The sequence below is a fragment of the Apis mellifera genome, linkage group LG2 (assembly GCF_003254395.2).
Source record: "Apis mellifera strain DH4 linkage group LG2, Amel_HAv3.1, whole genome shotgun sequence".
Taxonomy (NCBI): Eukaryota; Metazoa; Arthropoda; class Insecta; order Hymenoptera; family Apidae; genus Apis; species Apis mellifera.
Genome location: NC_037639.1, coordinates 1865073 through 1930000, shown reverse-complemented (window position 1 = coordinate 1930000; position 64928 = coordinate 1865073). Strand labels below are relative to the sequence as shown.

At 16.2% G+C, this 64928-nt stretch overlaps 5 protein-coding genes across 7 annotated transcripts in view; 2 read left to right on the top strand and 3 right to left on the bottom strand.

Moving 5' to 3' along the window:
• The window catches only part of LOC100576649 (mismatch repair endonuclease PMS2), a 10039-nt gene extending 157 nt beyond the window's left edge, over positions 1 to 9882 (top strand). Inside the window, exons 1-5 of the mRNA XM_026446403.1 lie at positions 1 to 188; positions 1207 to 1366; positions 7784 to 9033; positions 9130 to 9379; positions 9462 to 9882. The exon at positions 1 to 188 is cut by the window's left edge and continues 157 nt beyond it. Coding sequence (XP_026302188.1) covers positions 102 to 188; positions 1207 to 1366; positions 7784 to 9033; positions 9130 to 9379; positions 9462 to 9784 — 2070 coding nt within the window. The 5' untranslated portion in view covers positions 1 to 101 and the 3' untranslated portion in view covers positions 9785 to 9882. The remainder of the gene's footprint in view (positions 189 to 1206; positions 1367 to 7783; positions 9034 to 9129; positions 9380 to 9461) is intronic.
• Positions 9883 to 10821: 939 nt separating this feature from the next.
• Positions 10822 to 14582, bottom strand: LOC726110 (glutamate-rich WD repeat-containing protein 1). 2 transcript variants are annotated; one of them, XM_026439037.1, is made up of 4 exons: positions 14463 to 14582; positions 13720 to 14194; positions 11527 to 11934; positions 10822 to 11350 (listed from the first exon to the last, which is right to left on the bottom strand). In XM_026439037.1, exons 2-4 carry the CDS (start codon positions 14175 to 14177, stop codon positions 10861 to 10863), a joined length of 1356 nt encoding a protein of 451 aa, XP_026294822.1. In that variant the 5' UTR covers positions 14178 to 14194; positions 14463 to 14582; the 3' UTR covers positions 10822 to 10860. The 2 variants fall into 2 exon arrangements, with proteins under 2 accessions (XP_026294822.1, XP_026294823.1); XM_026439038.1 differs by having other exon boundaries at positions 13720 to 14221; positions 14463 to 14563.
• Positions 14583 to 16449: 1867 nt separating this feature from the next.
• On the bottom strand, positions 16450 to 17707 carry LOC409489 (diphosphoinositol polyphosphate phosphohydrolase 1). Its single transcript, XM_392996.7, has 3 exons — positions 17298 to 17707; positions 16996 to 17151; positions 16450 to 16863 (listed from the first exon to the last, which is right to left on the bottom strand). Exons 1-3 carry the CDS (start codon positions 17394 to 17396, stop codon positions 16567 to 16569), a joined length of 552 nt encoding a protein of 183 aa, XP_392996.1. The 5' UTR covers positions 17397 to 17707; the 3' UTR covers positions 16450 to 16566.
• Positions 17708 to 25078: 7371 nt separating this feature from the next.
• Positions 25079 to 27423, bottom strand: LOC409793 (NADH dehydrogenase [ubiquinone] flavoprotein 2, mitochondrial). Its single transcript, XM_393287.7, has 4 exons — positions 27257 to 27423; positions 26259 to 26321; positions 25691 to 26149; positions 25079 to 25482 (listed from the first exon to the last, which is right to left on the bottom strand). The coding sequence occupies exons 1-4, from the start codon at positions 27290 to 27292 to the stop codon at positions 25309 to 25311; spliced, it is 732 nt and encodes a 243-aa protein (XP_393287.2). The 5' UTR covers positions 27293 to 27423; the 3' UTR covers positions 25079 to 25308.
• A 6702-nt stretch (positions 27424 to 34125) lies between these two features.
• Positions 34126 to 64100, top strand: LOC107965774. Of its 2 annotated transcripts, none has more exons than XM_026439034.1 (6): positions 34126 to 34313; positions 49820 to 49972; positions 51680 to 51877; positions 57570 to 57959; positions 63507 to 63788; positions 63925 to 64100. In XM_026439034.1, exons 2-6 carry the CDS (start codon positions 49880 to 49882, stop codon positions 64036 to 64038), a joined length of 1077 nt encoding a protein of 358 aa, XP_026294819.1. In that variant the 5' UTR covers positions 34126 to 34313; positions 49820 to 49879; the 3' UTR covers positions 64039 to 64100. The 2 variants fall into 2 exon arrangements, with proteins under 2 accessions (XP_026294819.1, XP_026294820.1); XM_026439035.1 differs by lacking the exon at positions 34126 to 34313 and adding an exon at positions 46343 to 46426.
• Positions 64101 to 64928: the final 828 nt, after the last annotated feature.

The window sequence follows — 64928 nt, the reverse complement described above, 5'->3', positions numbered from 1 at the left end:
TATTTAGTTTTTGCTATAATTCTTATAACGATTATATATGTAATATATGTAAGTGATTAATTAATTGATTTTTCTGTTTTAAAATAATTATTTATTAAATAATGACAGAACCAATTTCAACATCAGAAAAATCAAAAAAAATTAATGTAATAAGTAAACAAACAATTCATCAAATTTGTTCTGGCCAGGTAAGATAACCTATAAATATTTAATTTTTAAATATTAATATTATTTTTTTATTAAAGAAAATATTTATATGTATTAGAATATTAAAAAATTTGTAAATTAAAAAGGAATAGATTAATATAAAAAAATAATTTTTCATATATAGTAATAAATATTTTATAGATAACATATAAATACAAATTTCATATAAATGAAATTTTTTAATTTCATAATCTTTTTAAAAATTAATTTTAAATTATATTATTAATTAATATAATAAGATATAATAGAAATCAATATTATAAGTAATTTTAGAATTATATTAATTTCAAAAAAATTTATTAAATGAAGATTTCATTATAGAGATCCATAAATTAGAGATCCAAAAATAATTTATAAATATTTCATTATTATATAATAACAATTTTTGATACAAAAAAATTATAAGATATAAAGATTATTATTTTTATTTGCATATTTATATTCATATATAAATATATGTATATTTATTTTATATATTTTGATTTAAATTATTATGAATTATTAATTCATTTAATATATAATATGAAGAGTTTAAATATTTTTTTTCAATTTAATTCTTTAAATGATATATATATATAAAATCTGATTTTATTTTTGAATTATAATTAATTTTATGTTGTAATATAAACTATAAAGTTTATATACTTTTTTAAAAAATTGCTTGTGAAATCATTTTTAAACTTGTTCATAATAAATTTGTTAATTATTATTATATTCAATATTATTTCATGCATAATATAATACATACTAATATTTACTAATTTTTTTCTATGGTTTTTAAATCTTGCAAAAAAACTATATATTTATATATTTTGTTTATGCATTATAAAATTTTAGTATATTATCAAAGAATTTATATTTCAAAAATAAAATCAGTATATGTTAAAAGAATTTTTTTTTTATTATTATATTTACATTTGAATTTTTTTTATATTTTATATAAGAAAACATATTATATACATATAAATATATATATATTTATATATAAATTTTTTTTAGGTGGTGCTTGATCTTGCAACTGCTTTAAAAGAACTTGTGGAAAATAGTTTAGATAGTAATGCTACATTAATTGATATTAAATTAACAGATTATGGAAAGACATGTATTACCGTCAGTGATAATGGAAGTGGTATCTTAGAACAAGATTTTGAAGGATTAGGTATATTTATAAATATATATTATATAATTTATATATCTTATATATATTATAAATATAAATATAAATATATATATTTTATTATTATAATTTATTATAATATATATATTTTTCATTAAAAATATTGAAAATTTATAAAAATAAAATAATTTTTAATTTAAAATTGATTAACTTGAGAAATAATTGAAAAACATCCAAAAAGAAAAAAAAAAAATTTAAGAAAAGATATAAATTATAGATAATGATATAAAATATAAAATGCATGCATAACAATGATTTTTAAATCTATTTAAAGAATTATTATTAGAAAAATTAATGAATAAAACTAATTTTTTTTAGCAGAATTATTATATTCAAAATATCTTTTTTTTTTTAAGAAAAAAAGAATATATTTTAATTTTTTAAATGAATTTTTTAATTTTTTAATACATTAATTAATATAACTCATTATTCTGTATAAAAATAATTAATAAAAATTTTGATATTAAAAAAATATTTAAAAAATATTTCATAATTAAATTATTAATTTTTTTAATATTTTATTTTTGGAAATATTTTATTTGTTTATTTTCTTATTCTAAATAATTATTAAATCAAAGAAATAATATTTTTAAGTTTAAAAATTTTTATCATCTAAACTTTTTTTAATTTATTCAAAATGCAGATATTGTAAAATAGGAGCGAAATTATGATTATCATAAAAATAGGAGGAAAAAGTATAAAAAATCAATTTTGATTTAAGATCAAATTTGAAAATACATATTATGAAAAGTATGATATTAAGAAAATAAATATAAAAAGCTTTAGATGTATTAATATTAGATTTATTAGTCTTATAGTATATATTTGAGAAATGATTAAAAAACATAAGTATAACATTAGTATATATTATAAGATAATATACTAATAAATGTTTAATTGTTATTAAACATTTGTAAAAAAAAAGATTATGCAAAATTAATCTTGATTTTAAAATTTAAAATGTATTTAAAATTTTAATATATTTATAGGTTAAATATCTATTATTTCCTTAGAAAATAATGTCAAAGTTTTAATAATTCTTAATAATTCTTCTCTAATTTGATTTTATTTATAATGAGCTAAGAAATTAAATATGCAGTAAATCATATTGTCCATGTATTATTTCTACGATATTCATTGTGTGTTGATGAAATTTAGCAGAAAATTATGGATAAAAAAAATATATCAGAATTTATTATAAATAATGAAATCAATATCTACAAAAATGACAAAAACAAGATTTTCACATAGATCAATTTAGCAATTAATTAATATTATAATTTAATTTTAAGGGCAAAGATGGACATAATGCTCAATTTTATTCACTAGATTTGCATATAATAGCTTATTGAAATTAAAATCAATTATATAATAATAATAATAAGAAATCTTATAAAATTCATTGTATTTGAAAGCTCTAATTAAATAATATATTATAATATATATATATATATATTATTCAATGAAATTTTTACCAATTGGATGCTACAAATTATATTTGCAAACTTTTCTGGAGTGTGTTATTTGTTCATAAATAATTTTCATAAATAAAAATGGTATTTTTAATATTTTTATGTTGAAAAATTCAATTAAAGATATTTTTTTATCATAATATATTATAACCAGGAATTGAGAATTACATTATTGATCTCATTTATTTGTTCGACAAATAATAAATGTAATTTACTTGCAATTTTCATATTCACGATTTTTAAATAAATTATATAAAATTATTTTACAGCTCTATTTATTTTATACATGATATAAATTTTATAAATGATGATTTTTATAAATTTTTTTCTTGAATTCATCATATTGATAATTAATTCTTTTCGACGAACTATTCGATGGAACAATTTGTTCTTCTTTATATCAATGGATATGGGAACAATCTTTTATATGATGAATATATTGCAATATCAATTTTTGATTTGTTGGTTTATTTTGCAAGCTTTTGTGTACCTACTAGTTTTCCATTAAATTCTTTATTGAATTTTAGTGTATTTCATGGCTAATTTATAATTTTCTTTTACATCGTTATATGTAAGATTAATCAAATATTTTTGTACATTGCCATCATGTTTTTTTTTATTCTTAATATTCACTCAGTATTAAAAATAAATTGATTGATTAAAATTTCGAAACGTAGAAAATAATTAAACTATCAATCTCATATTAGCATTTTATTCTTTTAATCTAGAGAGAGAATAATGAATAAGAAATATGCATCTCGTAACTCGTGCATATTGTAACGAAAAATTTCGTTTAACTAATTCTAATTAAAATAATTTATAAATATAAAAATAATACATAAATATAAAAATTTATATATATAAAAATAATAAATAGACAATATGATTTATTACATTTGCTGTTTTTATTTAAATATTAATATATTGCAAATAAAATCAATTTAAAAATTATTAAAATTTTGATTTTTTAAAAAACAATTAAAATTTGATTTATGATTTCTGAGACTTTTTATCTTCATAATGAAAAGAATAATAGATTTATGATAATTGATATCATTATGATAAATATCAATAATTCGATATATATATTATATTCTTAAGATATCGATAACAATTGAATAGATTATGTGATGAAATGATTAAATAGAACTACAAATTTTTCTTATTTAAAATTATAAAATGTTGTTAACAATTATCTATAAATTAATGATTTGAGAATATTTGAGATGTTCAAAATACTCAAAATCGTTAAATATTAATAGCATAAATAGAAGTGATTGAAGTGACCATCATAGTTCTTCAATAAAATTTATTCATTTTTATTTTAAATAATTAGAAATAATGCTTTTAATAATATATGTATAATAATATATTTTAATTTGATAATTTCGAAAAAATAAAAACTAGTCAGTTTTATTCATAAACAATCATCTTAATAATATTATCGATATATTAATAAAAAAAATTCTCAATAAAATATCCTTGATATTAATAATTGATAATTATTACCAATTGATAATTAATAATTATTATTTTAGAATATAATACATAAAAAAAAACTGAATTTGAATTTAAGTGAATTATTTTTTATGAATGTCCACTAATCCAGATATACAATATTGTCAATAAAGGAGTAAATATTACAATTTTCTTTACATTGATTTTCTTAATATTCATATTTTATATAATTAATATGAGCTGTCATTTATTCTTTACTTGATTATTTGATAATGTAGATTAGGACATTTAAATTGTTAAAAAATCAGAAAAAAATCTTCTTAAAAAAATATCTTTGATATCAACAAATTTTATGAAATTCTTCTGAAAAACATATATTTACATTACATGATTAGCATGAAATTTAGAAAAATGGAAAGGAAAAGAAGTAGAGTCTAAAATTAAAATTTTAATTTTGAATTTTTATTAATTTTTAAAATATTAATAAAAAATTTTTGATTCAATATATAGCATTCTATTTGTACAAATATAACTAATATTAATTGTCTTTATAATACAACAGTTATCGAGTGTCAACGTCACCAATGACGTAATGCGATGATTCTTCTGTAGATGTTCTACATAAAATATTAGTGATATTATGATTATTTTAGCATAACTGATTATCTGCAAAATGACAAAGAAAATATATTATAGCCTAAATTAAAACTATTTTTCTATTTTTATATAACAATACGATTATTAATCTTGAATACTGCATAATAAGAAACAAAAAATCTTCCTTAACCAATTCTAAAAATATTATTTAATAATTTATTTTAAATTTAGTTAATATTTTTAATATTCTGTAGCAAATTATATTTAATTATATTGTTTAATACATTAAATATATATATATTTACAAATAATGAATATTCTTATATTAAATTAATACTTTCATTAAAATATTTTTTGACTGAAGTTATCAATATAATCAATATAATCAATTCTATTTGAGACACTTTATTAAGATTATTAATTAATTGTTATTGTTACTAAATTATATCTTCTATTCTATATTCGATGAATAAAATTAATTACAACTATTATATAGGCAAAATTCAATATATTATTTGTTCTTATTTTTGTTTTTTATATTATAAATTTTTTATTAATATCTAGGAAAAAAAATAAATTTTTAGATTTAGAGTATATCTCCGTCAACTTCAAATTTTAGATCAATTCAAAATATATGCTTTTTGAAAATATAATTTTTTATCGACCATTGTCCAACGAAGAAAATTTTTTATTTTATTTTATGATATCCATTAGATGATTCTAGTAATATTTTTTATTTTAAACACGAATCTAAAATCAAAAATGCATCTATTAATTTTTGAAAAAATTTTTATGAAGTTAAAAATACACAATTTTGCTAAAAAATAAAATGTTATATGAAAATTAAAAACATTATAGTTTTCAATTCAATCTTTTGCATAAAAGATCTTATATATATGTTTTCAGCTACAAAGTACTTTTATCGTATGTCTATTTTCAACAGAGATTGAAACATTTTCTGAAATAACTCTTTCGTATTATTATTCGTATTATTATTTCGTATTATATTTATAAATATTATAAAACAAGATTCTAAAACAAAATCAAATAGGATATATGAATTTATTTTATTGTTTATATTTATAGATTTATCTATGTAATTCTTCGATGTGACTAAATTATACATTTTTCATATACAAATTAAATATTAAATTTGGGTATTTCGTATTTCGTAACAGAACATTTTTAAAATTATTGTTTTTTTGAAAAAAAAAGAATTAATAACAAATTATATACATTACATCATATTAAAAACAAAAATTATTTGATATTTATAATAGAAAAATAAAAGGAAGAAAATACCATTATTAACAAAAAATAAATAATATTTTTTTATGCACATGCTATTATAGATATTGATGAAATTTTATAAATAATAATAATCTTTTCTTTCAAATATATCTCACTAATTGATCGCTATCTATATATGTACAAGTATAAAAAGAATTTTATATTTTATATTTAAAAATTATCAAAATCGGAAAGAAGATAACTTTTCTATAACTTTATTCTTTTTTTGGAAAAATGATTGTTTTTTTTTAATTTTTTGAAATTTAAAAAGCAAAAGAGAAGAAATTTTTTTATATGCTATCTAAATTAATGATTTTCAATTTAGTCATAATATTCTCTATGAAGTTTTTACTGTTATTTTTAATTGATAATTTTGATTAATAATATTCATTTTACTGTTTAATATAATTATATCACCATACTCTATATAAATATCAAAAGATCCTTCTCAGTTGAAAAATAATTATACTTTATGATTATTTTGAAATCATATTTTGCAAAATATTTTCCATTTTCATTCTTATTTTTAAAATTAATTTAAAATTATTATTATTTTATTATATTTGAATTATTATATTTGAATTTTTTTATTTTATTATAAAAACCTTTTATTTACTTAAAAAAATTATAAATTATTTAGAAAAAAAATTATTAGTTGCTATTATAAATTTAAAAAGGCTAATATTCTTAATTCGATTACAATTCAATTTTTTCACAAATATATGTATATAAAAATCATAAATATAACATGACAAAAAGAATAGAAATTGTATAAAATTACAATAATAATAAATTGTATAATTGGATGAAACAAAATAAAGAAAGTAGAAAAAAAGCTTTTTATAATTATGTACTCAATTTTATATTTTGCATTAAAAGTAATCTATTTTATCTTTTTAATAATAGATAATAACATATTTTTAAATATAATTCTTACAAAAAGCAAATTATATCAGTTATTTTATAACAAAATTTCAAATATTTTAAAAATATAATGAAATGAAAAAATAATAAATATATGATAAATATATGATTGCGATCATAAAATATTTTTTTCTTTTTTCATTGATTCAGAGCAATCTAAAATGTTATTATTAAACAAAAATTATAATACAATTTAAATTATAATACATTACAAGTTTGAAAATTCTTATTATAGTACATTAAACAAAATCTAAATTATTATTGGATTAATTTATTTAAAATATATAAAATAAATATATAATTTATTTATTTAAAATATTAAAAGAATAAATATTAATTTTATTAATATTATATAAAAATAATATATATATATATATATTATATGTAATATTAATAATAATATTATTTTGCGATTATTTTAATTATTTGAATTTATACTAAGGAAGATTAAAGGATTAATTAACTTTGTATATTATCTTTTTTTGATAGATTTGAAATGATTTAAAAATTATGAATACTATTATATTTTGCAATAGTGTCAGTATATTATATAGTATAATATATCAGTATAATATATTAGTATATTATATACTAATATATTATAATATATATACACACACACTTTATACTTATACTTATGTTTCATTTTATTTTACAGGATTAAAACATCATACTTCTAAACTTCAAGAATTTTCAGATTTAACAGAAGTGAATACTTTTGGGTTTCGAGGAGAAGCTCTTAGTTCACTTTGTTCCTTAGCTGAATTAAGTATAATTACAAGACATTGCACAAGTGAATATGGTTTTAAACTACAATTTGATCATAATGGTTTGCTACAAAAAAAAGAACCATGTGCAAGAGAAATAGGAACAACTGTACATGTGAAAAATATATTTAAGTGTCTTCCTGTAAGAGTAAAAGAATTTCAAAGAAATCTTAAAAAAGAATATATTCGTGCTATTCAAATATTGTACAGTTATTGCTTGATTTCTACTGAAACAAAAATAACGTGTACTAATTCTGTCTCAGGCAAAGCTTCTAATCTTGTAGTTAATACTGTTAATTCTAGTAATATTTTAAATAATATTAATATAATATTTGGCAAAAAATCTTCAAATGGACTTATTAAAATTGAATTATTACCCCCTGATGAATTGACATTACAAGAATACAATTTACCAAATAATATAATTGTAGATTTTGAATGGGATTGCTATATTAGTAGTTGTGAGCATGATGTTGGACGTTTTACTTCTGATAGACAGTTTTTTTATATAAATGGTCGTCCATGTGATTTAATAAAAATTAATAAATTAATAAATCAAATTTATCATAAATATAATAATAAACAATATCCATTCATTTTTCTGAATTTAAAATTAAATAAATATTCAACTGATATTAATGTTACTCCAAATAAAAGAACTATTTTTTGCACACAACAAAATTTAATTTTAGCAACTTTAAAATATAGTTTAATATCTAAGTGGGATAAATTACAAGGAAATTTAACTATAAATCCTTTATCTAAATTAAATTTTGGAATAAAAAGAACAATTTCACCTACAAATGAAGATCGATCAATAAAAAGATTGCATAAATTAAATGAAATATCAGATATAAAATATATAATAAAACAAAATATACAATGTGATAATGAAAATAAAATTACTCAATATGATAATTCACAAAATAATATATCATATGACATGAAAATATTAAATAGCATAGAAATGCCAATAAGCATTTTAACAATAAAACAAAAACTTCAAGAAAAACAAAATATTTTACCGAAATATGTGACTTCAAATACAACAATCAAATTTAAGGCAAAAATGGAAGCAAATGAAAATTCAAAGGCTGAGAATGAATTGAAAACACAATTAACAAAAGATTCTTTTTTCAAGGTTACAGATTTTATATTTTATTAAATTATATAAATTTTAATTTATTTTTTATTATTTTATAAAAATTTTGAAGACTAAAACAAAAATATATTATAGATGGAGATTATAGGTCAATTTAATCTTGGTTTTATAATAACACGTTTAAAAGAAGATCTCTTTATTATTGATCAACATGCTAGTGATGAAAAATATCGTTTTGAAAAACTTAATAATGAAACTCAATTAAAAACTCAAAAATTGATTATTCCTAAATTTTTAAATATTTCTGCAGTTAATGAAACAATATTAATTGAACATCAAAAAACATTTGAAGATAATGGTTTTTTTTTTAAAATAAATTCTAAAGGTAAATAATATAATAAATTAAGACTGTTCACTCATATACAAAATATATAATAAATATAATTTAAAAATATTTTATACTTTAGCTGAATTTGGTCATCGTATTCAACTCACAGGAATACCAGTTAGTGGTTATTGGCAATTTGGACAAGAAGATATTGAAGAATTGATTTTTCTTATTAGAGAAGGCGGTGTAGAAAATAAAGAAAAAAATATATTTCGTCCAAGTCGAGTAAGACAAATGTTAGCATCAAGAGCTTGTCGTGGAGCAGTTATGATTGGTAAAGCTCTCAATAATAGTGATATGCAAAAATTAATTGCTCAAATGGCACAAATGAAAAATCCTTGGAGTTGTCCTCATGGTAGACCAACAATAAGACATTTATTATCATTAAATCTTATATACTAATAAATCATATATTAGTATTTTATATATTATATTAATACCTTCATTCTAATATTATTATATATATTTGACAAAAATAAAAAATTTTATAAAATAAATAAGAAAATTGATTATTTCAATTATATTTTATATTATGATTATCTTGTATATTACTCTAAGAGCTTTTATATTATTATATGAATTCATTTCTTCATACATAGTATTCAAGCAAGATCCTGATTTAACTAGCTCTAAGATCAGAATTAAATAAATAACTAATTAATTTGAAAGTAAAAAAATATATCTATGATTAATAACTAATATAAAATAAAAAAATCGTTTAAATGATCAATAAGATAAAAATTTACTTAATGAAAAATAAATCAGAATATACTGATAATTATAATTTTTCTATTGCTCAATTATTTCCAAATTTTTAAATATTTATATCTTAAAATGTAATCATTTAAAACAAAGATTGATTAAAGCAAGAATAATCAGGAATTTATTTGTATATTTATGTATTATATTAGAAATTTATGAATTATAAATAGTTAATTTTGATATAATTTCAGTTAATTATAAATTAAATTAAAAATTGTTTCTTTTTATTTATTGTATTAAAATTAACACTCAAAATTCAAAAATTTTTTAATGATACAAGATATTAAAATGAAATTGTCAATATACAGCGTTTGAATGAAATAAAATTAAAACTTAATGTATGAAAAATAATATTTTAATAATAGAAAATTATTATTAAATTATTTTTAAAATTATAATTTAATTTTGCATTAGAAATGAAATGGCAATAAAATAAATATTATATTTATGACTATTCTCGCTTTATTTAATGAAAAATTAAATTATTTATAACTTAATAAATAAATATTAATCAATATTTTTAATATTTTAATAATCTAGAATTATTTTTCAAGTTTTCTATTTAGTTCTGAAGAATCAAGTAATAAAGTAAAACATGAAAAAATAGATTCTTAAAAGTATTTTCTTACTTAATATTATGAATGAAGATAATATAAAAAATATCATAATTATAGAAATTATTTTATATATATTATATTCTTAAAAAAATAGATTTATTATACACTAATTGTACGAAATACATTAAATCCTGAATGAGCTGTTGATATTATAGTACCAGAACATTGAGGATGCCAATGTAATTCTTTTATATCAGTCTGACCTTGATGTATAAATAATAATTGTGGTGGTAATTTTTTTAATTCACTATGTTCTATCTCTTCTAATTCATCAGCTTCTACTGATAAATCCCATTGAGCAATTTGATCATCAGCTCCACCAGAAGCAAATATAGTAGCTTCTTGAGGATGCCATTCTACTGTTGTAACAGGTGCAATATGTTGTTTAAATATAGCTAATGGACTTGAACCATTAGAACCAAATTGACGTAAATCCCATACACAAATCAAACCATCATCACCACCAGATATAAGAAACTGAGTTTCTTTACGATTCCATGAAATAACATTAACATCAGCAGTATGTGTACCAAATGCTGTTAACATACAGGCAGATTGTGGACTTGCTCTTGTATCCCAAATTTTAATACTGTTAAATATAAAATTTATATAAAAATTATATAAAAATATACTAAGAACATGTAGTATTAAAGTGATAAAATATACATTAATTTAGTATAAATTCGATAGAAATTTATAAAATTATTTTATATTTATATTTTTTAAATTTATAAACTTTTTTTATAAATTTAATTAGAATCATACCTTTTATCAACAGAACATGAAGCAAGTACATGTTTTTCATTTGGTGACCATTGAATATCTTCAACACTATATGGTGCATGTGAATTATAAGGTCTTTGATCAACATGCCATGTTGTTGAATTATCATTATCATTAATGTTCCATATATGGATATTACCCTTACAATCACCAGAAGCTAACATGCCTATTTCTGTTGAACACCAATCAAGTCCATATCCTTCTGAAAGATGTCCTTTAAAACTAAATAATGGTTTGATGTTCTCATCATTTTTCTCATATTTTTTACAATATGTTCGAAGTAATTCATCATTATCAAGTGCATTTAATTGTTTATCTAAATTCCAAATATGTACACGACCTAATTCACTCCAACTTGCTGCTAAAGTTGTTTTGCCAATTCTTGTACATCTATTCAAACAAAATATATTTTAAATATAAATATATTTTAATTAATAATTTATTTATCATTCATACAATAAAGTTTTTGAATAATATAATATAATATATAATAATATATATATATATATATTATATAATATATAATGATATATAATATATATTATTATATATACTATATATAATAATAACAATTTAAAATTATAAACTTAAAAAAATAAAAATTAAAAATATTTTTTTAGTCTTTTAATCTATGTTTTTCTTTTTTGCTTTCAAATTTTATATGATATAAGTTTTTTTTTAATTTTTTTGATTGCATAATAACTTATTCAATTTTTTTTAGTTGTATAATTTATTTATTTTTTTTATTATATTATAATTAACTTTTTCATTTATTCTTTGAGCATATGACCACTTATTTTTCTCCATTTTCATTATATTAGTCAAAAAAAAATACTTTTGTCCTTATTTAAATGTTTATTTTTATTCTATTCAATTTCTAAATATAATCTTTGTGGTTTTAATCTTACAATTATTTTTATAATGATGTTAATATATTCTTGAGATATATAGGTTTGATTTTAGACTAAAATAAACACAAAAGTTGATATATAAAAATCATATAGGTTTATTTGTTAAATTATAACCAATTTATTAATGAAGCAAAATAGAAACAGTAAGAAGACAATTATGAGAGAATAATCTTATTCTATCTTTGTTTCACTTCATATTAAATTTAAATTTTTAATAGATAATTTATAATCATATTCTTGTTTTTTTTTTGTCATGTTCTTTTGGATTCAGTTATAATTCAATATTCACATATTTAATTTAATAATATCTTATTAAAAATAATTTCATAGCATTTATTTTTTTTTTTAGATTTAATCCAATGCTTTGCCATTATTTATATCTTTTTATTATTTTGTCTATTGAATTTTTTTTTCAACTCAATCAATGTCAACTTTTTCTTATCTATTATTTCTTTTTTTAATTTCATCATCCAGCCATTTATTATTTTCATATAATGCAAATAAATTACTTATTTAATAATTATTAAATACATATTTAATTAACTTAATTAAATTAAAATACTTATAACTTAATAAATAAATTTAATTAACATTTATTAGAACATTATATATTATATTATATATTACAAATTATTAATTTAATAACGTAAATTTTAACCTTATTATATAAAAGATATTTACATTAAATATCCTAATAATTTTTTATAAAAAATAATTAGGATATTTAATGTAATATCTGTATATAATGTAATATCATTTATATTAATATATTAAAAATAAAATAAATTTCAAATAAAAATTCCAAAAAAAAAGTGAAATTAATCTTTATATGTTCTATTTTATATATTTTCTTGCAAAAAAATTAATAATACTAAATTGTTTTCTTCTATATTATATAATTTTTATAAAACATTTTTCCATACAAAAATTTATAAATTATTTCATTACTATATATGATTTATCTTCTTTTTATTTTTTTTATTTCTTTATTTTATTTTATTTATTATATCTTATTAATTTATCTTTTAATATATTTTCTTTCTTTCAATCAATTTATTTTTTATATATTATATATTTATATATCATAATATTTCATTTAATCATTAAATTTTCTATTTTTCTTAATTATTGTTTTTCTAATTTTTTCTAATAACACATATATCACTTAATAATATTTTATTTTATTTAATAATAAATTTTATTTCCTAAAAAAATTACTGTTATGATTGAAAAGTATAAAAAAATAATAAAAATATATATTTACCTAATTCTATTGACACAACCTTGATGCTTTATTGGTGCAATAAACATTTTTGGTTTATTTTGATCTTCATCATTTAATTCATCATCATCTGATTCATCATCAGAATCGTTCTTTATATCATACAGATTTTCCATCTTCATAACAAGAAGATTATTAATATGTGTTTTAGCAGCTTGAGTTCCAGCCACAAGATACATGCATAATGGATAATTTTCTCTGTTATTATCTAAATTATCCAAAATTATATCAAAACTAAGACAAGGAGCACCAGATTGTGCATGATGTAACATTCGATATGCTGTTTTATCTACCACAAGTTCTTCTTCTTTTTTCAAAGGCTTTCCAGGAAGATATATTTTTTTTTTTTGTACTTCATCATTTTCTGTAGAATCTTTGTCACTATCATTGCTACTTTCTTCTATATTCTCATCAATCTCTTGCATTGATTCACATTCCATTTTTTTTTTATGAATTTCTTTATACAAAAAAAAAAAAATAATATCTTAAAAAGAATAATAAAAAAAATATTTTAATAATTATTTAATAATTATTTTAATAATTAAACATTTATAAAAAAAAATTAATTAAAATTAACTTAACCTTATATAGGAAATAATATAATAATATATAAAAATATAATAAACATTTTCTCATATTATCATTTATGATCTTTTAATTTAATATATTATCTAAAAAGAATGGGATGTTGTAGAAATTTATTAATAGGTTTTTTAGAAATTTACCTCTTCGTATATGTGTGCACGTGATGACAATATCCGAAAACGCAAAGTCTATACATATAAATTATGAAACTGACTACTTTGTTCAAATTTTTGGAATATTTTTTCATTGCATTTTATTGGCAACTTTTTGTGCGAATCAATATGGAACAATAAAATTAATGATATTAATAACAGTGAAATTATAATAACATTTAAGTAATGAGATTTGAAAAGTTATAAAAAATTTAAATATAATTACAAAAAATGAAATTTAAAAAATTCATGATACAATCACATATTTATATTTCATTTTACATTAAATAGTTTTCGTACTAATGTTTTTTAATGACATATACAAAGTAATATAAAATAAAATGCTACAAGCTGTTTTCTCAGAAGACAGAATACAAAATTAATCTTTGCATGTAACAAATTTTTTTAAGATAAATATTAAGGAAAAAAAAAAATATTCCATAAATTTTTTTAAATAATAAGTATTAATTTTTTGGTCTTTAAATAATTCTATTTGATAAATTTTTTTATCAAATTGAATAATATATATAAGAATATGATAAAATAATTCTTAATATTTTTTATTTCTTTTTTTGCTTTTTTTTCACTTAATAAAGATTTCCTTAAAGAAAAAAGATGTTTTTTCATAATTCTATAATTATGTATAAAATAAAAACATAGTACAATTAAATGTTATTTAGTTGATAAAGTTATCTAAGAAACAAAAATATATAATCTTTTATTTAAAAAGTATAAAGAGATTTTCTTTTTTTTCTTTAAAAATTACCTAACAAATTTGTTGCACTAAAGAATTAGCCATTTAATTTAAGAAAAAAATGAAATTAATATCTTTATTAATTTTTTAGAAAACAGCTTGAAATAGTTTATTTGGACTACTATATAAAGAAAAATTTTACTTTTTTTATAATTCTAAACAATCCTTAGTATAATTTTGGAAAAGATTCAGTCTATAAACTATTAATAATATGTAAAATGTTGTAATTGTTACACAAACAAATTCAAAGCATAATCATAACAACAAAATTTTTTTTTTAAAAGAAATTCTTGAAGATATGTGTTTCATTGTGAGATTTTATAACATTCTTTGAATATATTTAAACAACATGAGAGAAATATTCTAATTATGGAACTTGTTTTTTTTACATAAAACACCATCCACTTTACGTATGAAAATTATGTACTTATTTATGAAATATTTCCCTGAAATTAATAAAAGTAAGAACTAAGTTAAACAAACTGCTCCCTATGGACCAGTTTTTAATTATTTTATATGAATAAATATAATATTAATGATAAGAAAGAAATTAATGATTGCAATTAATGATGATGATAATGATCACAATAATAATAATGACGAGAATGACGATGGCGATGATGATGATGATGATGATGATGATGATGACAATGATAATGATGATGATAATGACAATGATAGTAATAATAATAATGAGAATAATAATAACAACAACAACAACAACAACAATAAAATAACAATGATATAATAAGAATAAAAATTAATAATAATAATAATAATAAAATAATAACAATATAACAATAAAAATTAATAATAATAATAATAATAATAATAATAATAATAATATAACAACAACAATAATAATAACAATAATAATAACAATAACAATGGTGATGGTGATGATGATGATAATGATGATGATGATGATGATGATGATAATGATAATGATAATAATAATAAGAATAAGAATAAGAATAAGAATAACAACAACAACAATAATATTAATATTAATATTAATAAAAATAATAATAATAGTATCTGTAATATAATAATAATATTAATAGTAGAATAGCAATATTGATGATAATAGTAGTAGTAATAGTAATAATAGCAATAATTATATAATAATAGTACTAGTAGTTATACTAATAAGGTCCACCGAGATTTTACTATAAATAAAAAAGATTAAAGAATGGAAAGAAAAATAAGAAAAAGAGAATGTACATTTTAAATATAAAATATAACTTTTTTAATTGTTATAACTATATGAAAGAAAAGGAGCAGTAACAAATATCTAACACAATAGCAATTGTTCACGCAAATGGATGGTATTTAATATTAGCTATGTTTGTTTAAATGAGGATTGTTACTAGAATTATTCATTAATTGAATAGATGTTACAGTGGTATGTGAATGGTGAGATGGTGAAATATTAGGATTATGTCGAGGATTAGTATTGTGGAGGCTGTGTATATAAGAACGTTGGACGGGCTTGTGCTGAGCAAGCTGAAGCAAGGCTTCTGGAATAGAGAACCATTTTCGTTTTCGACCAATAGTGCGTGAATCTTCCCATTCTGGCAATTCTTCGGTTACTCTCATAACCCATACTTGTGTTCTATGTTTGTGTTCCACATTCTAAAAAAAAATTATTTTAACAACTTTTTCCTTTGTTAAATATATTAGTATTTCTCTTATATATTATGTTTATATATATACTTTATATATATTAAACAAATAATTATATTTTATATGAAAACCTATTAATACCTCAAATATACCAAGACATCTGCCTAATTGTCCTAAAACACCAGCCTCTTCTCGAACTTCTCGCAATGCTGTTACTGCAGGTTCTTCCTCCGGTTCAACACCTCCACCAGGTACTATCCAACTATCAGGTCTACGACTGGATGTAACCAAAAGTACCTATATCATAAATTAAATAAAAATTTATACCTATTATTTATACCTATTTCACATTAGAAAAAAATATAATAATAAAATAATTGATATTAAAATAGAAATACAGCATTAATGAAGGAAAAAATATCAAGTGCCATCTGCTGGCTTACCTCATCTTCAAGATCATTTTTAACGCAGATACATGCAGCTCTACGTCTATAACCTTCTGAATCGTAAATACGGATTGAATTTGGTTTTTCCTTGACCATGATCGATTATTAAAGTTATAAAATTATTCCATAAATTCATATTTGTCAGACGGCCAGATAGGCCAATCTGTATGCTTGCATTATTTTAATATTGTTTGAAGCCGACATATCATCGACATAGAATTAGTCAGTGAGCTTTAATTGCTCACATAATTAATTTAATAGTCTATCTTTCGTCCAAATGAAAGGACGATTTTCTGGTTAAACAACGCTATATCACGATAATGTTGTCCTTGTAGAAAATTGCTATAACCTCAAAACTTTTAAAGAATTCACTAGACAAGTAACTCCATCTGGTCTATGTTTTCAACATACGAATAAAGAGTGATTTATACTATATTTTATTAACTATATTTTACTTCAATTATACTTGAATTTATAATATAATTATATATTTTATAATGAAGTAAGACTTTGAAATAAATAAATAAAATAATACAATTGAAATTTTTTCTAAAAATATATTATTATTAAATCATTTCTATATAGACTTATATATATATATATTAAAATAATTTATATTAAATTTTAATATGTATTATTATTATTAAATATTATTATTATATATTATTTTTATTGTTTCTATAGTATCTAATTACATTTATTAAGGAATGAAAATATTTAGGAATAAATTTATTTCTTTCTTAATAGATATACTCAGTTACGTACATAATAGTTTATACAATACAAATAAATACAAATAAATAATAAACATAATATTGGCAACATCGTTTTCACTAGATAAAAAATACTATTTTAGATAAATAAGAAATTAAAATTCAAATTATATTTTTAATAGTCACGTAAATAATATATAAATATTATAAGTAATAAGTATTATAATTTAAATAAATAAAAATAATATATAAAATATAATAAAAATAAATGTATAAAGTAATAAAAGAATTATATAAATTTTTGGAAGATTTAAAATTATAGTTTAAATAAATAATTTTTATTTATTAAAATATTTATATTCATTTAAGTATATAAAAAATAAATCATTTTCCAAACAAAATATTACTATTTAAATAAATAGCTTTTAAATAAGTTGAGCGAATAATTAAAAAAATAAAGATTTCTATTTTTAAGTGAAAGAAATTAAATAAATACATGTATATATATATATATATATATATAAATGAAAATCAATAATAACAAAAAAAATTAGATTATAGAAAATTTTCAAAATTTTATTTCAAAATTTTAAATTGTATTATGTAAATATAGTGTTATGCTTTTAATGTATAAAAATAAAAATATAATAAAAAATTTAAAAAATATGTTTTTATATTCTTTTGTCAATTCTTATGATTTATTTTACTTTTACTATTTTTGAATATAATTTATTAGTAACTGAATTATTCCATTTTATAAAATAAAATTCTAGAAAAAAAACATAATAAAATATGATATATTTTAAATAAATAAAACTATTATATTATTTTATATAATATAACAAAAATAAATTATAATAAATAAAATATATCATTAATTCTTAAATAATAATATTAAAAGAAAAAAAATTTTGATAAATTTGATAAATTTAAATTTAATAATTTAAATTTTATTAAAAGTTTTTAATTAAAACTAGAATAATAATGTCTTTGGAAATAATGTTTTCATCTATTTATAATTAATTGTTGTTTATTGATTATTGTTTTTTATGTAATTGTTTAATAAAATATTTAATATCTAAATAATAAACAATAATAAATAATAAACAATAAACAATAATAAACAAGCAAAAAATAATTTGATTAAAATGAAAAATTATATATTATATTACAAGAAAATGAATTATTATTATATATTTATATATTATTATTATTATATATTATTAATCTAGTAATTCTAATTTTAATGAAAGTTTAAATTAGAACAAAGATTATAGGTGTATATATATATATATATATATATATATATATAAAGTCATAAGATTATATAAAATACATATAAAAGGATTATAAAATATCTTTAATATGTTGGAGATAATGTTGTCTAGAAATATTTTTTATAATAGAAAAATATAGTATTAAAAACAAAATACTTTTTGTATGAAAAATTTTATTCTATCTTGTAAAAAGATCTTCTCTTATTAAAAAATATTTAAAGTTAAACTTAAAAAATAAAAATATAAACTAAAAAAAATAATACTAAAATAAAAACTTTGCATTGATTTTTTTAAAGATGTTTTGTTAAAAAAATTGTTTTATGTATAATTCATTATTTTTTATATATTTATGAAGTTTCATTAAAAATATTATTAGAAATATTGATTTAGATAAATTTCTTTGTAATATAATATAATCAATTAATATAATTAATTTTGCATCACTATACATAATGTAATAATTATCACTACATATGTAGAATATTAATATATTTGTTATAATATTTTTGAAAGATTAATTTTAAAAAAAGATATATGATTTAAAAATAATTTAAATTCTTATTTAAGTTTTTAAGTTTTAAAAAATAGAAAATAAAAGAAATTATAAAGAAATGATTTATTATAATTTTATAATATATATTATGTAATATATATAAAGTGATCTATACTGTTTCAAACTATAATTTTATTACCCAAAGTTTTCATTTAAAATATTAGTATTTGCAAAATACAAATATACTATTGCATTTGCAAAAAAAATTATGATTATCGATATATTATACATTTTAAGCCATTTATCTTTTTTCTTTCATATTTTTCTATAACTGTGATAATAATGATAATTTAAAATATTTATCATGTAGAATAAAGTGCAATAAAATAATTCATAAATTCATATTATTGTATATTTGTTTATTATATTTTATATTTAATTTTAATTTATAATTTTATTTTATATTTAATTTTAATAACAATATTAATTATTATGTAATATAATTATATTAATTATAAAATTATAAGTCATCTTAATTTATTCGTATTAACTAATAAAGATTTATTTTGAGAATTATTCTGAAAAAAAAATATTGACATATCTATTGCTTATTCATATTTTATATACAATTATTTGGACAATAAATTTTATTATTTATGTTTTCTTCTCAATTAACATTTTTAACAATATAAAAATAATTGATAAAATCATAATGATTTATCATAAAATTTTAATGTAAAATAAAATTTGTTCTATATATATTCTATATAATATTTCATTCGAATATTAAATCATGCAATTAAATATAATTTTGAATTTTTTTAAATGCTTTAATATTTTTGTATCCGGCACTCGATCCTCCATAATGTTTATTTATAAACTTCTTTACAATAATCATTTAGTTCATTAATAATTATTTACATAATATTTATTTTCTAAGCAATATAATATTTGTAGGGGGGGGGAGTACAATTCTATTCTATTTTGTTTTTCTATAATATTTTGGATATCAATAACAAATGATATTTTTTGTACTATAGTTCATATTGATATAATTTTCTATATTATATATATATGGCTATCAATTTTTGTAACATTATCAAAATTTAAAATTAAAATCATAAATCAAGTTCTTTTTTTGAAAAGATCATTATTTTTCATTTTTGTATCAATTTTGTATCATTTTTGTAATTATGCAATTCAAGTCAAATATTTCTTATTTTGTATATATTATTTTTAATTTTATGTAATATAAAATGATATTATATAAAATAAATAAAAAATTCAACTATATTATTTTCATAATATATATAAATATATTATTATATTATATATATATTATATTATATATATATATATTATTATATAAATATATTATTTATAAATTATATATTTATAAATTAATGTTTATTTATAAATATATAAAATATATATAAATAATATAATATAAATAAATATATAATATGGATAATATATCTATAATTTATTGTATGAAATTTATACAAATAAGGTTAGACTTTGTTTTCAAGTAAATTAAGTTTAAAAATTTCTCAAATACAAGTAAAATTAGCTAATTCCTTATAGCATATGAATGAATTGTTGATAAAAGATGATTTTAAATGTGAAAATAAGAATAAATATACAATATATTTTTTTCATGTAAAAATTAATTTTTGAAAAATCGAAAAAAATGATTAAAAATTCATTGAATATATAACTCTTTGACTAAATATATTCAATTTTGATTTTTTCAAAAAACAAAGGACTTAAGCGAAAAAATTTTATCTTTCTTATTATTCTATATTTTTTGTTTATTTTCACATATAAAAATATAATATTTAAAATTTTAAAATTTTAAAAATAACAAATATTTAATAAAATTCAATATCGCGTATCGAAAGATTTCTATTATAGCATTTCAAAAATTAATAAATAATTTAAAGTTAAAATAATAGAAAACATTTTAAGGATGAATTTAAGGAATTCAAAAAAATATTAAATTCAAACTATAAATTCTCTATAAATAAAAAATTTATTTTTCACTTATTAATTACGATTTTTTTAATGTATGAGTTGTTTGAATTTTTAAACATTTAAAATTATTCAATATAATATAATATTTTTATTTTTAAAGATTTTTATTTTTAAAAATTTTTATTTTGAAAAATTATATTGGTAAGTATTGGTAAAAAAAAAAATATGAAGACAATTTATCTTCTTTACTTAAATTTATTAGCATTATTGAATGATTCAGTAATTATTAATATTTTATTTACATTTAAATATTTATAATTAAATTAAATTATATATATATATATATTATATAAGCTATAATTATATATATTTTTTATAATCATTTTCAATGTAAATTACATGTAACAATAAAACAATTTGTAAAAGATTTATTTTTTTAAAAAATAACAGTTAATTATTTTTTCATAATTTTTTACTTTATATTAATGTAAAAATAAAAATATAATTTTTGATTTTGAAATACTATTACAATTTTTATATAATAAAGTTTCTTGTTGAAACAAAGTAACATTATAGTATTATTTATAAATCTTAATTTAAACTAAATATAACTAAATATATATACACATAGTAATACACATATAAATATACACATAGTAATTAATATACATAGTAATATTACTATTAAATTATTATATTAAAATCAAATTTTTATAACTTATATTTTTTGTATCAAGTTTCTACTTTTTTTGACAGAACAATGTAAATTTAATATTTGTTATTTGATTCCATACATTTCTACTTTGAATTAAAATTTTATTTTTTATTATTAATATTTATTTATTCTCTTTCAATATTCAAATTTGTTTTTTTATAAAGTGTCTATGAATTGTCTACATCTTTATTTCTTTCTTCTATAATTCTTTTTGTTTCTTTTTTTCTCTTATCTATTTTCTTTTCTTATTGATTTTATGTTTATTTTTCTATTTTTTCTAATGATTGACATAATTATCTTATTTACAATAATTTTTATTTATAATATATATAAAATAATATATAATATTTATAACATATATATATATATATATATATATATATATATATATATATATATATATAATAATTATTAATATTATTTTCAAGATTGATTATATTATAAAAATTTAAATAAAAAATACAAAATGAGATTATGATTATGATTTATTTCTTATAATTGACTCAAAGAATATAATATATATGTATATATTATTATGTATGTTTATGAATAAAAAATTATGTAATGGAAATTTGGATAGTTGATCTAAAAATATAAATTTGATATTTTTGCTCCTATTTAATTATTGAATACAATGGATTATAGAGTAAATTGAATAATTAAAGGAAATAGGATAAAGGATAAAGATATATGTTTTGTTTTGAGATTATCAGTCAAATTCATCAACAGAACTTCAATTAATAATCTCTAGACGTTGGGAGGTTATGATGGAATTTGTGGTTTAAGAAATATTGATAAGACAAAGAACTTGCAAATGAGAAATAATATGTTGACAAGATTGAAACATCATTTGACTACCATACATCTCGTATGACAATTATATATGCTATATTTATTTTTTTTTTATATAAACAATAATCATAATAATATAAGAAAGTAAAATATTTAAAAATTATGTATTTGAAAAATTAAAGTATCTGAATAACCATACATATAATATATTGTCACATCATATTATATAAACATATTAAGCTATATCATTATATAAGAAAAACATTTAAAAACTGTAAAATACATTTATCGTATTATTTAAAAAAATATTCAATGCATTTTTATATGATAAAAAGTCAAGTTAAAAAATACAAAAAATATTCTATTGAAGATTTAGAATTTAATTATGATAGATAATGTCAAATTGATATCTTTTATTATATGTTTATATACTTAAAAAAATTCAATTTCTTTTTTTTTGATTTTGATTAGTTTGTATTTTAATAAAATAATTGATTTAAATTTTTTTGGCAGAAATCATATATCTTTTTTCTTATGATATAGAATATTGATATATTCACGTAGAACATCTTAGGAAGCTCGATTCTAAAAAACAAAAGAAATTAATTACAAAAATTAATAATTTATAAATGTCATTATTATTAATGATACTTATGTGTTATTTATTAAGTTATAAGCATTTAAATTTGCAAAACAGAAATGAAGACAGAATGAAATGATGATGTGACAAAAATAGAATCCTGATTGAATGTAGATCAATAGATATAAAATTTGAAATAAGAATTGGAAAAATAAGAAAAAAAATAATAAAATAGTTCTTGAATCAATATTCGTTTGTATTTAAAATCATAAATTATTTTTGTAAAAATAAAATAATTTTTTATATTTTAAAATCAGCTTTAATTTCTCATACATTTTATCAAGTATATTTAATATTTCTCTATTAAATAGAATAAATCTAAATTGTTCTCTGAATTTGCAATAATATAATAAGAAGATATTATAAATTATTCAAAATGATGTATTTATATTTTTAATAAGATTTAATTTTAACTTTTTTTTGTTTTTTTTTTCTATATCATATTTTAACTGAAATTAAAATATCATTAAATTAATGATTTTTATTATGTAAGATTTAGTAATATTTTATAACATATGATCAATTGCATTAATTAATGATTTTATTTAAAACAATGTTTATTTTGAAATTTCAAAAAAAAACTTTCATAAAAAAAGTTGTTATTTTTAAATATTTTCTCAAATAATGTATTTTGAGAATTTTTTTAAATCATAGATAACAAATATTTAATATAATATTAGAAATATTATATTATATGATATGATATTTTTATTTAAATGCTATACTTTATATACATTATAATTAATGTTATAGTTTATATATAAATTTTAATTAATATTGATAAATAAAAATGTTATGCATTTATATTTATTATTTAATTGTTACATTAATAATAATTATATATCTCTTTATTAGAGTATATACATTTAAACATACATTAGAAATATGTACATCTATAATTAATATATCTATGTTTTAATCTATGTAGTTTTTATTTCACAGCTAACATATTTTATAATATACTTTAGTTTATTTTTAATATCTTAATAATTATTATTATAATTTAATAATTTATAATATATATCAATATTTTTTATTTATTTTGTGAGATTATTAATATGTAACAAAATAACCAATAAAAAATGTTAATATATTTGTGAATATTTTTACAAGATAGAAATTAAAATAAGTATAAAAGTTGTAAAAGTTAAATAAAATGAAATAGAGGCAGAAATAGTAATGAGATAGAACCATCTTATTTTAACGTATTTTTAATAAATACAGAAATAGACAATAAGTAAATTAAAAATGATTATTTTTTGAATGTTATAAAATAAAAAGATTTGATTGAATTGAAACAAATTTTAAAATATAATTGAGTTTTTCTTTTTAATATTAAATCTATTATCTATTTAAACATTTAATCAATACTAAATTTCTTAACTATTTAAGCAAATTATACAATTATAAATCTGATCTAACTCCAAATCCCGGTCCTGGTGGTGGAGATGTTAATGATGTTAAACCTCCTGCTGGATCTGCTGCAAATCTAGGAGAATTTTGTGGTCCTGGTGGTGGTCTTTCTCCTTTTTTAAATGCATTTATTATAGAAATAGCACTTTCAGGAGTTAAATCTTCCTGTAAAATATAATTATTATATATATATATGTATATTATAAATATATTTATAAATGTTCAAGAGTGACTTGTAAGTTAAAATTTTTTCATAATTAAAAAAAAAAATATATTCATTTCAAAAATTTATATATAATATACAAAATATAATATTAAAATGATATAATATTTTGTATATTAGATAAAATATTTAAAATAAAACTAAACATACATAATAATCATCATTAACTTGAAACATTGGTGCATTAGCACAAGCACCAAGACATTCTACTTCAGAAACTGTGAAAAGTTTATCTGCAGACATTTCTCCGACTTTACAATTTGTAACCTTAGTTACAGCTTCTACAATAGAATCGGAATCTCGTAACCAACATGGAGTACAAGTACAAATTTGTACATGATATTTTCCCATTGGTCTTCTGTTAAACATTGTATAAAATGTTGCAACTTCATAAACTCTCATACGAGGTATATTTAATATTTCTGCTACTTTGTGCATAGCAGAAATGGGTAACCACCCATATTGTCGTTGAGCCAAATCTAATAGAGGTATCATTGCACCACGTTTATGACCTTCAGGATAAATTTTCAAAAGAGCTTCAATACGTTTTTTATTTGCTTCATTGAATTCAAATGGTATACTTGGATTATCAACTTCACTATCTCTATGCTATTAAAATAAAACTGAATTAATATTATATAATATGATTATGCAATATAATATTAATATAGTTTTATATGATATTTATTAATTATATATATATAATAATAATACATACAACAAATAATTGATCTGAAGTACGAATGATTGAAGTTTGTAATCTTCTAACATTTTTGTAATTCTGTTTGGAAAAAAAAATTTTTATTAATAGAAATCATATTAATTTATTAATAAAAAATTTATAATATTAAATAGCTAATAGAAAATTATATAAAATTTTAAATATTAAATAGCTAGATGTATTTTATAAGATAGTTAAAAAATTATGTTTATGAATTTTAAAAAATATATATATATAATATACATTGTATATTATTAATTATAATTATAATATATTTATATATATATATTATTTTTATAAATTTTATTTTTATAAATTTATATCTAAATTAGTATCTAATTAAATCTCATTTGAAAGTTAAATATTTATAATCAAAAGCAATTTTTATGTAATAATTTTAATAATGAATTTTATTAATGAATTGTATGAATCTATAATAAAAAGAAGAATGTTCTATTAATATCATAAATTTTCTTAAGAAAATAAAAAATATATATATATTAATATATAAATATATATATATATATATTTATTAAGATTAATATTAATTTGATTATGAATTCATTAAATTATCTATTTATGAATTCAGATCTTATTATAAGAATATAAGAATATAAAGTACTTACTTTTCTTATATAATAAATCTTATTTTCTTAAAAGAAAAATAATTTATAGTCAACAAAAAATATTTCAAGATTGTATGGAAATGAACAATAGAAATAATATTAATAAAATAGATATATTTAAAAATATCTGATATTAACTGATATTGAAATTATTTAATTTATTTATTTTAAATAAATAAAGATAAGAAATAAAAAAAATAAGAAAAATAGCTGAATATATTCTTAAAATATTCTTATTAACTTAAAATTTAAAATTGATTTTGATAAATAAATAATATGCGAAAAATATATATAAACAATATTATATAAGATTATTGAAGAGGTTATGATATGAGAATATAACATAAATTATTATAATAAATAACTTACAAAAAAAGTACGAATTGTATACAAAGATGGAAACATGATTATAGATTCGTATATTTTTTTGTTAATAGATTTTTGTTTCGTTATTTTTTTATATTTTGATGAAATTAATATTTAAATTGCAATTTGACATAAATAGTACTTCTCTGTGCAAGATGCCATCTATGTTCGAAATTAAAAACAAAAATTGTCATTTTTGACCGCTATATTTAAATGATAATTATACTCACTATACATACTGATAACTATAATTACACTATAAAAGACTATAAAATAAAATTTATTTTATATATTAACATTATAAATTTTATTTATAATATTTATGTATAATTAATATTAATATGAGAACTAATAATATTTAAATATGTAATCTGATAATAATTTTATCAAATTATAAAGAAGTAGCATTCATTCAAATTTATTACATGAAAATGTAAGATAGTTCTTTCATTATTGTATCATCTAACAATAATATATTATTCATATATTCATGGAATTCTTGAAAGGAAATTCTAGAAATCAATTTTCAAAATCAAAACAATTATAAAAAATGTATAGAAGATATATATAAAAGTATTAGTTAAGACTTATTTATTAAGTTATAAACAATTTAATAAACAAAAACGTTAAATGAAATAGGAATAGACGATGTGACAGTATAAAAATAATTGTTCTACATTATTCTATTTTCATTTTACTTTGTCTAATATAAATTTTAATTATTTAACTTAATAAATAAACCTTTATCAAAATTCTTATATAATATATATAAGAATATATATAAAATAAGAAAAATATATATATACTTTTATATAATTTTTTTATATTATTTTTATATATTTCGTTTCTCTAGAATTAACTCGTCAAAAATATCTTATAAATATAATAATATCTTGTATAAGATTTTATTATCTATCTATCTATATCACATTCAAGTTTTTTTTTAACATTGAATATTAATATATTTATAACATCTTTGAAGAATCGAAAACTAAAATAAATCTAAAAGTTTATATATGTATATGAAAAATGTAAGTATCATTCATATATAAAAAATGGAGAATCAAAAGAAATATAAAAATATTATTAAAAAATAATTATATATATATATAATATATTTTTTTGCCAATTTATGATTTAATCATTAATACGTATGAAATATGTAAAAATATACACAATATGCAGCTTTTCAATAAAAACATATGAAAAATATATAAAATAAAAGATATATTTTTATATTCTATGTTAAAGATAATGTTTAATAAAACATTTTTTATTCAAATTTTATTAATTTATCTGTATTTTTTGTAAAAATATGCATTTGTATAATCCGCAGACTAGTTATGAACAATTTAATTTTATACTGCATTAAATTTTCAAAAAATTATCAATATTTGAAGTACAACTTCGTAAAGAAAAATCATATAACATTCTATTTGAAATTATTAAGGCTCGAAGTTTTTATTTTTAATCTCGAACTTTATTTTTGGAAGATTGCTGTTTATTATAGAAAATCAAAATTTTTTTTAATTTTATAAATTCAAATGATTTTATAGATTTTAAAAAATTTTTTTCAGGATTTATTTTGAAAGCATTTGCAATCTTTCTTTTATAATAATTCCTAAAAAATTGATATATGATTTTTTTTGCTGATTTTACACTTAAATGAAAAATATGTATTAGAATAATTTAAATTACATTGTCGAACTTATATCTTTTATGATTAGTATATTTATTATGCTTGAATATTATTTTCTTTTTATTATTTCTTGATATCATTTTTCATTCATATTTATAATATATATAATATACATAATATATATAATGCATATTAATATATATATATATATATATATAATGTGCAAAGTATATATTATCATATATGTACAATGTTAAATACATACTAATCGTATGAATACTGGATCCAATATATTTCATATATATATATATATATATATATATATATTGACTTTTTATACTTTTTGTACATTTGAACATATATGTATACATATATATATATATATATATATGCTATGTTATCTAATTCTATTTGGGATGAAATTGATTTTGTATTTCTATTTAATACAATTTAGAATCTATTTATTATAGAATTTTTTAAAGATTACAATTGTTATTAATTATTATAATAATAATTATTATAATTATTTTTATTTTATTATTTTTTATGAAAAGTAATAAATTTAGTAAAATTCCTAACTTACTATTTTTTTTAATAAATATAATAATTTTTAGTTTCATTTTCTTTTATGAGCTGACATTTGGTAATGAATTAATAAAATTAGTTTATTATAAAATTCAAAAATATGAATTCAAAATTCAGATTTTCATGAAAATTAAATAGAAAAGTTCTGAAAACTTGGAAAAGTTTAATCAGTTCTAATAATTCAATTTTAAATTCTAATTCTCTTCAACAAATTCTAATGATTCGATTAATTCTGATAATTCATAGATAAGTTCTCAAGATTTACTGATATATTTTGATTATTTAACAGTTTCAAAGTTCTGGATAATTTATAAATTTTAGAATTTAATATATATTATAATATATTATAATTTAATATTCTATGAGTTTAATTTAAAAGTTTGGACAGTTTAAATAATTTACAAAATTATATTTTCCGATTGTTTGATAATTTGTGATTTTTCTTCAATTTGAAAAATAATTTGTATTGAATCTTCGAAATTTTTTTCATGTCCATTTTAGAGTATCGCGATTTATTCATGAAGTACTTAAACAATCAATAACATTACAGATCAATCTCATAATTACGCGACACTTACAAACTTAAAATTTGTCAATTTAGACTCGAAAAAGTATTCAAAAGAATATCTGAAAGAATCCGTTGTTCTCAGGAAAATTAATCTGTAAATTTATCATAAAATTTTTTTTTGAATAAAATAATTTTGAATAAAGTGATCATTTGAACTCTTAGAGATTATATTTGCAATTTCTAACCAAAATTAAATGTTTTGTAAAAAATATCATGTAAAAATTTTACTCTTTAGTATTACTCTAAAAATATCAATATCATTTTACTTATTACTTATTATTACTTATTACTTATTATATATTATTATATATATTAATAATTTTTTTTAATATATTTTTTTTACATGTAATATATTTTCTTTTAATGTAATTTCTTTACATGTAAATTAATTATAATTTATTTATTGTTTATAATATTCTATTTTTTGTCCTGTTCATAAGTTAATTTAAGAAAATTTAGGTAATTTAATTTTTGATTAACCTTCCGATTAGTTTTTTCTTCGTTAGCTTAATGAATTTGAAATATATTATAAATTGATTATATTTTAAATAAGTTTTTTCACATAATTAGTAATTGATTTTAATTTTCGTTAAATTTGTAATAAACTGTAAATAATAATTTGTAAAAAACTTAAAGTTTCAATATCAATATTAAATTTGAAATTGAATAATAAGAAAGAAGATAAAATGAATATAAAATTTTATCTTCAGATATGTATTAATTTTCATGATTAAATAAAGAATTTTCACTATTATATATTGAATTCTGCTTGTAAACTTATAATATCTGTAGTATTTAGTAGTATTTAATACTTTGCATATGTAACTATTATTGTATAGCATTATATAGAGTTTTTATTAATATTTTAGAAAGTAATTATGATATATATGAAAATATAGTCATATAAATCATTGTTAAATTTATTCAAAACGAAAAATACTTTAATATAAATAAAATAATATAAAAAATATAAAATATACAAAATATAATAAATATACAAAACTAAACTAAACTAAAATATAAATGAAAGTATATTATATATTATATATGTATTGTTTAAATTCCTTTGTTCTATGTACATCATGTTATCATTATATTACCAAACTGAATCTTGATCTATTTTAAATGTCTTCTACATCTTGGTAAAATCTTATAAGTAAAAAAATTAAATAAAATCTTTTAATATTAAAATAAATAAATATAATATATAAAATAAATATTCAAAATTAAACTTTTAAATAAAAATATTATAAATAAGAATATTAAAGAAAAAATTTATAAACAATATGATTTACAAACAAATTTTTAAATGGAATAATTAATTTCGAAAAAGAAGAAATTGAGATTTCTTATATTATTATAATATTATAATATTTAAAAATAAACGTTTTGAATAATAATATAATTATTGTTTTGTTTATAAATTATGTACAAATACTTATTTACGTATAAATATATATTTTTATACTTTTTAGATATTTATTTTTAATATATTTATTTATATATTTTTAATGTTTTTAATGTAAAAAAAAAATTATAAGTAAAGATATATATATAAAATATATATAATATATATATATGTAATATATAATAATATATATATATATATATAAAATATATGATATAATATACAATATAATATATATATATATATATATAATATATATAATATAATATATTAAATTTGCATAGAATATTGCAAAAATAGTTATATCACAATTTCAAAGTTCTTAAATCTTTTCATAAATATTATCGACATTAATCATGAAAATTTGTTCTTCTTTTATGGTAATATATATATATATTATATGTAGTACATACTATCTATTATAAATAATAATAACCGAATTATATTGTATAGATTTACAGTTTAAATTTAGTTTAAAAAAATTGTTTATACTTGCTATAGTATAATTAAATAACATGCTATAGGAAACAATTTAATACTTTCAGTAATATTCAAGTCTTTAGTTACATAATATAATGTATACAAAAAAGGTTATCATATCAAGATTTATCATATTAATGTATATCAATTTATAGATGAAAATTGTAAATAAATTTTTAATTTTTTTTAATTGCAAATTATAGTAATATTATTTTTATATATATAATATACATTATAAAATTATTTAAAAACATAAATATGCTTCTCTTTGTTTAATTTAATTTATTTTAAAAAAGAATTCTTCATTCATGTTTTGTATATTTAAAAAAATAATGCTATAATATTATATTAATATAATATAATATTATATATATTATTATTTTTAGTCTTCATTATTAAATATCTTATTAATTTCTATATTTTTAATAATGCTTCATAAAATATACAAATTCATTTCAGAATTTAATTGTGAAATATGGATTTGTTAAAATAATCCAAAAATAAATTTTCTAATAGATGTGGAACCGAAATGTGCTCTTTAAAGCGATAATAAAATATTTGCATATCTTAATTATAATACTAATATTTATATTTATAATATTATGGATATTCAATATAGTATTCATATAATAACAAAAAATACTATTTTTATAATTTGAAATAAATATTTAAACACAAACATAAAATTTTAATCAATTAATAATTTTTCAATCATTAAATCATATTAAGGATGTTGAAAGAAGAAATTCTGAAATTAAATATATATAAATACGTAATATATGCTATATACGTATATATAGCAGTAATAATTCTTGAAAAAATAAAAATGTTTTATAATATCTTTCCTTTTCTCTTACGTTCTATCTATTTTATGTTTGAAAGATCCTAATTCGTTTAGGATATAATCACGAATTCAAAACATTAATTTTCTAATATATTAATAATGTTATAAATAATTTTATTTGTTATTGGGATTTTATTATAATACTTAAATACATATTTAATAAAACTTTACTTTTTTTTAATATATAAAATTTTTCATATAAAAAATTTTATTATATAATATTGTTTAACAAATTATTTATATATTATAATTTATAATTTATAATATATAATTTTATAATTATAATTCAATTAAGAATATAATAAAAATTCGTTTCTGCTCATATATAAAATATTTAATGGAATATTAATTAAAAAAGAAAACAATTTCTAAATAATTAAATTTCTTAAATTATTTTAAATTAAGTAATTGAACAACGAATAGATTTAATGATAAATAATTAAATGATAATTAAATGTAACATAAATTTCGAATGTGTTATTATGTGTTGATTATCATAAATGATATAGAATTACCAATATATAATTATTAAGTTACTTGAATAATTTGGTTTCTTACTTTACAGTTACGGATTATTATGAAATCAAATTTGCATATCAGTTTCCATAAATCCACCTTTCACGAAAAAATCATCACACCGTGAGAAAAGAAAAGTGAGAGGAGAATAGCTATGTAATGATATACATCTTTCTTTCACATTTTAAATTTATGAAGTTATGAATTATGAATTATATAAGCGTGACATGGAACAAATAATATTTATCTGTATGTATTTATTTTAATATATTAATTGATAATAATTTCATGAAAAGGCTCTATTGTAAATTATAATAATCATTTTTGGAATATTTAAATAATAAATATTTGATTGATAGTTTGATGAAAATAGTATATAATATCTTATTATACTTGTTTTTTTAATATACAAAATATTAATAAATAAATTATAACAAATAAAATGTATTATAAGTATAAATATTAAAAATATATATATTTTTATGAAAAAATTAATCTAATATATATACATATCTATATATTATATAATAAAAGTTAATTAATATTATTTAATGCAATTATTTTTTATTATTTTTTTATTATATCATATAAAAATAATATTACATTATATATTAATAATATATTATTAATATATATTATATTACATTACAATATATATTATATATAACAAGAATGTATATTATATGTAATTTATTTTATTTTATTTCTCTTATTATTTTTTTTTATTTCGTTTTTTTTTTCAAATAAATAAATTTCAAAGAAATTGATTTACTTACGAGGATAACTAGTTAGTCATCATTGACCCAGGATATCAATTACTGCAAAACTAATCATTTCTATTTCAGGTTATTAGACTAATAAGTGCAAAAAAGAAGTGAATTAGAAAAGAGAAAGAAGAAGAACAAGCTGCAGAACTAACATAGTGAAAGTACTTTAAACTCGAATCACGTGCTTCAGTTCTTTTAGATATATCATCAGGTGAACTCTTACAAGCGAATGCAATATCATTTATTGATTCAGGTAGTTGTTTTAATTATCATAAATACAGTGTATATATAAAAGTTATAGTGAATGCATCAAATTAGTTCATAATATTTAAATAAATAATTGCAATATTTTTGTTAACTTTTGAAAACAAAAGTTCTGTGATAATATACATGTTGAACATTTCAGAAATTAAATTTAATATCTAATATCTAATAAATATTTTGAAAAATATATCAATATTTTTTATTATTGGTTTGTATTAACATTTTTTTCTTTAATATTATTAATATTAAATTGAATGTATAAAATGTATATATAAAATATTTAATTGAAATTATAAAAGTATAATATTTAATTTGAAAAAAGTCTGAATTTCTTTAATTATATTTATAAAAGATAATTATTATTAAGCAAAAAACATTACAAAGGAGAGTACATATTTGAATAGAAGTTTCATATCATATTTTATTATATATATATTTATTTTTCTTTCTCTCTCATATATATATATAGAGAGAGAGAGAGAGAGAGAGAGAAAGAAAAAGAGAGAGCGGGAGAGATTGTCGAAGATAATGAGTATTATCAATTCTAAAAATTAAAAAAAAAAGTAAAAACATTTATTAAGATTTATTTAATAAGATGTAAGTAAATTTGTTTTAAATAAAATGAGACAAAATAAAGGAATAATATAACAGAAATGTTTTATGAAAGTAATATGAATTATAAAAGAAATACTTCTTATAAAATTAATATTGAAATTAGCTTTTTAAATCAATTAATTAAGTTTACATAATTATAAATTTAACATGAATTCAATAAAAATATAACAATAATATAACAATAATAAAATTCAATAAAATATAACAAATCATATTTATATTAATTATATAAAAAATATTTTAAAAAATAAAAAAAAATAAAATAAAATAAAAATAAAAAATAAAAATTTATAAAAAAATAGAAAAATGAAAAAATAATTGCTCTTAATAATTATAGAATTTTATCATAAATTAAAGAATTCAATTAAAAAATTCAATATACAATTACATTCATTATACATACAATTCATTAGTCAAAAGAAAATATATAGTGTTTGATGAAATAAACATAAAAAAAAAATAATTTCGATAAAAAAGATTTATTCTTTCTTGTTTTTTCTTTTATTTTTTATTTTATTAAATTGCAAAAAATGATATAGTTATAAAAATTACAAAAAAAAAGAATATGTGTACCAAGTTCTTTAAGAAATGATCATTTGTATATCATATTGGATATAATTATATAATATAATAAAAATTTATATTATAAATTAATATAAATTATATAAAATAATATAATATTATTCTTATATATAAGAAGTTATAATAAAATTCGAATGATTTATATTTTTTAAAAAAATTATCTCAAAAACAAAGGAAAGAAATAGAAACTTATTTATATAAAAATATTTAATTATTACAAAATTTTTAGATACAAAAAAATAAATCATAAAGAATTGGAAAAGAATCTTTATTGAAAAAAATCTTATTTTTAATGAAAAAAAGTAAATTGATATGAGTTCGGTAAAAAATTTTATATTTTATTAAATACTATTTATAAATATATTTTATTAAAAAATATTGAAACGATACATAAAATTTATAAAACAAATAGAAAATTTAGAAGAACTGATAGTGAAATTATTCTATATGTATGTATATTTATATACATTTATATAATTAGAATGAAAAATAAAATTTAAACATTTTGTAAAATAAGTTATCACAAATTATTAATTCCATTGAAATTAATAAAAATTAGAAAGAAGCAGTATTTCAGCAAAAATAAAATATTACTTCAAAACTTTATTTCAAAATAATATTAAAATACAAAATACAAAAATGTAAATTATTTCTTATATTATTAATGTAAATAGAAATAAATTCTTACTAACTTTTATTAATCATATTTATCAGATTCATATTATATTTATAATTATTCAATTTTTATTATTGAATCAAGAAAATTATTGATAGTTTTATCGTTTTCTTTTTCAGTCTTAATTTTTGTTTTTTTAGTTTAAACTATATGTTTATATTTTTATTCATCATTATATATATTATATGAATAAATATATATATATATTAATACATATTATATATATGTACATAATGTGTATGATATATATATAATGTAGTATATATTTAGTATAGTTTTTATTTATTATATATTTATTTCTGAATATATATTTATATTACATAATTATTCCTGAATATCGAATAATATCGAAATCGATAAAAATATTTCATAATTAATTTTTCATTTCATGATTTTGTTAAACAATATTTATGTCCAATTTGAACAAAAATATATTATAAATATTTGAATGTGAATAAAAATGAAGAAAAATTTGATTTTTAATTAATGTTAAAATAATATAATATAATAATATAAAATAATAATGTTAACATATTTAGAATAATATTATATTTAGAGTATTATATTTAGTATTATATTTAGAATAGTATTTATATTTTAATTATATTTTAAAAATAGTTTAACTTATTATGATAAAATAAATTTAATCATAATTTTGAAACTATTACATTATATAATTTAATAGCTTATATATATATATATATATATATATATATATATATATATATATATATATATATATTATAATGTATAACAAACAAAGAATTAGAATTATTGAGAATGATATAAATTGTAATAGTATATCTTCTTTAAGAAAGAAAAGAAATGAGATTGTCAAACAAATGATTATTGTAATATTCTTTTAAAGAATAGAGAGATGATTTTTAGTTATTTCATATTTTCAAATATATCATATACATACTATAATATATATATATTTATATAATATAATATATGTAATAATATATATAATATATATTCAAGTTTTAATATATTTTCATTTTTTTTCAAAATAATATTTTTTTTTCTAATAAAAATTGCAAAAATATATCAGAATTGTTTGTGAAAAAATTTGAAATGTAAAGTTATTAATAAAAAATTATTAATAAAATATTAATAAAAAAATTAATATTTTATAATTTTAAACGTCAATTTTGAATTTATATATTTATAATTTTAGCCGAAATGGATGTTTATAATATAAATAAAATTTATAATACATAATATATGTTAATAGTAAATAAATATTATCTATCTATTATTACATATACTATCTACTATTACATATTATCTATCTACTACTACATACATATATTCAGATAAAAAAAAAAAAAAGCATTCATCATTTATTTGTATCAATTTTTATTTTTAAAATTTATCTTATATAATTATATGTACAATTTATTATATTTTATACGATATTTTATACAATATTTTAAAAAATTTTGAAATTATAATTTTTAAAAAAAAATGTTATTTTTATAAAAACAATTTTTTTATAAAAAAAAATTACATACATTATAAAATGATCAATAATTGCTGATACAACTAGAAAAGGAATATTTCTACATCAAAAAATAAATCGAAAATATACAATTAAATTTTATAAAAATTATGACATATTGTTTTTGGAAAAATCGATTTTAAATATTTACGAAGTAAACGTATATTTGATTCATTGTAGTAATTCTTTCGATTCAATGTTTATTATGTTAAATAATTAAGAATGTATAATAAAAGAAAATATTAACTTAAAATAAATTTTATTATTAAAAATTATATAAAATGTTAGAAATATTGAATATTTTGTTGAATATATAATCTATTCTACAAATTAAATTTCTGTGAATGTTTTTTAATTATTTTGTTGTTTTATTGATTGAACACGAAACTGATTCTTTCTTTTAATTAATCTAAATTTGTAATTTCTTGCGAATAAATATTGACTTTTTTTTTTGAAGATTAGATTGATATAATGAAATTTGTTTTTCTCACTTTACTTTATTTGACTTTTTATATCAAATTCAGATAGATTCACATAAAATCAGTTATTTATTATGCATAAATTATATTGTATTATAAAACACAATGTTGTTCGTAAAATACAATTCGACAACATTTTCAATAATTCCTATAATAATAAAATTTATCATAAATTAATATTCTATTTTATTCTTAACTATCTAATATAATAAACATAAATCTGAAGAGAAAAAAATAGAACGAGATACATTAGTCAAATGTCAGCGAATATTTAAAATTGATGTTTTCAAAAATTAAATTTTATACGAAAAAATTTTATTTTATACGTTTGATTAATTTTTTTGATATAGAATTACTTTTTTTCCTATCGTACTCTACAGTCATATATAGAAATAAATAAAAAAAATATACGTTATAAGGAAAAAATTTTATATTTCATTTATAATATTAAATTTTATATTTTCTTTAATCTATATTTTATATTTCCTTTTCTTTATATTTTTAAGTTTAATATACATATTAAAAAAAATTGCAGAAATAATTCCTATAAGAAATGATTAAGGAGTTATATTATCTATACAAATTTCAAATAAAAATTCCTTTTTTACATAAATATTCTCTTATGATAAATCTTTCTGTACATTAAATTTTTAGAAATAATATAAAAAAATTATTATGAAAAAAGTAAAGTAAAAACTTAATTATATTATTTTTAATTATATATTTAATCTTCATATGACTATTACATTCAAAAATAATAATATCATAATATAATCTTAATATTCAATTTTCATTTGAAATTTTTTGTTATAAATAATAATACTGAGAAAACCAAAACATCAAAATCAGATCACTCTATATTTCAATTTATTAATAAATTTATAAATAATATTAATAATTTATAAATAATATTTATAAATAAATACAAAACTTATGAATAATTAATATAAAATTTAAAAAAAAATTTATAAATTTATTTTTTAAATATAATATTTTATAAATACTTTTATATTATAACTTAATAATAAAAAAAATATTGATCATATTTTTGCTTTAGTATTTAGCATTTTATTTAGATACATATTTTATTGAAATATATGTTTTAAAAAATAATATTGTTAGAAATATTTTAATAATTGAAAAATGTAAAATTAAAAAAATTATTTATTAAAATAATTTTTATTAAAAATTAAAAAAATAATTCTCTCCTAATCAAAATAAAAAATATAGAAAAATATAGAAGGAATAGAAAGATTTTTTTTCTTAACTAATGAATTAACTTTTTTAAATACATATATTTGGAGTAAAATATATAATGTATCATTTACATTGAAAATTTCTGTATTGCATTATTTATATTTATAAAATCTATATTCTGTGTAATTTTAATTATATATGTATATTATATGTATTATATGTAATTTTGACTATATATATGTATATTACTACAAAAAATAATAAAATTAATATATAAATTAGTATAATAAAATATGAAAAATCATACATTTATATTGTAACTTTTGTATTTTTTTTTCTTTACAGTAATTAAAAAGAATTAAATATTTAAGTGTTTTTTAATTGTTTAAAAGAATTTAAAAATTATTTTGTTTGTATTACGTGTAATTGGTTTGTCAAATAAGTTTTGAAATTGTTCTATTAATTATTTCAATTTTAATTATGAGAATCAAAAAATATTTGAAAGTACTAAATCAGAAGAATAAAGAGAATAATTAAGATATATAACAATATATCATAATAATATAACAATAAAATATGAAATTATAAAAATTTCTTTTTTGTTAAAAATCATTATTAGTGATTTGCAATCTTGAGATGATAACTGTTACGCGAAATTTCATTTGAATATATATCAATAACAATTTTTTTATAAAAAATAAAAAAGAAATTTATATTTCCAAAATTTCTTTATTTTTGTGATTTAACATCAATAGATTTGATTGCATAATTAAAATTAAAATTGAAAAATAAATTCAATTTCAATTTGAATTAACTGCAATAAATCTAAATCAAATCTTAAATTAATCCAATTCAATCTATTCCATTGACAGAATTTAAATTATAAATATAAAGTTTAATAGTTTCTATAAGGATTAAACTTTATTTACTATGCAATATAAAATAAAATTTCTATTTTATTATTATTGCTATTAAATTTATATATATATATAATATATATCCTAAAAATATTAGAACATCTGTAAACTGAAGATTCTTGAAAATTTATTATATTATATTAGATTAAGCTATGCGTTTTATAATTGATCAATATTTTCTAATAACCCATAATATCATAATAATTATAAATATTTTTAATATTTCATTAATAAAATTATAACGAAAGTTTTTACAAAAAAAAATGTTTGAAATTATCTCAGGAAATTTCCAATTTGCGAATGTTCTGACATTTTTGAAAACACATTTTTTTTTATATTTATTTAAAAATCATTATTTTTTTTTATAATACAATATTACTTTTTATTTTCTTTATATATAACAATTTATATTTATATTTTACAATAAAAGTTAATTACAAAATCAATATGTTATCCAGGAATATTGATTTTACAATATTTTGATCGCTATATTCAACGTTAAAGTTGCATTCAATGCGGGCTACAAATATTTGGTTAGTTAGGCAATAGAAACGATTTGTTTTCTTTTTTTTTAAGTAAAAAAACAAGAAAAAATATATGATATAAGTATATATTTAGTTTTATTATTATAATCTTATTATTACAAATCCTTACAAATTATAAATTTAAGTTAAATTTAATACAAACCTAATTTAAATTTATCTATACTTATCTTAAATATCAAAAATATTTACAAGATGTTCTTTTTTTCTCTCTCAAAAAGTTTCCATTATATTCTTAAAAACAAAAAAAATTATCATAATTTCATGAATTTTTTATTAAATAATTAAGATGGAACATATAACAACATTTAAAAATTATTCAGAATATTTAGACAAGATATTACATTTTAATGATATTTAATTAATCATTTTATTATATTATTGAAATCGATAAGAAAACGTTTTTTAAATATATTATAAATTAAATATTATATATTATAAATTATATATATATATTATAAATTATATTATATATTATATATTATAAATTAAATATTATATATTATATAATATTTAATAATATTCAAAAAAGAATTAATTATAGTGATTATTTTTAAAATCGATTTATTTTTATTTTTTATTTTTAAAAATATAAAATGTAAAATATATATTGAAAAAATAATATAAAAAAAGAGAAGAATATTTTATTTAAATTATTATTAGATATTTAAAAAAAAGATATATCATAAATAATGAAAAAAAATTTATGAAAGAAAGACACTTCTTTTAAAAAGAAAATAGCATAAATAGTATTATTACTATTTTATTACGATAATTGATAAAAATATAAATTTAATAATAGATAAAATTTCTAAGGTTTGTAAAAATGAATTTAATGCATAAAACTTAGATAGAAATAATGAAAAAATTAATAATAATATAATACAGTAAAATAAATAATAACAGAATAAATAAAATAATAAGATAAATTAGTTTGTTTAAATATTATTAGATAATATTTCGAATAAAAGTTAAATGATTTTAAAGAGCATATAAGTTTTTTCATAGATCGATACATAAAGAATTTGTTTTCTTAATATATAGAATAATTTTGTTTTCTTAAATGAAATTAAATATTTTTTATATATTATTACAAATATATATATATATTATTACAATTATATATTATTTATATATATTATTACAAACTAATAAAATATTTTAAATAATCACATTATCTTGTTTTTAATAATTAATAATTTTGTAATGTTTTTTAATAAATTTTATTATATTAATTTTATAATTATTTAATATTAATTATTTAATGTTATAATTTTATAATTTTATAATATATATTAATCAATTTCTTATTATTCTTTATATTTTATAATTTTCTAATTATATATATTTGTATAATATATTTTCTATATTTCTTTATATTCTTTATATTCTTATATTCTTATATTTCTATAAATAATTTATTTGTTTTCTACAAAATAAAAATTTAATAATTTTAAAATTTAATAATATTAATCATAAAATCATAGATATGAGGGAAAAGAAACTAGAAATTTAATTAAGTCTCTAAAAATAAAAAATTATTTATTATTATATTATATATCATCCGATGTTAAAAATATTTTTCTATTTAATACTTAATAAATATAAAATACATTATGAATAAAGAATGTATTGTTGATACTATAATAGATTTCTTTGTCAAAGAAATCTTTCGCTACATTGGTAATTCAAAGATTAAAAAATTTTTTACTTCTATCTATTCAAAATGCCATCAATAGAAGATAATATAAGTATGAGAAAACTTTCACCTTTTTTATATTTCAGCTTTCACGTAATTGATGCAGTTCCCATGTACAAATATAATTTAGAAATTCTTAAAATCATTACTAAGATATTCGTTATAAAAATACAGATTCAATTTCTTGACAAGTTTTCACACATTATTTACTTCTAATAATTAAATTATTTTTTACTATTCCTTGCAAACAAATGAAATATATATTATAAAATAGACCTATCTAATTGAAAAATATAATGATTTATTAAATAAGATTAAATTATATTATTATAATTCTTTCAGTTTTTTTTATACATATTACTGAATATATATTTATTTTTTTCTATTTGACACGCTTTATTAATAACATTAAAATCAAATTTTTAAATAGTGTAATTTATTTAAAAGAAACTAAATTTAAGATACTTCATTATTACAAATTTCAAATATTATTTTATTTTCTTTATTTATAAATATATTATATTATAAATATATTAAGTTAAATTAATAATTTCATAAATTTGTTTGTAAATTGTAATTTCTTTTTTAATATTCTTTTCCTTATATAATATTTTTGTAATTATTTAATAATATATTATATAATAATATATTTGACCTTATAAAGAAATGACATTTAGTATTAATGAATTTTCTAATTTTTAAAATATTTTAAAATTTTTTAACAACTTTTGTTGCAATTATTCTTAAATTGTTCTTAATTAATAAAGAAATGATAAAATAATTATTAATTTTTTATGTTTTTTACACTACACATTTGGTAATGTTTTTGTAATTCAATATCATTGTATAATATGTGATATTTTATACAAATTTTTTTATGTTATAATATTTATATATTTATATTTTAATAATTTATGAAATATAACTATAGAAATACTTATTACGTATATATTTTTGCTATTTTTAAAATATTTATTAAAATTTTAATGGAATTACAATTTTTTTTCTAAATTATTATTGATTTTGAAGAATATAAAGAAAAAAATATAAATAAAATAAGATATAAAGATTGTATTTCACATATTATAATAATGAAAAGACTTTTCCAGAAATCATTAATAGTTATCTGTCAATTTTATTTATTTAACGAATATTAAGACCATAATAAAAAATTTCTATATGCGTTTATTAAAGTAAAATTTAATTTAATTTAAAGAATATTTAAAAAATCAACAAAATAATATAATTATATAGTTTTAATATATATATATATATATATATATAGTTTTATTAATGAAGATTTAAAGTATTTATGTTAAAATTTTATTTTATTACGATAAAATTAGGAAAAATGAAATGATAAATTGATAGAAATATGAGATATTTGACTAATAATAATATTATTTTAAAATTTTAAATTAAAATTTTAAATATATATATAATTTTAAATATATATATAAATATATATATATATATATATTTAACATTAATATATAATTATATTAATTTATAATTACATTTTTAATATAATTTTAAATTAAATTAAATTTAAAATTTTTTTTTTTTAAATTTTAAGACAAATTATAGAAATATATTGTTTATTGTGCTAATTAAAATTCATCATTTATATAATTATTCAGAAAGTACAATTTAGATATGCTATTATGAAAAATAATAAGAATAAATTGTATTTGACACTGTATATTATATTTATATATTCATTTCTATTAATACATTCTATCAATATTTTTATTAATATTTTAAGACGGTTACAAAATTTACTTTCTTCAAAAATGACAATGTCTCATATTACTCATATATTATCCAAATTTGTACTAATTTAATTTTATATTTATTAAAAAAAATTTTATAAAATTTATAATATTTATTTTTATATTGTATGTTCCATATGAAATTCCTCAAATTTTTTTACTTGATTAAAAATATTTCATATTTTTCATATTTTATACATATTATTTATTTATTAAAATTATATTAATAAATGAAATATTACGATATTTTTTTTTTAAATTTATTATTGTACGAATACTTTTTAGATTTACTCTATTCACAATTTATTTAGTTATGTATAATTAAAGTAGTAGAATTTTTTATCAAAATGATGTTTTTATTTTTTTATTATTTTTTTAAAGTATTAATTATAATATTTTTGGAATATGACTTGATTTTATTTTTTGAGAAGGGATTTCGACAAAATTGATTTGAAGAAATCAAAAAAAAGATTCAAATAATTTTTTATCAAATTCAATGAATATTAATAAAATTCGAAATTTCTTTTTTATTTTTCTTTTTTATTCTATAATGCAATAATCTTTTTTAACAATATATATTATAAAATAATAGATTATTCTATAAGTTCATTTCATTATTTGTATATACAGTTCTGATAGCTATGATTTGAGAAATATAAGTATTATAATTTTTTCTTTTATAAATTGTTTTGTAAACTTTTAAAAATGTTAATTATTATTTATTTATTGAAATCTTATTAATAGGCTTATATATTAATAAAGCTTTATATGTTTTTATTGAAATTAATTACTAGGAATATTTTCACATCAATTTCTATTTTTAAGCATTTTTTATTAATAATTTTTTATAATGAACATATCAAAAATATCTTCTCTTTAAAATTAAAATCAAGATCATTGAATTTATCTTCTATGTAATTTTTTAAGTAATTTTGTATTTGCAATATCGAAAAAAAAGTGATCTTTGTTTAAATAATCTATACTTTTTTATATCATATAAAATCATTATTATATATATTATATATATATAATATGTTTATATGTATTATATATATTATATATATGCTATATAATGAAATAAAAAAACCTTCAAAATAAAAAACTTTTTGTTTTTTTCAAAATAAAAAATAAAAGAAATATTTTAAATATTTCAATATGTTTAATAATTAATGTTTACAATAATTTTTTTTAGTAATTAAATTTTTTTTTCTTTCTATAAAATTAGCAAATATGATTTATCTTTTCTTACCAAGTCAATTAATAATAAACAATAACTTATTTTTTTTATTAATTATTTACTAGTTTTTTTAGCCGATTTCAGAATTTAAATTCGAAATGATGATCGGTTTATACTCGTGCAAATTTTTGCTAATAATAATGATCCAATGAAGTTAAATACATATAACAATCGATTTCACTGAGGAATGATTTCGATTCTTACTAATTCTTATAAAATTATTTAATTCATAATTAAGAAAAAAATTGAAATGAAAATATATAATCATATTTATCTGATTAATGACATATAATGAGTTGGGATACATTTCGTGATCTTATTCAAATTTATTATTCAGAAATTTTTAGTGATAAACATAAAAATATATAAATATATTTCTGTTTTATATTATTTTTTATTCTCTTCTTTCTTGTGCAATCAAAATAAAATTAATATACAATTACATTTTTATTAAACATTACAATTTGAAATATTGAATTATGTCTAAATGTATTATATCTAATAATGTATTATAAGACAATAGAAATTTATGTATAAATTTATTATTTAAATTAAATCAAAATTTATTTCAATTAAATGTATTCAATTAATTATTTTAGTAGAGTTTAGTGTAAAAAAGTTTAGTGTAAAAAATGTTTATGTTGTCTATATACTTTAATAAACTATATCAGATTTTTTTGTCCAAAAGTTGGCAGCGATTGTAAAGAATTATTTATTAATTAATTATTAATATTATTAATTATTAATTAATTATTAATTATTAATTAATAATTTATTAATTAATAAAAATATCTTATAAAGGTTTATCAGGTTTTTGACTAAAATAATTTGGATTATTTTCTAAGAAATTAGTTTTTTAATATTGCATTACATGCTCAAAAAGTAAGTAGAAGTTTTTTAGAAGATTATTAAAATTTTGTCAATATTAAGTTAAAAATTAAATCTTATCGGTTTAAAGTTAAATCTTTTTTAGATTTAATTTATATATTATTTATTTTACTTGTTTAGTAAATAAACATATATTTTACTTGTTTGGGAAATAAGAGTGGAATTAATATTTCTAATTTTTTTTTCATTTATTCATTTCCATCTTACATTGAAAGATTTTTCAAAATATTTGAAAAAAATTACTACTTTTTCTTTGTTCGTTTTAATCCATTTTCCATTTTTTTCTTTTCAATTTAATGGCATTGATTTTATTGGTTGTTTTTTTTATTTTTATAATAGCTTGTCGAAATGAATAATCTATATTTTCAAGTAATATCAAGTTTTTCAGATATTTTTTTATGAGATTGTTTTTCTTTTAAGCATTTGAATAGTGAATATACTATTAATTACTATTATTGTCTTTTAAGTGATCTTTAACGATTTAATTATTTAATAATATTTTTATAATTTTTAAAGAATAATATTAAAAAATAATTATATATAATATTATAAATTTATATATAATACTAATTTTTATTTTTGACGCAGATTTTCATACAATTTGTTTGTATCAAAATATTAAATTGCTCTACTGCATTATTTATATTTTTTTTTATTTTTAATGAAATATTTAACTAAAACAAATTATTAATAATTTTATGAAATTTGCCCTAATCAATTTTAGCGTGAAGTATTAATGGTTTTTTTTTTATTAGCTTGAAAATAAAATATTAATTGGTGCAATTGTATATTGCAGAATTGGGATAAACATATTTTAATAATAATTTTATTTTTTGTCTTTTATTATAAATAAATTTAACAGATCTGGTTTCAATAATTTCTATTATTACATCAGATATATTGATTCGTTCATTGTGTATCAATTATTATAATCAATAAATATAATTCGTTAAATATAATACTATTTTGTTCAATTGAATGTCTCTTGTTCTTCAATGTATATTTAAAATGTATATTTAAAAATTTTTTTGTATAATGAACTTGTGATTTACTTATAATCGAATGAAAAAAGATTATTTATATATTTTTATTTTATATATTTACATTATATATTTTCATTATATATATTTTATTTATATATTTACTAATTAAATTATCTGAGTAGTTTGTAAATCGTTAAAATAATTAGTAAAGCCAAATACTCCATCATTATATTCATAATATTATATTCCTTATTCACTGATTGACATGCTTTATTTTTATGATTATTGTTAATTCTGAGCATTGCCGTTTGAATAATTTATGAAGTATATATTAATCTCGAGTATAAAAAAAATTATTTAATATAAAAATAATATGAATAAAACTATTTCATTAAAATTATTGACTTTTTTTACTTATTGTTACTATAGATAAATTTAACTTTATATAATTATATAATTAATTATATAATTACTAATATTTTACACATATTAAATATTTTACAATTATTATTAAAATTAAAATTAAACATATATTTTATATTTTTATAATTTATGATTTTTTTCAAAAAATAACATAGTATATATTATACAAATAAATATGTTATAAATAATGTACACAAGTATATCATAACATAAGTATATCTAGATAACATATAACAAAATTAAAATAAGATAGCTAAATTATTATTAAAATTTTAATTATGATAATTATATTAATTATTTTGGAAATAAATGCAATTGAAAATTTTTAAACTTCACTTTTTTATTTAATGTTATCATTTAAACAATTATTTAAATTGATACGCAATTTTATTTAATGATTAATATTCATTAGAAAGATTTCATTTTACAATATACAGTATATATATTTAAGTAGAAAATATTAATTTAAAATTTTTCATAATTTATTAATTTTATTATAATATTTGTTGTAATATATAATAATAATTTTATAATTAACATTTATATAAATTATTTATATATTCACTATATCATAATATAATTCGTACAAATTTATATAAATTAATTATATAAAAATATAAAAAATATAAACAGAAAATGTATAATAAACAGATTTTAATAAACATTTATAAATTTTAGAAATTGCATGTACAATAGATCACGAAAGTAATAATTTTTTATTTTTTAATAAAATATTTTTAATTTTTAACGAAACTTTGTAAAACATAATAATCTATATATAATTTTTTTTATTAAAATAATGTTTTAAGAAAGTGAAATCAATTTCCATTTCATTTCTTACTTATCGAATAACTTTGATATGAGATCGAACAAAATTATAAATTGCAAAATTTAATGCTCTATCATACTATTACGAAAAAAATTGTTGGGTAAACTTTTAATCAAAAAATTAAAAAATAAAACTTTAAAGATTAATTTCACTTCCTTGCAAATTTTTCGTCAACAAATAAATTATTTTAAATATAATTTCTTTGTAATTTATTTATTTTTGTTTGTCTTATTATATATTAAATAATAAATATAAAAAATGGTATAATATATATATATATATATATATATATGATATAAGTTATATATAAGTATTATATTTATTATATATAAATATTGTATTTATTTAAACAAATTATTTTTCAATTTTTTATATTAAATATTATAAAACAAAATGAAAATATTAATTATATTTTAAATTATAAAGAAAAGACTTATAATTTATGTTAAAGAAATTGATAAAAATTAAATATTGCATGTAATAATATATAAAATATATGTATATGTATACATGTTTCTGAAATCATGGATGTTTCTATAAAAATAAATCAAAAATAAAAAATAATATATATTTACAATATAATATTACATACATATATTTATATGATAATATTTTTACATTTAAAGTTTCATTTTTAAATAAATTAATAAATCAAATTTATTTAAAAAAAATTTTTAAATACAAATAAAATGAGTTATGAAAATAAAAATGAATTATTGATAGAAGATGATTCTACATATGAAAAAAAGCAAAAAATATATAACATTTTTTTATATCTGAATACATAAAAATAAAAAAATTTTTTTAAATTTAAAAATTAATTTTTTATTATTTGAAAATTTATTTAAATTTTCGAAAAAATTAAACTTTCACTAACTGATAATAAATTTACAGTTTTGATTTTCTTAAAAATAAAGATATAAGCGGTAACATTTTATTTTATTTTGTATAATTTTTATTTATTTTCATATATAGAATTATCTGTTATCGAAATTCATAATTATTATTCAAGTTATAAATTCTTATGTTTATTATTACTTTTTATTTAAGTACATATAAATAATATTAATATAATATAATAATTATAAACTTTATAAACTAATTTTATAATAATTAAAAATTTATATTCATATATTCGTTTCAATATTTTAGGAAATAAAATCTACAAAAAAGATGTTTTTGATTATACCAATGTAAAATAATAATTAACAAATGTTCATTAGAATGAAGACAATTGGAAAACAAAATTGGTTTTATTTAATATCTATCACTACATTTCTCATGATATGCGTCGTTGCCGAAAAGGTAAGTATTTACAAGACAAATATATTCTATTATCTATTCTATTATTTGCTAAATAATTAATAGATATATATTTATATTAATAATATTGATAAAAAATAATCATGTATTTCATTTATTAAAATTATTGCATCATTAGAAATATTAATAATGTATATTATATAATACACATAATATTTAATATAAACATTATGAATAAAAATTATTTAACATTCAATAATAATAATAATAATAAAATTGAATATTATATTCTATAAAATTGTTAAATTAGACTTTTTCCAATAAAAGTCAAAATTATTTTTTTTTATATTTTCTTAATGATTCGTGTAATTTTTAATACAATAATAATAATATTTAATACAAATTGTATCATAAAAATTTAATGATAAATAAATTAGATTTCTAGATATCTACGAATTTTTATAGCTTTTTAATTTTTATCTAAAAGATAAAGTTTTCCTTATCAATTTTACTGATTTTTGATTGTGTTATATAAATATATTTTTATACTTTGTTAAAAGTATTTCGATGTGTTTGTTGCACTCTTAATGCTATTTCAATTTAATAATATAATAGAGTCTAGTTAAAATAATTTAAATTTAAGTAAAATAATTGTTGCTTATTATAGAATAAATTTTTCAATGGATGAAATTACTTTATGTTACTTAGTTGCTGATTGATTTTCTATTTTTTCAGAATTCAATCTCTTTGTCATTAAAATATCATTAATTACAATAGTAATTTTCTTTTTTCTTTGGAAACTAATTGAAAAATATATTGATAGTTATGTTTAATCTTTTCATGTTTATCAAACATTCTTGTTGAAAAGCGTGGGACAATATCTGGAGCTTCGCATTTCAAAATAAAATTTTTCGATAAAAATGCTTCGATCAAAGAGATCATTACAAATTGCTAAGTTATCTTATTGAAAAATCCGATTTGTAATATGTTTACTATTATTGAATGCAGAAAAAAGATCTCAAAGCATAGATATTTATTGCTTTAAAATAAAAATTTCTCAATTCAAAAATAATCTCATTTTTTATTTATGTTATAATTAGAAAAAATCGATTTCTTTGGACATATTGTTGTGATATACATTCACTGTAAAAAAATCGAAAAATTTAAATTTAATTTAATAAAAATTTATATTAATCTAAAAATACGATTGTATCATATAAAATCTCAATATAATTAAAAGTTTAAATTTTAATTATCTTTAACATGATTTTGTTGTCATTTTATTATTATTATTTCATTATTATTATTTATTATTATATTTATATTGATTATTAAATTGATAATAAATATGATATAGTTATTATCAATTATTATTAATTATTATCAATTAATTGAATATTGTTCAATTTTTATTCATTACATTTTTTTATTAAATTAACAGAAAAAAATTGTAATGATTATTATAACGATATTATTTATCATTATGTATAATATTTCGCATATAAATTATCATAAAATATTCTTATAAATATTTATTTTCTTATAATTTTATTTTCTTATAATATTATTTATATTTCATTTTTGTTTAATATCTAATTTTTTGTTTTAAAATGTTTTTTAAAGATTAGACTCTTCTAATATTCCATTATATTATTAAAATTTAAAATTTATTATTAATGATTTTTTTAATTTATTATTATTAAATTTATTATTAATTGATTTATTTAAATGATTTTTTTATATTTATAGCAAAAACGACAAATATTTAGAGAACAGGTATTACCAGCATTAGGAGGCAAAATTCCAGAAGAAGCTTTTAAAACTGATCGCTTAGCATTGAATCGGTTAAACAAAGAAGGCATTACAGTGCCTGATGGTGTGATTTTAGATGCTCGAAATGTACATAAACACACTCAACATATTCAAACAATGCCAGAAGTAATAAAGGTATGCATAAAAAAATTTTATATAATTTTATTAAGAAAATTATATTAAATGCATTTAATTAAATAAATAAATTATTTTTAATATTTTTAAAATGATAAATAAAATATTCTATTTTTATTTTGATATTATATGTCTTTTATTTTTAACTTTTCTTATGTATTTTAATTTTACAATTATTATTATTAATTATTAATTTTATGCAAATAATAAATGTTTTTATTGTATAATGTAATAATATAATTTTATTATTAATATATAATAATATTATGATTATTATTCATGTATAATTTTTATACAAAAAATCTACATAAAGTTCTACAAACTCTACAAGTTCTAATTTTTAAAAAATAATTCTTTATTATAACTCTTATAACTCTTTATTTAATTCAATTTTTAATTCAATTTAAAATGATTTAAGGAAGCTGATTTTGATGTCAAGAAGTATTTTTTGGTATTGATAGAAGCAAAAACTATTTTTTGGTGGATTCAAGATTAAATGTTCATAAAAATAAGTTTTATTTTTTTTATTTTTATATTCTTTTATATTAATTTTATTTATTATATTTTAATTTATAGTTTTATTTTTATATTTAAAGCATATATTATAATATAATGTTATGATCATGATAGTTCCATCTTATTTTGTATTTTCTAATCTATTGATAAAAAATTTCGCTTAGTTCAATACCACTTCAATACCATTTTTAAAATATAGAATATATTATAATATATTCACATTTTTACAGAATTCTAGGATTTTATCAAAACAAATATAAAGTTGATTGATAAAAAAATATCGATTGAGACTTATTTATTATAAATTATTGAATTTTTATGTTAGATAAAATGAAGCAGAGACGAGCGATATCATCAGCGTTACATTTATATAGTTTCATTGCTATCATGCCTAAATTGTATTATATAATTGTATTGTATAATTGTTCAATCATAATTTTTATATCTATTTATTTATAATATGAATCAATCAATATACTAATTCTTTTTTCAATTTTCCTCAAAAAAGTAAATTTAAATATGATAAAAATATTTCATTCCATCTGTGTTTTTAATCTTATTAAAAGATAAATTTAAATTGCATTTTGTAACATAATCTTAATAGTATTTAAGAAAATTAATTTTTAGAACTTCATGGCTCTAATAAAAATAAGCATTAGGATTACGAAACAGGGATAGGTTAGTTTTTTCACTCTTTAAAAGTGACATTTTCTTCTAGCAAATTTTTATATGAAAAAAATATGTAACATTCATTATTATGTGACATTTATATATGTAATATTACACATAAGCATAATATACTTAATTTTCATGAAAACTTAATGTCATAAAAAGAATAAAAAAAAAGCATAAGTCTGTTTTAATGAAAAAATGACAATCTTAATAATTTTTTATCAATAGGAAAATAATTTTTCGTAAAAGAAGATTATAATGATTGGACTTTAGATATGATAATTTGTAGAAATAGGAAATATGATAGCTATTATTGATACTAAAAGATAAAAGCAAAAACAAAATTATCAAAATCTTCAAAATAAATAAAGAAAATTACATGAATATAAGAAGTATAGTTACACATAAAGAAATAAGAATTAAGATCAAGAATATTTTTAAAAATTTAGATTTAATCATAAAAATTCATTTATTTAAAATATTGGTCACAATAAAATTTGAAAATTAAATATTATTTACTTAAGTGATGATTATTTTAATTAAATATTGATCAGATATTTGCATAATAACTGATAGAATTATTAGGATTTATTGTTGATCAAGAATAAATCAGAATATTTTTGTTACATTCTTTCAATCTTAAATTTATGATAATAAGAGCTTACAAATTTTAACATAATAAAAATTCAAAAAGTTAGATTTAATTTAAAAGTTGTAATGACTCTGTTTTTGTACAAAAAGAATAATAAAAGATTCAAAATTTAAAATAATATAAAGTATTATAATTGTAACATAAATATGAATATATAAATATATATAAATATGAATATAAATATGAATATAAATATGAATATAAATATGCATATAGTAATTATCATTAAAGAAAATGAACATAGTAGTATGCATTAAAGAAAAGTAGTGATCAAAATAATATATTCGCTATTCAAAAAACATAATATATATATAGCATCATATAAAAATAACTATGACTAATTAACTATTAGAAGTTCAGCGATAATGCTATTATATATTAATAATGTTTTTTCACATATCAATGAATAAAAATGCAAATCTTTGATATAAATGATAAATAATAATATTAAAAAATAGATAAAAAAATAGATAAAAAAATATTAAAAAATAGATAAAATTTAAAAATAGATAGCTAAAATGATTTAAAATTAAATGTAATTATTGCATTCTAATTTTATTTGTACTAAAATTAAAAGCAAATATTTTATTAAGCAAAATGATTTAATTTAAGTTTTGATAATGTAATTATAATATTTTACATAATTATGTGATTTATATAAAAAATTAATAAAATATATAGATTGAATATATACTTAAAATATATATATATATATATATATATATATATATATATATATATATATATATATATATATATATATATAATTTCAAATAATAAAATTAGTTTAGAAGAAATGCTTTGAAAAATATTTGACATAAAAAATTGAAATCTTATATCTATCTTAATAGATAAAAAAAATATGTTAAAGTTAAATAATTTCTGATTATTTTGTTATATGAGATATGCTTAAAAAAACCATTATAAGGATAAAATTTATTTAATTAAAGCAGTCAGATATTTTTAGTTAAGTATTATAATTTTAGTGATAGATATATTATAGATATATGTTTATTGAAAAAAAATTAAAAATTGAAAATTGTAAAATTATAAATTTAAGAAATAATATAGATATAATAAATTTAAGATAAAAATAGAAAATTAACAAAACAAAGAAAAATAAAAAGTATTATATATAATAATAGTCAAGAATATATAGAATTTTTTATTTTAAAAATTTTTTAAATTTATAATTTTTTTAAATTTTCTGAACAAATCAGCTTTGTTAGTTTTTATGTCTTCTATATATGTCACAACAAAATAATCTGATAGAAAAAAAATTATGATAAGAGAATCAAAGATATTTGGCTAATGAGACTATCAAAAATATGCTTAAAAAATATTGAAAGCTGTTACAACAGTTTATATTCTAATCCTCTATATTAGTATTAAAAATTGGACTTTAGCAGAAGAATAATCTAGAATAAAATTAGATTTAAAACTATTCATTAAAGAATATTCAGTTACATAATTATGGCAGAAAAGAAACAATTAAAATAGAACAATAAATAAAAAAAGTTGATATTTATTATGATTATGATATTATTATGATTATGATATTGATTATTACAAATGAAAATAAAAAAGATTGTAAATTAATGCATCCAACTATCATAAAATTATTTTTAATAAAAAAATTATATTTTAGTAAAGATATTGTTTTTTTTAAAAAAAGGATAATATTTCATTAAAGAATTTAAAAACAATAAGCGAAATTATTCAAGATATGTTTATGCAATGAACAGAAAAAAAAAAGAAAGAAAAAATAAATTAGAATAAAATAAAATAAGAAGAAATAGAAGAGAATAAAAAATGGACAAAAATGAAATATAGAATAGTTTAGAATATATATCAAATAGTAAAAATAAATATTTAAAAAAAATTTTAAAGTACAAAAAGCTCTAGAAGTTCATTGAATTTTAAATCAAAATATTAACTAAAAAAAATAAATAAATAAAAAATTACTTAACTTTAATGATTTTGTATATATATGTAACAATGATGAATACAAAATAAAAACTTGGCAAAAAAACATTTATATGATTGATATAAAGATTGATTTTTTTTAAATGATAAAATGGATAAAAAAAATTAAAATATAAAAATATAACTTCTTTATCAATTATTTATCAATTAAAAATTTCTTAACAAATTATACCAAACTTCATACAGACTAAAGATTCAAAAAATGGAATGAAAAATTAACTCAAATTTTAAGAATAAATATAATAAAATTAAGTATAAATATAATAAAATTATTTTTAAATAACAGAAATATGAAAAATTATAAAATTATAAAAAATATTAATAATTTATGTTGATAATCAGATTATTATAATTAATTCATAAATTTTAATTTATTTATTATATTTTATATAAAAATTAATTATATTAAATTTATATTATTTATTTATTTTATTATTATTTTAAATTATATTAAATTTTAATTTATTTATTATATTTTAAAGAATTGAATTAATTATTAAAGATCTTGAATGAAGAATTGAAATTTTTCTTAAATATTAAAATAAATTAAAACTAAAAAAGATAAAGTTTTGACATTCTATCAAAATTGAGAAAGTTAAGTTTAAAATACAAGATCAGCATTCAATTAGATTTCATACATTTATGCAAATAAAAAATTAATTGCAATAAATCAATAAAGATAAATATATAATAAAGATAATAAAAATAAAAATATTGATAAGTTTTAATAATAATAATAATTTTCCATTCCAAGAAGCTATATAATTTTATATATTATAACAACTTGGTTTGATATAGAAATCTATTAAAACACATAAAAGTTTTTTGTAAAAAAAGTTTTTAAAATATTTTCGAAATATAAATTCAATTCAAAAAATTGCATTGAAATGCAAACAGATGAATATAAACTTGTTAATTACTGCTATTCTGATTGAATGAATGATGAGACAAATAGAAAATATATATTTAGCTATATATTTTTATTCAAGGAAAATATTTTTATTCTCAAAAAAATATGCATATAAATAACTATTTTATTTTTCTATGAAATTGAGTATATATTATTGAGTGTTGTATTGCAAATATAATATATATCATAAAATATAAGAAACCATTTAGTTATGTAATTTCATTTAAAATCTATTGTTAATAAGATCTATTATATATTGAAAAAAATTCTAAATTTGATTCAGATATTAATGTACAAATTTTAATGTGAAATTGATTTTTATGATAAAACTAATAAAACTATTATTCAAACTATTATTCTATATGAAAATTTTAAATTTTTTATGTAGATGAAATAAGTTTTTAAGAAACAAAAGACTAATTAAGATATTTAATTTTGTTTATAAAATAAAATGACTTATTTTTGTAACAAGTAATAATAAATATATTTTCATTTTTGTTAAAAATGAAATGAATAATATTCATTAAAAATATAAGATATATTTATTATTTGAAATTATATAATCTAAATTGAAATTTTAATGGAATACAAAATTTAAATTTAGATTTGTCATCCAACTTTAATAGCAGTATTTGTGAAAATCAATTTTTAGAACTTGTTTATGATACTAAATAAAAATAAATTATTAAAAATTTATTATTAATAATAAATTCATAACAATAATTTCATTAAGTCTAATGCTAATTTCAATTATTTCTAACATAATAAATAAATTTCAATCGACATTTTATACCAACTTTAATATTTATTTGAATTTTCAGAATCAATTTTTCAAAAACTAGATTATGAATATATTAATGTCTTGTATATATATATATAAACCTATAAACTGGTTTATTATGATATAGTTTATAATATAAATGAAAATTGATTAATATGATTTTTTATTTTTAAAGGTATACCTAACTCCAGATGGACGATATATTCCACCAGAAGGTAGATTTCATTACAATCGTGCAAAAACAATTGACACAACTTATGTTATTCGTACTCCATATTCACGATATAATAATCGTGAGAATTCAAAATTTAATTACTTTAACAAACATCGAGATTTTCCAAAATCACAAACTTATACAAATTTTAAACAACTTGTACCCATAATCCAAGCATCAGAAGGTGAAATTTACAAACCTATCATAACACCTTTAGTACTTTCTAATAACGCAGGCTTATTAGAAGAATCTTATATACCCACTTGGAATATTCATTACAATTGGAATTCTATCTATCAACCATTTGATGATTATATTATCAACAATATAGCACTTTTTAATTCTCATCAGGTATATATTTAAAATATATATATACTCTCAAATTAAATATTTATCAATAAAGCAAATATATCATATAATATTTTTGATTTTTTAAAGCAATTATTAAATGATGATTGATATTTTATATAATATCAATTGTTTTTATATAATATTATATATATTATAATATTATATATATTATAATTTCACAAATATTAACGATTGCATATATTAAAAATATTACATTATTTTTTTATAAAATAAATTAATTCAATTAAAAATGATATACTAAAAATGATTAATAAATAATTTAATTCATAAAAATAATAATAGATAATAATAGATATGGAATCTAATGATAAAATGTATAAAAATAATATATAACTTTATCTAAGAATCTAAGATATCTTTTATATTAATAGTAATTAAATCATGTTACTTTCATTTACATTGCATATTTCAATAGAATATTCTCTCTGTAATTTCAATTTTTATTTTATTCATAAATATATACGTTTTATATAATATACATATAAATATTCATATATAAGTATTTATAATTATTTTAAAGAAAAAATTTATATTTTTTTGTAGAAATTTTATCTCTTAAATATTATATTTTTTTAAATATAATATATATATATATATATATATTACAAAATATTTACATATATGTTACAAAATAAAAAATTTTTTAAAAATATTTAAAAATTTTTAATTTTAATGAGAAAGATAGTAATTCTCAATTTTTTTTATTAGTAATAAATTATTACTTTAATTTTACATTTTACAATTATAGATGAGATTTAATTTAGATTAAATTTAGATTACATTTTTTTATTAATATTATGTAATAAATTAAAATGTGTATTTAATCATAGAAATATTTATATAGAAAAGTTTTATATACATATTATATATGTAAAACTTTTGAAATATATAAACTTATGTAAATATAATTATTTAATTAGATTATATAGATATAGATTATATAGTTTGAAAAAAATTAAAAGATATATTTAGAAATTAAACAATTTATTGCATATATTTTAAATATAATGTTCGTAAAATAATATTTGAAGAAAATAGAAATCAGATTAATTTTAAATGAAATTATTATTTCTAATGAAATTCTAGTGAATAATAATTAATTTTTTGATTAATTTTTATCATTTTATTTGCAATAAATAAATAGAATATAATTCTATATATATGTATATATATTATATATAAATTTATTTTTTAAGTTTTTTTCGAATAAATTTAATAAATGTTTTTAACATGCATCTAACTATTTTAAATTCAATATTTAATTTAAAATCAAAATATTTAATGAAACTATCATATTTATTACATTTATAGGATATAAATATATTTATTTTCATATTCATGCTAAATTTCATTCATATAATCCTAAATCATATTTATGTAGTGCTTTAATAATAAATGCATTAATAATAAATGCAAATTACATAGTCTATTTAATTTCTAGTTTATTACTTATTAGTAAGATAAATGAAAAATATTAGGATTATTATATTTTTTATTTATTTATTTATTTATTATGAAAATAAGAAAAATAAGTCTAAATAAAACGAGAAAAATATTGTGACTATTCCTTGATGTAATTTTGACAGTCTATATTTTAGGCGAGATGTACATGAGCATCGTGACTATATAGGATATGAAAACAAATTCTTATAATAATTTTAAGTAACATTTTCTTTTGTAAAAATTTTTTACAGTTTTGTTAATAAAAAACACTAATCAATCACGTAGCTTAGTAGGTAGCTTAATCAATGCGATAGTAGCATTGATTATGTTCCACTGAACAAGTATGAACAAGTTCAAACAACACATGGCGAAAAAAATATTATAAATATAGCAAATATTATTTATCGATAAAAAATTATATTGTGAACGATGAATGTATTATATTACGAATGAGATTAATATTCAACATATTTTGATGATGATAAGATATTTACTCTTTGCGTTCAAGGTCTTTTTCATTTGACCGAATTAACAACTCGAGACGATGTTCAGTGAATTTCTTATAGCTAATTTAAAATGATTTCACACATAAATAATATAAAAATGTAAAACATTTATATTTTGATATTTTATATATCTTTACATATAAAGAAAAAAAATTTATTGAATATTAAATTCTATGTTTTGTGTGATATTTTATAAAGTAATCAGCCAAGATCTCAGTTTGTCAGAGTAATAACACAGTAAAATGTCTTTCATCTTTCGTTGAGAGCAAACCTTATAATCCTTCTTAATTTCTGTTAATATAATTATTTATTATTTATTCTTCTTATTCTATTTATTATTCTTATTTTTCGCTTTTTTATTACTCTTATACTCTTACTTCATCTCTATTTTCATCACTGCTTTCCTTCTCTCTATTGTTAATTTCTTTTTGAATATAAATAATTTCGTCACTCAATAACAAAAAATTAAACTCATTTTCACTTGAATTTCATTACTACATTCTATGCTATAAAATTCAAAAACTTTGAAAATAATATTCCTATTGCCACGATTGTTAAACTCGGATCAATGCCGAAAATACAATCTAATTTTGATCACGATCTAATTTGAAATAAGAAAATTTAGCTATTTGACAATATCTTATTCTACACTTCATAAGATTATATAATGAGCTTAGGAATCCATTCATCAAACAATATTCTAAAAAATCAATAATAAATAAATATTGTTGCTGTTCGAATTTAAGTGAGATTCACTTCTTGAATTATCGTAAACCATGTGATGTTTATGAGCCATCATTCAAATGTAAAGAATATAGTCTTCAAAAAATGAAGAATATAGTCTTCTCATGAGTTTTAAGTTTGTTTTATGTAATTCTGAATTTGTTTTCATAAATTTTTTAAATGATAATAACTTGCGAATCTGAGCCAAATATAAATTTATTTCTTCCTCTAATTCTATAAAATAAAATAAAATACATATAATATAATACAACCAAATTTTAACTAGGGAAATCAAGCATATCTATCCATTCCAAATAAAGGTTGATATTGTAATTTTATGATATCTTTAGTAATGATATAAAAAAAGATACAGTCAGTAATTATATTTGATCCAAAACAATTCTTTAGCGCGATATATAAAAAATCCAAGAATTTATTTAGTTCAACTAGTTTTAAGTATAATTAAATAACTTTATATTTATTATTGAGATAAAAATTTTATTTATTAAATTATAAAATTTATAAAATTATACTTTAAAAAATTTTACATAGTTTTGCACTATTATGAATATAGATACATATATTATATTTATAAAATTTCTGTACAAATTTAAATATTTTCATGAATCATATGTATAAAATATAAAAGAAATTATATTATATGATTATCTGGATCTTATATCTTTAGATTGTTGTTAATCTGTTATAATGTTCTTATAAATTTAATTTTAATCGAGTTTTTCAAGTCATATTTTTTTTTTATTGTATTATATTCTCTTCATCAAAACCAAAAATTCGTATGGAAACTCTTTTTTATTATTATCTATCACCAATTTTTATTAAGTTTAAATAAAGGATAATATTATCTGAGAAAACTGCCTTTTTTGCCGAGAAGAGTCACATTATCGATCGCTTATAATTATGTATTTTTGACATGCTTTAGCCATGGTTGAAATGGAATCTCTGATCTCAAAGGTGACTTCAGATACAATAATGAAGGTGATTTCATTGACTCAACGATAATCAATATTATTTTAATTTGAGATCGTTGATACCTTAGCAGTATCTTGATATCTTTATACACTGATCACCAATTCAATTAGAGGAATTTTTCTCTAACTTAGAGATCTCGCGAATTTGTGATATTATTGATTATTATCATGTTCTATCATGTTCCACTGAGAAACCGCGATCCTTCTAATTGAATTAGGAAAAAATTTTCTAAGACATGAGCTTTACTCGATGAAAAGTTTAACTAGAATTCATTGTGAACACGTCTCGTGAATATCACAAATAGATATTTTTCTTGTAACACATCATGCTTTAATTGTCGGATACAATAAATAGAAAGTTTCTCTATATTAATTATGCATCGTGTTCTCTATCGGACACAATCACCTACTGTAATTGTGAAAATCCATTATCGTTAAGAAAATACAAACTGTCACAAGCTCAGCTTCTACATACACAGTTAATATATATGTACGTACATGTAAGCTTCCGTCCGTTACTACTATTGCAGGCGTGAATATAATAAATGGGAATTTTCTAGTAGATAGTGTGATAAATAATTTGTAAAAATTAAAATTAAAAATATCTACATATTTATAAAACGCATTCAAACATTGTAAAAAAGCATATTATTCGATGTTATATGTTAAATGTTTCAAAAATTATAATATAATCCATGATTTTGTATATTATATTTGTTAATCAATATTAATTATAATTCGATTTCTAAACAAAATATTTTGAATATAATGAATATGATACAATCTGTATATATATCTTATATCTATATATAGTCTGTATATCATATATCTATATTGAATATCTATATATTGAATAAAATATCATAATATTAAATTTCTATCATCAAACTAGTGATCTATTGAATTATTATTAAAGTTATATTTGAATTTGAAATCTTTTTTGGATATAGTGATCATTATACAAATTTTATTATTTATCTAGTATTCTAATATATTTTGATATGAAAAATTAATTAATGAATAATTTTTTTCTATTTCGTTAATAGCATATTATTTTGTAATTGAAAAATATAAATTGATTATAGATAAAGTTAGTTTAAAAATTAATAGAAATTTAATATCATTTTTCAAAAGAATAGTTGACTTTCAATCTATTTTTTTAATTTGATCTTTATAATATACAATCAAAAACTTGTTTAATTTAAAAAATTCGGACAATTTTATTTAATTTTGTTTATCTAAAAAGGAGAGAATGCTAATAATATATATAATAATCATGATATATAATTTTCTAATATAATCTTTTAAATATTTGTAAAAACATGACTGAATAGATTTATTTATTTATCTTCTTTTATATTATGTATTTATAATTAAACTCATTTTTTAATATAATTATAATTTAGTATAATTATTAATAACAAATAACAAATTTAATTATTAATTAAATAACAAATAAAAAAATAAAATCTAATTTTAGATACACATAAATGCTATAATGCATAGAATGAAAAATAACAGACTATTATTTAAGAATTACTATAAATTTAAAAATATTAAAATTATCATATTTAATATTTTATATAATTATCGTCAATCTGTAATATTTAATATTATAAATATATGTAATTAAAATAATATATAAAATTTAATTGGTTATAATATCTCGTTTTAATATTTTTTATTAATAATATACTTCATATTTTTTAATTAATTTTTTTAATTAAATTATTAAACAAAAAAATGTATTTTTATATTTTTTACATAAATAAGAAATTATATACAAATTCATAATTTGTTTAAAAATAATTAAATAGAATATATTAATACAAACATAAATTAATATTTGAATTTATTTTTAGATTATTACTGATTATCAAGGATTTTTAAATAATTGTCATGAACGATCTTCAAGACATATAGAATCTCATTCTATAAAAAGGAATCAAAATTTTTCTCCTCGATTTTGGAAATCGGATGTGAAAAATATTGAATTAAATACCAAAACAATATCATATCAGAACATTAAAATGAATACTGACGATACAATTTTCCATTATCCAAATCTTACCAAAATTCCAGAAACTGATTTCACTTGTGATGGTAGAAAAGGCATGTTTGCTGATGTTGAAACTAATTGTCAAGTACGTGTATATATTAAATATATGTTATATATTTTTCTATATTTTTTATTTCAAATATTTTATTTTTATTATATACATTTTATTTTATAATGCATGTTTGTATTAGAATATAAATTATCATATTTCTTAATTTTAGGTTTTTCACAATTGTTCTGGTTGGTCTAAAACTTCATCACTTTGTCCTTCAGGTACAGCATTCAGTAATGCGAAAAAGCGTTGTGAATGGTGGAATACAGTACAGTGTAAATAATCAATTTAATTCTAAAATAATTTAATAATTTTAGAAGAAAATAAATTTATATTTTTATTGAATTTTACTTTAAGTCAATTTGAATTTTATTATTATTATTTGAAGCTAAATATAAATTGTATTTACTAGCGTTTCTTAATTTCTTTAAGTTAGAATTATTATAATTAATTTGTTATTATAATTAAATGTTATGTTATTATAATGCAAATGTTCTTAAATATTTATTATAAATACATATTCAATATAAATTTAATTTCAGTACGAATTTTATATGAATTTTATATTATAAATTTTTTTCTTTCAATATTAATTAAATTCAAAATTAATCATTTAAATAAGCATTTGAAAATATCTTTTTAATTGTTCAGCTGATCAATTAAAAAAATTTGACTTGTGATTAATGATTCTTCATATGTATATTAATATGTAAATATTATTTCTTATTATTTATTAATATATAGGGATTTTTTACGGATTTATTTTTTATTGATCAAAATTTATGAAATCTCAAACTTTAATAAGATTTTTAGATAACTTATTGGAAAGTTATATTCTCATTAAATTTAATAATATTGAAATATATATGATTAATTTGATTTTAATACTTTCTAGAAGTTAAATAAATAAAAATTTCGGTATACAAAAATGTTGATTGAGATTTATTTATAATCAGTTTAAGTTTGTATTAAATGAAATGAGATGGAAATAGAATACAGATGTTATATTTTGTTTTTTTATGTTTGTTTTGGATTCTAGAATTTCCAAAGATGTTTCATGAATATATTAATATCCTATTGATTGGCTTTTATTTTTAAATTATGAAGTAAAAATATTTTTCATAGTAAATGAGATGAAATATTCTGTTTTTCTTATATAATCAAAATATATTA

Bases quoted from the DNA above. Each gene is read 5' to 3' on its own strand.
- LOC726110 (XM_026439037.1), bottom strand. From the start codon at position 14,177: ATGGAATGTGAATCAATGCAAGAGATTGATGAGAATATAGAAGAAAGT. The intron at 11,935-13,719 runs GTAAATATATAT...TTGTTTGAATAG, and splicing joins GGTTGTGTCAATAGAATTAG to ATGTACAAGAATTGGCAAAA. The intron at 11,351-11,526 runs GTATGATTCTAA...TATATTTAACAG, and splicing joins TCATGTTCTGTTGATAAAAG to TATTAAAATTTGGGATACAA.
- LOC409489 (XM_392996.7), bottom strand. From the start codon at position 17,396: ATGGTCAAGGAAAAACCAAATTCAATCCGTATTTACGATTCAGAAGGT. The intron at 17,152-17,297 runs GTAAGCCAGCAG...TTTATGATATAG, and splicing joins AAAATGATCTTGAAGATGAG to GTACTTTTGGTTACATCCAG. The intron at 16,864-16,995 runs GTATTAATAGGT...ATTTTTTTTTAG, and splicing joins GATGTCTTGGTATATTTGAG to AATGTGGAACACAAACATAG.
- LOC409793 (XM_393287.7), bottom strand. From the start codon at position 27,292: ATGTTTCCATCTTTGTATACAATTCGTACTTTTTTT. The intron at 26,322-27,256 runs GTAAGTTATTTA...TTTTCCAAACAG, and splicing joins ATACAATTCGTACTTTTTTT to AATTACAAAAATGTTAGAAG. The intron at 26,150-26,258 runs GTATGTATTATT...TTATTTTAATAG, and splicing joins CTTCAGATCAATTATTTGTT to CATAGAGATAGTGAAGTTGA.
- LOC107965774 (XM_026439034.1), top strand. From the start codon at position 49,880: ATGTTCATTAGAATGAAGACAATTGGAAAACAAAATTGGTTTTATTTA. The intron at 49,973-51,679 runs GTAAGTATTTAC...TTATATTTATAG, and splicing joins TATGCGTCGTTGCCGAAAAG to CAAAAACGACAAATATTTAG. The intron at 51,878-57,569 runs GTATGCATAAAA...TTATTTTTAAAG, and splicing joins CAATGCCAGAAGTAATAAAG to GTATACCTAACTCCAGATGG.